Below are 72089 nucleotides of genomic sequence, written 5' to 3' on the forward strand. Positions count from 1 at the left end.
AGTCTGGACACATCCGCCACTCCCCATCTTTCTTGAGCACCATGACCACCGGTGATGAATAAGGACTAATGCTGGGACGAATGACACCTTCTTTCAAAAGTTCCTTGATTATTTTTTCTATTTCATTCTTTTGGGTGAACGGATATCTGTATGGGCGCACATTTGGGGGTTGGGCCCCTGGAACCAAGGTGATGCTATGATCATGTTCCCCTCTTGAGGGTGGAAGCTCATGAGGCTTGTCAAAGACCGGCAGATGGTTATTTAAAATCTGTTACATCTCAGGATGAATCTGCAGAGACTTGGTTTCGACTGCCTAGATGGCATTAAATTGAGCTATAACTCCATGATGGCCCTTTTTTATCAATTTTTCCATCCTATGCGAGCTGATGATAGAGGGAGCTCCGCCTGGAGTCCACGGAGGGTATGTGTGGAGTTGTTCTGCTTAAAACTCATATATAACTCCTGGAAATCCATTGTGATTGGCCCAAGAGTGTGAAGCCATTCAGCACCGAGGACAATGTCGCACCCTACCATGTGTATGGCAAACATGTGGGTCTTCAACTGATAATCCCCCATTTGGAGTTTGACATTTTCACAGCGGCCTTCACATTTCATTGTGCCCCCATCCACAATTTGGACTTGGAAGTTAGAAACTGCTCGTACAAAACAATGCACTGCTTCCGTGACTTTTTGATGGATGAAATTATGTGTACTTCCACTATCAATCAAGACTACTACTGGGCGATGTTTAATAAAACCTCTGATTTTGAGAGTTTGAGGTGAAGAAATCCTTGCCAAAGCATGCAGCGAAATAACTGGTTCGTCAGGGACATTATCCTTTTGGTTGTCCTCTTCTACCACCTCATTTTCCTCCAGTGGTGGATCTTCCTCCGATGAGCTGTAATCAGTGGCATCAATTTGAAAAAATTTGGGCTCCTTGCATTTATGACCTGGGGAGTATTTTTCATCACAGTAGTAACATAATCCTTGCTTTCTTCTTTTGGCCATTTCAACAGGTGACACCTTTTGAACCTTAAGTGTTTGAGTTGTGTTGTGAGCCTGTGGGGGGCGACCCTTAGCGGTGAAATTTGGGCGACTATACTAGGTTGCTAATGCACGTTCCATGTTACGAGCTACCTTACAAGCCTCCATCCATGTGGGAGGGTGGTGCAGTAAGACGTGGGCTTTTATGGCTTCTTTAAGACCGCTGATAAAACATTCCGTGTAGAACACATCTGAGAGACCCCTAGTGCGGAAGGCGAAGGCTTCAAAGGCTATAATATATTCATCCACTGTGCCAGTCTGTCGGAGCTTAGTAAGATGACCCAAAAAAGAAGATTCCTGGTCAAAGCGTTCTGTAAGAGCTTTTTTGAAGGAGTTCCAGGTCCTAAAAGGTCCATTGCAACGTTGATGCCATTCCCACCATTTCCACTTTTCATTGTCTAAGTACATGCTCCCCACCATAAGCTCAGTCTCATTATCTAAGATGTTATTCAGATTGAAATACTGCTCCATTTGTGCTATCCATGCTGCCGGGTGAGAACCATCAAATTTATGCATATCCAACTTGGGAGGTCGCGGACGAGATTGTTGGTGGGGGCCCCCAAGGTGAAGAGAGTGGCTAGACTCACCCTCACTGTGTCCATTGCCAATATACGCCTCCTCATGGGCTTCCTCCTTGCCCGTCGGGATTATGCTCGGGATCATGCTATTTAGTCGGTCAAGCTAAATTTGGAGGGATTGCAAGGATTCTTCAAGTTTGTCCATCCTTTCATTGGCCATAGCTTTAGCTCTAGTTTCTACTATGCACCGACCTGATGTTCTTGAAAATTGGGACCGCCTAAAAAAAAAATTTCACTAAGAATTGAATGGTACCACCATGCTCAGCTCGTCGTCCTGATTTTGATGGGCTAGATCACCAATAAGCGCCCCGGGAGATCTCAGACTCTTTTTTTTGAAAACTCCTAACGAAGTTTTACTCCTTCCTTATGAATACTGTAGTCTCTAAATCCTCAAACTGTCAATGCTGCCAAAAATCCTGCGAAAATTATACCCTGGTATAGGAACCCCACACAACTACTCAGATCTGGTGGATCTGAGAGATCTGAATGGCGGATCGGATAGCTCTGGGTGGCGGAACAGACTGCTGCTGCGGATCTGATGGATCTAATAGATCGGAATGGTTGGTCTGCTAACTCAGAACTGCGGGACTGATGTCTGCTGCTGCTGCACCTCTTTGCGCGCTGATCTGGCAGAGATGATGTGTGATCCCCAGATAGAAAAGGGAACTATGGTCTCGAGGAGTGTCAGGTGCTACAGATCACAATATACATAAGGGTCTGACAGTAGTACTCGGCCCAATGTTTCAGGGCTCTAACTAAGGAGGATCAACCGTACCCTTAGCTGTACAACCCGACTACCTTATCATACGGGCAAGTAATCTCTCCGAGTGTTGTTCTCGGTGTACTGTAGCAGCAAGACGGCCGACGGCTTATCTATGGCGAGGTTGAAGAGGAGCTAAGGGGCTTCCGATTTACCCAGAAGGTACTTGGAAGACAGTCCATATGCGGTTCTGTCTAATGTGCTACTACTCGAAGGGGTACCCACAGGGGTTACAAGGGAGTCCAACAAGCGTGACCACCTCTTGTATTTCTTGCGTGCATGCCTCCCCAAATCCGCAGGTTTATGCGCTCAATGACAAATCCCGTGGTTTAAAGACGTCGGAACACGTCTCTAGCCAAAAAAAAATTTGCTAAGAAATGGAGATCCCACTGGCCCTGGAAAGTGCTCTGATACCACTTGTTATGCTCTTAACCTGCAAAAGATACCCAAATACAGAATATGCGAAGAAAGATACCCAGAACATAGAATAGTGAGAGACAACAGCAAATATTTTATTATTCAAAAAGCAATGTTCACTGGCCTCTTCGAGGGGGCAACCTCCAATAGAGCAGAGCTCGATACAAAAATAAGACACGATGCTCCTCGCAGGGAGTCTCTATCCTTTATATATGACTCATTCATGCGATACCAAGGATCAATACCATGGGTTTTATTAATACCATCTATCTAATACTACGGCCCATTTGTAACTAACTGTGGTCCCGTCATTAATTACGGGTTAACCACTTACAATTATTAATATGGGCTTTATTGACTCTTGACTATGACTCGATCCCATTACATAAGTAAGGGGGTTAGGGTGGGACCCTAACACAGTTTCATCATGAGTTGGCTCGTTTGTTTGTACTGCATTTACATGGTGATCAAGCCACTCTAGCTGGTGTCACTATCACTTTAACACCAGAATCCATTTCACTAGCAACCGGTATTCCCAACATTGGAGAGCCATGGAACAAGAGGCAGAAAATTGACGACAGCATTATGAACCGTACATCAAGCCCGAATTTTTGAGACAACTCAAGAGAGTGTTTCCTTTTCGGTACCTCAAAGATGAATATGCTCCTTTAATGAAACTGATCATGAAGTATTTCAACTGTGAGGGCCGGTTCTCCCATTTATATGCTTATCATATCAGGCTGCTGATGCATTTTACCCGGGTACGGATGATGAACATCCCTTACTTCATGTGCCGAAACATAGAGAAGATGACCACCCTAGTGCAGCACAAGACCCCTCAGCAGCAGTTCAACAGTATTTACCATTTTTCTCTCATCAAAATTGTGGTTGTTCATCAGCTTGGCTTATAGGGCATCACTTGGGAGGACTTCATCTCTCGTGAGTTTTTCAGAGCTCAACAGGGACCTTCAAAGGCTTTGCATGAGACAGGTGGACCTTCTTATCAGCATGAGGGCCATGAGACATAGACCACTAGTGTGCCAGTGTTCATCACCTATAATAAGGGCACTAGACGGTTGTTTGCAGCAGCAAAGCGAGTGTTATCTCCACCCGAGGTGGAAGGGGCCTCGCTTCCATCATCAGCATAGCAGGTTTAGGACTAAGGCAAGAGGCCACTACAGGAGGAAGGACCATCAGGTGAGTGGGAGACTGATTTCATTCTCATTGACGGTGATGATGTTGATATGGGCCCGCAAATCACAAAGCTTAGGGAAATCATTCAAGAGCAGCAGGCGGACATTGATGCCTTGTCTACCAACTTGGATAGAGCCCAATGGACAATACAGTACCTGGAGCAAAGGAATAAGCAACTTGAGGACCAGCAGGTGATTATGGAGTTGCAAAACATTCGAGAGAATCGCCAAGCTGCCTAAAGGAGGATGGTGGAGTTCACTTCATTAGAGCAAGAGATCAATGCCGATAGGGAGTCATGGCTTGAAAGAGTCAATATCCACTTGGAAAGGAAGCTAGAAAAGGCCAATAAGTAGAAAAACTTGTTGAGACACATGGATGTTCATTACATGGCGATGAACAAAATTTGCAAGGCGAGAATCAAGAGTTTGGAAGCAAAATTGAAGAAGGCATCTAAGAGGAAAAAGGAGCATGATCAACTTCAAATATTGGCCGAGGCCTCCTTGGCTCAACATAGCTCTTGATAGAGAAGGCTCAGCCCAAATTTCAAAAAATTTGGAGCAATTTTTGCATTTTGGAAATTTTTTGGCACAAAAACAAGATTTTCTACCCTATGCGCCGCGCCACGTGGCGCTCGCTTTCGCTAGGAGCATCCAAATCACAAAAACTTAGCATTTTTGGATTTAGCATGAAAAATTATGCGAGCCTACCTATGGCCAAGAAATTTGGGCAGGTTTTGAGCCCTCAAAAAGGTCAAAAACACTCAAAAAATGACCTCACTGCCCCTATTTTGACACACAGGAAGTAGTGTTGGGAGAATGGACTTTTGGAGGGGAAAATGGAGGCCAAATTGAAAAATTACACTTGGGTTGGAAAGTAGACAAGCCAACCTTTCCAACAAGCACACATGGAGCTCATTTCGACACCATAAAGGCCTCCAAATGTGGGTCCAAATAGGCGCGACGCATAGAGAATCAGGCGTGGCGCATAGAGGAAAAATTGCCAGTTTGACCAAGTTTTGCTCTGTTTTTCTCCTAACTTTGGCTAGTTTCACTTTTTCACTTTCCTAATGGAAAATTTGTGATGTAATTTGATGACATTGATGGATCATGATGTAAATATGTTAAATTTTCACTTGTAGAGGTAGATTCATCAGTTTAAAGGTTGTTGGAAACTGAATGAATCAGTTCCCTTGTTTCTAGAGGCATGCTGTTCCACTGCCTAATTTGTAGTTCTCAGTTTAGAATTAGTTGGAACAGCTCCTAAACTTGTGAGCTCAACCCCTGGAGGCTAGGATGAGTTGTTTTTTGCCTATATCTTATATTTTTTCAATCATTAGCATGGTTGGAATTTTGAGAAGAAAAAGGACTTCATTGTACACTCATATTTTCATTTTGGCTAAGGAATTGAGACCAGGATTTGCAGCACTCTTTGGGATTCATGTGGAAATTTGTCTTGGTACAGTGCTTTCTATTGTAATTATGAATTTTCTTATGTGTTATGTATGCCATTCTCTATCTTGTTTCTTCTGAACTAAACAAACAAGAGTGTAAGTAGAATCCATTGAAATTGCAGTGCTCTACTTGAAGTTTGCTTTAGTTATTTGATGTTTTCAACTATTTGGGGAGGATCCATGATTGCTCTTTCCCTCTTCAACACCTCACCTTTCTATTCCTTCCATCTCATCCAATTTTAAGTGCCAAAGACAATTGTCTACCTTGCCCCATTGAGATCTCTGTAGGACTGAGCCTCAATCCCCGCACCCAAAAGCCATCTTTCCATCTGAGCCAACAAAATCATCATTTTATCAAATCAAACTCTCTTGCACATATACCTAGCCTAAGATCAGTATTTCTATTAGTCATCTCCAGCCCTCATTGATCATAATTTTCTGAGATTGACCTGGAGAGAGCCCTCTCCTGACCTGGTAGGGCTAGCTACCAGGCTGAGTGTGGTTTGATGTTGGCCCTGGATCCTACCTTTTCAGCCTGAGGTAAATCTAGGCACTAACATAGTGGCAACCATACTGGGGACTAAATTGTTTGTTTGTTAGTGTTCTTTGTTTTATAGACTACAGACGGAGCCTAAAGTTAGCCAGGTAGCCTTCGAAACGCTTTGGCTTTGCATTAGCGAAAGTAGATAAAAGTTGCTTCAGTCAATCTCCGGTCTAGTTTTATAAGCTGAACATCTGACTTGCAAATTGCCCCAGTGACATGTATCAAGTTCAGATCTGATTGTTGATGGTGGATAGCAGTCAGACACAGGAAGGCTGAAATCATTCACCTGGCGACTCCAATGTCGAAGAATCCCAAGGTTCCGAATTTTTATGGAAACTCTGCTTTTCAAGAATCAGTAGCCTGAAGAATTTCTCGGTCAATTCATTGTAATAAAAATGGATTTGCTTGCTCGACGGTATGCTCCCATGAGCCGAGATCACATTCCAGGTTTTCCAAATAAAATTCCAAAGATAAATTGGCAAAGGAATTTGCCTATGTTTAAAGATGATAATAGGAATGATGCTGCTTTACATCTGGTTAGATTTCACATACATATTCGCAAGTTGAAGGTTGATTTTCCTGAAGATTGCTTGATGAAGATATTCATGGTCACTCTGGAAGGTAAAGCCCGATCTTGGTATGAAAGTTTTCCGCTTGCTTGTATTTACTGTTTGAAGGATTTTCATACCATGTTCTTTGAGAGGTATAAAGAATCTTATCCATGATTAAATTTAGTTTAGAACTGTTGCAAACATGCTTATAGTTTTATTGAAAATCTTGAGAAATTTTATGAAGATGATGACTTCATGGATGATGAGATCATGTAAGCCCTGTATAAAAATCCATTTCAGCAGCATAAAGAGAGTGATACTTATCAAGATGATCAGGAAAATTTGCAGCAGGATCAAGATCTTAGTACGGTGGAAGATGATGAAAGAGAAGGTTTTATTTCAGATCTGTCCATAGAAGAAGACAACATGCAAGAAAGTCAAGTTTCAATCTTCGACTGTGATAAAGTAAAGTCGGTTATTTCAGATCTAGATTCAGATCATGATGATCAAGAGTACCTCGGTCTGGATCCCATGAAGGAGAGCTCTGTTGTTGAGATCATATGGAATGAAGAAGACAGAGTTATTGAACAAAGCCTTCATGAGGAGGTAATCCAATCATTTTATGAAAAACAAGATGAAACCTTTGTTCAAGTAAGTGAAAAATCATCTTTCGATAACTCAGTGGTAAATCATAATTTGATTGCCATGTCATATGAAGATGATAAACAATGTTTTCAAATTTCAGAAGATCAGGACTGTCATTCAAATTTTTTATGTTTTGAAATGTTATTTCAAAAAGACAAAAATCACTTGAGCAAAACAAAATAGAAAGTATTATCTCCTCTGTCTGAAGATGAGATAGATCAACTCCTGAAAGGTCATGTTACAGCTCAAGTTAACGCAGATCTGCAGTGTGCACATGGTCAAGAAAGTGTTGGTGAAACTTCTTCCACTTTTGAAAATAATGATAGTCTTGAAATTAGCTTTATTGATCAGCAAAAAGATAATGTTTTCTTTCATGAAGATGATAAGGCTGTCATGTTTGATAATCTTGAAGATTGTTTTCTGTTTAAGAATGACCTAGACCATGAAATTGAGGAATATGAGCCTGAGAGGGACAATATGCCAGAATGTCTCATGGTCGAGGAATTTACAGCTAACACTCAGATGGCAAAAGCTTATACCTCTCTATGCCTTCCTATCACTCGGCAATCAATTGGTCTTTCAGATCAGAATGAAGGGAGTACTTGTATTTTTACTGCTGGATCTCAAGACAAGCTAGTGCTTCATGATTTTCAAGATCCCTTCGGCATTCTTTTGCAAGCATTAGAGAAGATAAATGTTGCCTGGTTCGTTAGCATAAGCCTTGGTTTCAGTGGTTATTGTGAGTTGCCTACATGTACATCGTTCTACTTGCTCGGGAAAAGTGAGAGCAGAATTTCGGTATGTAGCCATCTGCTAGATTGGTTACATTGGAAGGCTCACTACACATGATTGTACATATTTCATCAGTAGGCAGGTGGTTGTCATCATGATTTGAAGCTCTCAAATCTCGATGGTCTGCTGCCATTAAAAAGCTTTGTAAGTACTTGTTTCAGTTAAGTCTTGAGTCATATTTTGTTTTCGTCAGTTTTGAGTGTCTAGTTTCAGCTTTTGAGTATCTTGTTTCAGTTTGAGTTAGTCTTACTCATTTCAATTATGAGTCTTGAGTCTTGAGTTTCGATGTTTTGTTGTCAAGATATTGGTTTTGGTTTGTCGAAGTTATTGACTCCATAGCCCAATGGACGAAGGCACTGCCTGCTTTCCCAGAGATCTATAGTTCTTGGCACCTCCAAGGAGCTACCATCCCCATTTGAGCCAATGTTAGTGTCAATATCTTCATCCCTCTGTCAGAGATCAAATCCTCTTGTTGCATTTCATATTAGGTGTCCCACCCAGTCATTTACATTCCATTAGGCGCATGGATCGTCTAACGGTAGTGGCTTTCCTACAATTTCCCTCATGTCATTTACCTGCTAGTTCATGTCTGTTCATTAAAAAGCATATACAGTCTTCTTTTTATCTTAAAGATTGCAAAGGTTGTCTTTAGGGTTTCATTGTCAATTAGGTCTAGGGTTTCATTAGGGTTTCATCAAAAAATGTTTCAAAGTGTTCAATAACAACCAGCAGGCCATGAGGAGGTTTCAGCATCAATAAATTTCATCACCAAGTGCTCAGAATGTGTTTTTCCTCAAAACTCTGTTTTGAGGAAAAAACAGAGTATTTTTCTTTTATTGTACAAAAATCATGAAATTTTGTTTTCCTCATTGTAAATCCCTTCATCTGTAATCTTGGTTTCTTTCCTTAGCCCCAATAGTTCCAACACCTGCAAAACAAGCAAATCTCAGGTCATTTAGTTCATCACAAAACTCAAATGAAGTGGAAAAGTCCAAAAAACAGAGTTTGAAAATAAAGTCATTTTCAAAACATTATGAAAATGGGTTTTATGAGCCAAAAATTTAAAAGCTTCTTGTTTATAAGCCATTTCTTCATTTCAAGAGTTCATTTGCAAAATAGAAGCAAGGCAAAATGATTTTGGTGAGCAAGTGAGGATATTTGGTGAAAATTGCTCCAAGTCACCGGCACGGTGCACTGGACAGGAGGCACGGCGCACTGGGCCTCAGGCTCCAGTTCTATTTTGCATAGGCGTGGCGCATACGCTGGGCGCGGCGCACACAGCCAGAGAGCCCGAAAACTGCTAGAACTTGCTCCAAATCGCCCAAAACACACAAATTTGTCTTGGTACAGGTAGGTAGAGCCTCCATCACTGTTTTCTATCCAAGTTTGGTGCTTGTTTCATGGTGCTTGTTTCATGGTGATTGTTTAAAGAAATCAAACCCTACTTCTTAAAAATTTCCAAAGCAACAGTGCTAGGGTTTTGATTGATTATTTTGCTACCAAGTCTATCATTCCTCCATCACTCCCTTATCCCATTTTTCCATTGATTTCCTTATTCCCTAAGTTCTCCTACCCCCTAAATTCACTAATCCCCTAATCCCCTATCCCAAGTTCCCTTTCCCAAAATCCCAAATGCACCAAACCCTAGTCTCATACTTAAAGTCCCAAACTACACTCTAATTCCCTGTTCCCTTAACTAACCCTACCCCAACAGTCCCTAATTCCCTATTTCCCTAAATTACCCCTCCACAGTCCCTCATTTCACTGTTTTCCCTTGGTGGCAGAGGTCAAACACATCACCAAAAACAGTTCAAGACAGTTTAACATATCAGCACCTACTTCTCCAAGGCAGTTTATCTACCAGCAGCCATGGCATCTGATCCTTCATATGATTATGAAGAGGAAACCCACAGTGACTCACCTATAGAGGGAAATTCACCCAGGAGGCCTCATAGAGGTGGCAAACACATTAGAGAAGAACCAACCACTCTTGTTGAATTACAGGCCTACCCTCTTGCCATCTCTTGTTTCCAACATCAGTCATGTTATGAATTCTGTGAGAAGGTTGCTAGCATTCAGTTTCATCATGAGTTGGCTCGTTTGTTTGTACTGCATTTACATGGTGATCAAGCCACTCTAGCTGGTGTCACTTTCACATTAACACCAGAATCCATTTCACTAGCAACCGGTATTCCCAACATTGGAGAGCCATGGAACAAGAGGCAAAAAATTGACCGGCAGCATTATGAACCGTACATCAAGCCTGGCTTTTTGAGACAGCTCAAGAGAGTGTTTCCTTTTCGGTACCTCAAAGATGAATATGCTCCTTTAATGAAATTGATCATGAAGTATTTCAGCTGTGAGGGCCGGTTCTCCCATTTATATGCTTATCATATCAGGCTGCTAATGCATTTTACCCGGGTACAGATGATGAACATCCCTTACTTCATGTGCCGAAACATAGAGAAGATGACCACCCTAGTGCAGCACAAGACCCCTCAGCAGCAGTTCAACAGTATTTACCATTTTTCTCTCATTAAAATTGTGGTTGTTCATCAGCTTGGCTTACAGGGCATCACTTGGGAGGACTTCATCTCTCGTGAATTTTTCAGAGCTCAACAAGGACCTTCAGAGGCTTTACATGAGACAGGTGGACCTTCTTATCAGCATGAGGGCCATGAGACACAGACCGCTAGTGTGCCAGTGTTCATCACCTATTAGAAGGGCACTAGACGGTTGTTTGCAGCAGCAAAGCGAGTGTTATCTCCACCCGAGGTGGAAGGGGCCTCGATTCCATCATCAACACAGCAGGTTTAGGACCGAGGCAAGAGGCTACTGCAGGAGGAAGGACCATCAGGTGAGCGGGAGACTGATTTCATTCTCATTGAGGGTGATGATGTTGATAGGGGCCCCCAAAGCACAAATCTTAGGGAAATCATTCAGGAGCAGTAGGCGGACATTGATGCCTTGTCTACCAACTTGGATAGAGCCTAATGGACAATACAATACCTGGAGCAAAGGAATAAGCAACTTGAGGACTAGCAAGTGATTATGGAGTTGCAAAACATTCGGGAGAATCGCCAAGCTGCCCAAAGGAGGAGGGTGAAGTTCACTTCATTAGAGCAAGAGATCAATGCCGATAGGGAGTCATGGCTTGAAAGAGTCAATATCTACTTGGAAAAGAAGCTAGAAAAGGCCAACAAGGAGAAACACTTGTTGAGACACATGGTTGTTCATTACATGGCGAGGAACAAAATTTGCAAGGCGAGAATCAAGAGTTTGAAAGCAAAATTGAAGAAGGCATCTAAGAGGCAAAAGGAGCATGATCGACTTCAAATATTGGCCGAGGCTTCCTTGGCTCAAAATAGCTCTTGATAGAGAAGGCTTAGCCCAAATTTCAAAAAATTTGGAGCAATTTTTGCATTTTGGAAATTTTTTGGCACAAAAACAGGATTTTCTGCCCTATGTGCCGCGCCACGTGGCGCTCGCTTTTGCTAGGAGCATCCAAATCACAAAAACTCAGCATTTTTGGATTTGGCATGAAAAATTATGCTTGCTTACCTATGGCCAAGAAATTTGGGCAGGTTTTGAGCCCTCAAAAAGGTCAAAAACACTCAAAAAATGACCTCACTACCCCTATTTTGACACACAGGAAGTAGTGTTGGGAGAATGGACTTTTGGAGGGGAAAATGGAGGCCAAATTGAAAAATTCCACTTGGGTTGGAAAGTAGACAGGTAGACATTTCCAAAAAGCACATCTGGAGCTCATTTGGACACCAGGAATGCCTCCAAAAGTCGGTCCAAATAGGCGCGACGCATAGAGAATTAGGCATGGCGCATAGAGGAAAATTGCCAGTTTGACCAAGTTTTGCTCTGTTTTTCACCCAGCTTTGGCTAGTTTCACTTTTTCACTTTACTAATGGAAAATTTGTGATGTAATTTGATGAAAATTGATGGATCATGATGTAAATATGTTAAATTTTCACTCATAGAGGTAGATTCATCAATTTAAAGGTTGTTTGAAACTGAATGAATCAGTTCCCTTGTTTCTAGAGGCATGTTGTTCCACTGCCTAATTTGTAGTTCTCAGTTTAGAATTAGTTGGAACAGCTCCTATACTTGTGAGCTCGACCCCTGGAGGCTAGGATGAGTTTTTGTTTGCCTATATCTTATGTTTTTTCAGTCATTAGCATGGTTGGACTTTTGAGAAAGAAAAAGGACTTCATTGTACACTCATATTTTCATTTTGGCTAAGGAATTGAGACCAGGATTTGCAACACTCTTTGGGATTCATGTGGCAATTTGTCTTGGTACAATGCTTTCTATTGTAATTGTAAATTTTCTTATGTGTTATGTATGCCATTCTCTATCTTGTTTCTTCTGAACTAAACAAACAAGAGTGTAAGTAGAATCTATTGAAATTGCAGTGCTCTGCTTGAAGTTTGCTTTAGTTATTTGATGTTTTCAGCTGTTTGGGGAGGATCCATGATTGCTCTTTCCCTCTTCAACACCTCACGTATCTATTCCTTCCATCTCATCCAATTTTAAGTGCCAAAAATAATTGCCTACCTTGCCCCACTGAGATCTTTGCAGGACTGAGCTTCAATCCCCGCACCCAAAAGCCATCTTTCCATCTAAGCCAAAAAAATCATCATTTTATCAAATCAAACTCTCTTGCACATATACCTAGCCTAAGATCAGTATTTATATCAGTCATCTAAAGCCCTCATCGATCATAATTTGCTGAGATTGACCCAGAGAGAGCCCTCTCCTGACCTGGTAGGGCTAGCTACCAGGCTAAGCGTGGTTTGATGTTGGCCCTGGATCCTACCTTTTCAGCCTGAGGTAAATCTAGACACTAACATCTCCTACAAATCCTCTCCCTTGTTCTTCCTCGAATTTGGCTGCCAAATGCTCATTAAACCTGTGATTTTGTCTCAAAATTGACCAAAAATCTGCATAAAGCACACATTAGACTTTTTGGCATAATGACTAACCCAATTCACTCTATTAGCATAAATATAATAAAAAACATGCAATAAACTAATGAGAATGGTGGATTAAGCTGCGTTAGGAGGCTAAATGAGCCCATATAATTACCCATTTCTGGGGCTCATCACTTTGCATGTTGGTGTATGGTTCTCTTGTTGTCAGTGGCATGGTTTTGTCGGGTTATGATAGTGGTTCATAGCCTAGCCTTGCCTTTTTCAAGATGCCATGGTGTTGAGATGTTTATTGTAGTTTTTGAGCTTTGGTTTAGCGAATGGATTTCAGAATCCGGGGCAGAGGTGGTTTCAAGTTTCATTCCAAAAGGCCTAGGAATCCCTTGACCAGTTTTGGTGGGATACACAATAAAGCATGAGGGAGAAGTCTCAGTTTAGGGCCTAGTGATCCGGGTTTGGATTGCGGTAAATCCTAAGAGAATGGTCTCGGTTTAGGTCCTAGTGATCTAGGATTGGATTGTGGTAAAGCTTGAGAGACAAGGAGACAGAAAATTCCTCAATGATAGTGATGGATTCTGCATTGCATTCCAAGTTCAGTTTGGTTTTTATCAGAGCACCGGTTTTGGTGTGGTCACGGTTTGATGATGGTGGTGGTGGTTTAGCCTATGGATTCCCTTAGTTGTTCTTGGATTGTTTGTTGTATGAGATCCCACATTCATGCTTGGAATATGGCAAGCGGTGACTAGCTAAAAGAGAGATTTAGTTCAACCATGTCTATGGTCGGGTGGTACGTGGAAGTCTCAAACCTGGTCAGGTTTGCCTATGATTAATAAATGCTAAGTTCTCTTACTTTTTCACTTGTTTATATGTGGATTTAATGGTTGTCATATCTCTAATATTTATATGGTTTTATGCTGGTTATAAGCATGGTTATATGACTGGTGCATGTCATGGCTATCTCACGTATTTCCTTATAATTGTTAAAATGATGGATGCAAGACCTAATTGGGGTTATAATAGTTCATTGGAGAAGGTGGTGATCCTTCTGTTTATGTTTCATAAGTGCTTACATTCACTCATTCTTTGTCTTGTATCCTAGACCTGTAGGTTGCATTGATGCCAAGTGTTTGATAGAATGTTAGTCCTAGTTGGGGATGCTTAGGCCTAGTCCTAAGGTTGATTTTTTATTTGTGTTGAAATATGGCAACAAGAATATTCCAATTTAATTTGTCCTTGAATTAAATTGTGAATTAAAATCGAATTTAGTCTTAAAAGCTACTTGGAAATAATTAATTAATTTGTTTCAAATTAATTAGTTGGAGAAATTCAAGTTAGAAGTCTTTCTAAAATCATGCAAGAGTTATCCCTTAAATTAAGGAGATAAGATTGAGTTATATTTGAGTTGTAATTAGTTAACTCAGTTTACTGAGTTAAGTCCAGTTAAATTAGTTCCAAACTATTTGAGGAACTAATAGAGAGTTAACATTCAGTTGATGCACACATGCACACAACTAATGCTACTCCAGTTAACTGAAGATTCCCTCATCAGAAAATCATGCATGTCTATTCTGAGAAAGACCCAGATGAGATTAAAGTAAAGGACAATGTACTATCATTTTCATGTGTTTTCTTATAAAGAAAACTCATGCATGCAGTCAAGGCATCATTCCTTGAGGATTGTGCAGTTCTGACAGTGTGTGAGAGTGTGTTCCACTTGGTTGAAGGTGAATCATCCCAGAGGAACAACGCAAGGAAATAGGAGCTTGGAGGGCAGAGAGGAAGGCTTGAGAGAAGCCAAGATTGCCTATGAGCATCTGTGAGGATTGTACTGAGAGATGGCTAACTGTGAGAGCTAAGGATTTGTATGATTCTTATGTATTTCCACCTTGTATGGTAATACAGATAGTGGGGTTTTTTAGTTGAGGCTTTCCCAAAAGTATTTTCATGTGTATTATGCGATTGATTCTTCTTCTTCTGGTTATATTGTTCAACTCAATCTTTAAGCTTCCACAAATTGATAGTAGAAGTAGGTTATAGTATTCTACTTTGATTTATATTGCATTATCGGGTTGACCTACATTAGATTTTCTACATGGTATCAGACCTATGAACAGTATACTAAGAAGAGAATTCGAAGTTTGAAGTTCGGGGTTGCAGGTGCAAATCGAATTCATATCATACTTCAAGGTTATCCAATGGTGTTCTATGGCTTGAGACTCAAGTATGCCTTGGAAGGTAGCTCGAATTAAATAGCATGGAAAGATAGAATGGAGGCTGCATCAGAGGAAAATGGCTTGAAGGAATTCATTGATCAAGAAATCCCAAAGCTAGCTTCAACTAATGCACAAGAGTTGGTTGAGTGGAAGAAGTGTGTGGTGAAGGCAAGATGGATCATTCTTGAGGGAGTTCGAGACCATATCATCTCAAGTCTCCATGGGAAGGATACTCCATTTTCAATGTGGAAGACATTGAAGGACCTCTACCAAAACATTAGCGACCAGAGGAATTGGTGCTCAAGGATAAGCTTCGAAGAATCAAGGTGGAGAAGGGTGATACTATTTCCACATATCTGAACAAGCTCACCACCTGCATATATGAGCTTGGCAGTGTCGGAATAACTACTGTCGATAATGATATGGTGAGCATCACTCTCCTTGGCCTTCCAAAGAGTTGGAATAGCTACCAAGACTCTATGAATGGAAGGGAGAAATTGTTGGATTGGGAATGACTGTGGTCAGATCTTATGTAGGAGGAGATCAGGAGGAACACACAAGATGGTTCTTCATCCAAGAATGATGATGAAGAAAATATGGCCTTAGCAAGTAAGGCAAGGAAAGGGAAGGGGAAGGCTTCCCATTTCAAATCAAATTCTTCTCGTGGAGGGAAGAAGGGTGACATATCTAAAGTAAGATGCTTTAATTGTCATGAGATCGGACATTATGCGACTAATTACCCATTGAAGAAGTCCAATAAGGGATCCTCGGAAGGATCGGAAGGTGAGGCATTAGCCTCTTAGTTCGAAATGGACTTTACCCTCATCGCATGCATGGTGTAATCGATGATGGGTTGTGTCTGGTATCTTGATAGTGGAGCCTCATTCCACATGACCGGTAATAAAAGTTTATTCAGTGCCTTGGAGGAGAAATACTTCAAGATGCGCATAGAGATGGGTGACGACAAAAGGTATAGTGTTTCAGGAGTGGGCATGGTTTCTTTTTAGAGGGAGCATGGAGCTCCTCTCACCTTGACAGAAGTGAAATATGTGCCTGGACTGAAGAAGAATTTGGTATCGGTCGCGATGTTGAAGGAAAAAGGCTACAATGTTGTCTTCAATAAACGAAAGGCGTTCCTAAGACACATAGCCACGGGTCAGACCAAGATGATAGGGATTCAGATGAAGAATCTCTATAAACTAGAGGTAGATGATTGTGCAGCATTGAGTACGAAAGCAAAATTGGTGCAAAGCCAAGACATTGGTGAGTTGTGGCACAGGCGATTGGGCCATTTGCATCATGGGGCTTTGAAGATAATGTAGTAGATATCTACAGTACTTCCCAAAGGTAAACTTGAGCAACTTGACACATGCAAAGGTTGTACCTTAGGAAATTACACCAAGTCTTCCTTTCATGATCGAGACAGTCAAGCAGAGGCTATCTTAGAGCGAGTTCATACTGATGTGTTTGGACTATTCTCGACAACATCCATAGCGAAGCAAAGGTATTATGTGATTTTCATTGATGATTATTCTCGTAAATGCTTGATTTATTTCATGCAGAAGAAGGACCAAACCTTCAAAAAGTTTTGTGAGTTCAAATATTTGGTCGAGAAAGAGTCAGGGAAGAAGATCAAGGCCTTGAGAAGCAACAACGGTGGAGAATATATCTCTCAAGAGTTTAAGGACTTCTGTGCAATGGAAGGAATTAAATGAGAGTTGACAACACCTCATAAGCCACAGCAGAATGGGGTGGCCGAGAGGAATAACAGAACTATTGTAGGGGCGGCACGGGCAATGTTGCATGACCGAGGCCTACCACTTCACTTCTGGGTTGAGGCATGCAACACAGCGGTCTATTTGCAGAATAGAAGCTCGCATAGAATACTTGGGATGAAGACACCAGAGGAAGCTTTCTCTGGTAAGAGACCAGATGTGGGTCACTTCAGGATCTTTGGCTCATCGTCATATTTCCATGTGACAAAGGATGCACGGAAGAAGCTTGAGCCGACAGCAGAGTTGGGGATACTTGTGGGGTACACTGATACACCTCACAACTATCAAGTGTACTTGCCTACCAGTCGGAGGACAATGGTTCACAGAGATCTCAAGTTTGATGAGCATAAGGCCATGCGAGTTTCCCTTGAGAGGGAGCTCCAACTATAGGCTGTGGAGGAACTATTGGTTCCTAAGGAGGAGGAGCCTCGGATTGATGTAGAGCAGCCACATGCAGAGGTTCCAGGAGTGGATACGTCCACTCAAATAGAGTCTTCTAGAGATGGATGGAAGTGCACAAGAGAAGCTGACAGATTATTGAAGGATGCGAGAGGGAATGTGGGAGCACTATCTTCTCAGTGCAGACAGAGGAGGTCACCTGAGAGGTACACTAGATACATGGCCCTTGCTGGGGAATGTGTTGAGACCGAGCCATATTCCTTTGAGGAAGCAGTGCAGCAGCCGATTTGGGTTGATGCTATGGTGTAGGAGTATGACTCCATAGTTTGTAACAATGTTTGGGATGTGGTTTGGAGACCGAAGAAAATTTCAGTTGTGATTTCCCATTAGCTTTACAAGGTAAAGCAAGCTATTGATGGTAGTGTGGAGAAGCATAAGGCAAGATTTTTTGCCTGTGGCTTTTCACAGATCGAGGAGGATCATGTTACTGCAGTGTATATTTCGACAGAGGAGCAAGATGCTAACATTTTGACAAAGGCATTGTCAAAGTGTAAATTCGAGTTCCATAGAGACAGGATCGAGGTGGCAGATAATCCCTTTCTTGTTGAGAGGGAGTGTTGAAATATGGCAACAAGAATATTCCAATTTAATTTTTCCATGAACTAAATTGTGAATTAAAAGCGAATTTAGTCTTAACAACTACTTGGAAATAATTAATTAATTTGTTTCAAATTAATTAGTTGGAGAAATTCAAGTTAGAAGTATTTCTGAAGTCATGCAAGAGTTATCCCTTAAATTAAGGAGACAAGATTGAGTTATATTTGAGTTGTAATTAGTTAACTCAATTTACTAAGTTAAGTCCAGTTAAATTAGTTCCAAACTGTTTGAGGAACTAATAGAGAGTTAACAGTCAATTGATGCATGCATGCACTCAACTAATCCTACTCTAGCTAACTAAAGATTCCCTCATCAGAAACTCATGCATGTCTATTCTGAGAAAGACCCAGTTTAGATTAAATTCAAGGACAGTGTACTATCAGTTGTATGTGTTTTCTTATAAAGAAAAATCATGCATGCAGTCAAGGTATCATTCCTTGAGGATTGCACAGTTCTGACAGTGTGTGAGAGAGAGTGTTCCACTTAGTTGAATGTGAATCATCCCAGAGGAACAACGCAAGGAAATAGGAGCTTGGAGGGCAGAGAGGAAGGCTTGAGAGAAGCAAATATTTCCTGTGAGCATCTGTGAGGATTGTACTGAGAGTTGGCTAGCTGTGAGAGTTAAGGCTTTGTATGATTCCTATGTATTTCCACCTTGTATGATAATACAGATAGTGGGCTTTTTTAGCTGAGGCTTTCCCTAAATTATTTTCATGTGTATTGTGCGATTGATTCTTCTTCTTCTGGTTATATGGTTCAGATTGATCTTTAAGGTTCCGCAAATTGATAGTAGAAGTAGGTTATAGTATTTTGCTTTGATTTATATTGCATTATCGGGTTAACCTACATCAGGTTTTCTAGAATTTGTTTATATTGTCATCATGTATTTTATGGATTCTGAAGGTTATAACAAGTTTTTGGTAGAGGCTAGGATTCTGGGTTAGAAGAGTGGCTCAAATCTCGAGGATGGTCGCACAGGTCTACAAAAAAGAGTCCAGGGACACTGGCACATAGACCTGTGAGAGAAACTTTGGCTTTTGGATGTTGTCTTTCCTGTAGCATGAGAGCAACTAGGGGTTAAAAGGCTCAAATCATCAGTGGGACTCAGGGACAGGATGTCTGACTAGCTGACATGTCTCCTGAGGGTGTTGATGCTGATATGGATGGGTTTGTTGTATATGTTCCATCGATTCCATTTCCTTAAGGTCACCAAGGAGGTTGAATCCCTTATAGTGACCTCTCTTGTCACATGTTTACCCTAGCTAGTTGGTTGCTTGGGTGGACCTCGGACGAGGGGGTGTTACAGCTACCACCTATGGAGAAAATTGTAGTTTCCTACCTTTCTTCTTTCCTGTAGACTACACTATAGAAGAGGGCCTTTTCACTAAAATTCCAGCTAGTGATTTAATGTCCTTTACCACTACTGAAGTTGTATATTTTTTCCACACTAAACTAGCTAGCACATCATCCACTAAACTTGAAGAATCAACAAATGTCTACCATGATATATTTCTCTTACTTAACTCCTCCAAAACTAGAAACTTAGTTAGGGAAAATGAAACAGACTAGGCTCCAATTGACTTTGTTTTCCCTGTACCTTATCTGCCATCTTATAAGGGCTCCTAAACAGATAAAAGGGTAAGTTCAAATAGATCTTTCCACTGAAATTCATCAAGAGCCTAAAGTGGTATTGATAGACTCTTCCAAACCTTCCCTCACATGTGAAATACCTTTGAATATCTTAGAGAAGCTTGTTATTATTTTCCAACAAATAATACTTTGGCACAATGGACCCATACTCCTTGTTTTTGTACCAAGGTTTCAAAAAAACTTTGTAATGGGTGATATCAAGGGGCATGCCCTTGAACTACTGTTCCCCCTGGAGATGAATATTTGTGGTAGCTACTATTTTTACCTCTATGACTGGAAAATTAAGTGTTCATATCTTAGCCTTCAATCCATAAAAACTCTTGGAAAACTCCCTAGTCAATTGTAGATTGTACCCTTGCATATTTTCACAAAACCTTAAACACACCACCAGCTCAAAATCCATTTTGATGGCTAGGTATGCATTAATAAATGTGACATCTTGTGGCTCAAACTGAACAATGGAACCTCCCTTGTGCTTTCTTTCCTCTAGAGTTGACATGATGTCTATTTTGCAGCAATAGTTTAGGGTTTAAGGCAAGCTTTCTTTGTGAAATCAGTATAAGGGTAATGACAACAAGGACTCTCCAAATTAAATCTTTGATGATAATTAAGAAGAAAAATCTTCACAAGAGATTAATTAATGCAACCCCTCTTGACAAAACCCTAAAATAACTTGCAAATGTTTGATACTGATGGCAGAAATTTAAAGGGACGGGCGCAGTGCCAGAAACGCAACGCACAAAGAAATAGGGTTTCTAACACTTTTTAAGCACAAACACTTAGGGCAAGAAGCTTTAATTCAATTTTAAACCTATGGCATACGTTTCATGTGGAGGCTACACAAAAAAATGTAGACTTGGCAAAGACAAATGAAAAATATGGAGCACTATGTGGAAGCACAATAACTAGGAGAAAGCACATCAAAATAGGAAGAAGCACATCGATTTCAAAAACATAGTGAGGATGAATTTATCTATCTTGTGGGATTTCTATGATTTTTTCTAGCTCATACATGCAATTTGGGGATTCATTAAGGACTGAGGAACAAAGATAAGATTCAATTTGTACCTGTGAAGGAGAGTTGACCACCATTTTTTGAGAAATGTAGTGCTTTGTGGAAACACAATGCCCCTTCCTCCTTTGTGTAGCAAACCAACACGATCACACCACAACCTTCCTATGGAAATTAATAATAACTGAGCGATGTTGGAAGAAGGCAGCAGTGCAAATAACCTTCCAAAGTGACCTGAAGTGGAGTTGATGGCGGAAATATCAGTTTCAAATCATAATGATGAATGTGCAACACCATGTTTAGAAGCGCAGCGTGTGGTAAAACGCAACAAACCATCTTTTTTATAATTTTATTCTTGTTGAGGTCATTACCACTCATGAAATGACATCTAAACTAACTCAAAAAACCTCCAAATTTGTGCCCAATCCTTTCTCATGATTGCTTTGATGTAATATTGATCTCTAGATTTAGGTAACTAACTCATGATGACCAAAATTTTGATGACATGACCCCTCACTACTCTTCCATGGTGACCCAATGACTCCCTATGATTATCCCTTTAATAATGATCCTTCATGACATTAGACATTTGAACTTTTAGCAAAATAGACAGACTTTACATGACACTTAATCCAAATCTAGACCTCTTTAAACCATAATAGTCAGGCCATCATGACTAATATTTACAAATTGACCTCAGATAAATAGAAATACTAACATTACCAATATTCCTATAACATAGGACCCTAACATATGCTCCAATGGGGATGGAATCATCCCTGTGAGATTCCTTGAACACCGTAGACTAGTAGCCTTATCCATTGGGTGCTTTATTGACTTCTAAATTTGACTCTCAACTAACTAAGACTGACTTGAATTTTATTACATATGGTAGCATCTCATCAGAAACATACGACCTTCAATTCAAGCTTCAAATTCTAATGATAACCACCCACTCCTGCAGTACTGAAAATTAAAATGGTATGTACAATGATGTGTTCAAACCAGCTAAATTCAAGTAAAATAGTGCTTGATTAGCCTACCATTAACAGGCCCTCCAACAAGTAGTTCCCCTGTCAAGTCTTTCAGCAGATAAGCATTGTTTCCATGGAAAGTTGCAATTTTATAAGGTCCCTTCCATAGATTTTCAAATTTTCCATGCTTTCCCTTCTCTTCATTTCTAGCATCCCATTTCAACACAAGGTCATCAATCTGAAAATCATCAGCCTTTATCCTTTTATCATGAATCTTCTTAATCTTGTCCTGGATCAACTGAGTGTTATTATAGACCTCCTCTCTAGTCTGTTGCAATTGTATCATCTGATTAATCCTCCTCTGCATATCATTTGGTTCTACCTCTGCTTCCTGCAATAATTTCATTACTAGAACCCCTAGGGAAGTGGGAAAAACAACATCAACTCCATAAACCAATTGGAAAGGAGACATCCCAATTGATTTCTTGGTACTTACCCTATTAGCCCATAATGCATTGATTAACTTCTTATGCCAAGTATTGTTTTTCTCCTTCAACAACTTCTTTATGATATTCGTTAATCTCTTGTTAGAGGACTCAGCCAAACCATTAACTTGTGGGTAATAGGTAGTAGAGTGACCAAGTACTATATTATATTTGTTGTAGAAATAAATCAACTTCATAGGCTTAAATGCAGTAGCATTATCAGTAATGTTGTTATGAGTATATCCAAATATTGAAAGAATGTTACCTTCTAGGAATTGAATAATAACTTAATATGTGGCCTTCCTGGTCGTAATGGCTTTTATCCACTTAGTGAAATAATATGTGGTTGTTAAGATCCATTTGTTTTGAGTTGATGAAGTTGGATGAATCTCCCCGATAAAATCTAACCCCCGCTGCTGAAATGGCACCTCCATTGAAATAGGTTTAAGGGGTAATGGTAAAATTTTATTTTTCCATTCAAATATATGACACTCAGGACAGCTAGAAACCCTTTTATGAACATCAAAAAACAATGTAGGCCAGTAGAAACTGACTCTCAAAATTTTATTGGTTGTGGTTTTCCAGAAAATATGCCCTCCTGTTGTAGCAGCTACAACCACCCTCCAAAATTTTTTCTTAGCCTCGTTTTGGAGCCTCCCTTCCAACCTTACACAGCACTTTGTCTTGCTTCATCAAGTACTCAAGCTTTAGTGTTTTCCTTGCACAAAGGCAGCATGTCGATCACAGTTGATCCATTCCCCTCATAGGTTGTGTCAACTTCAAATACCATTAGTTTGTAAAGCAAATACATAAACATAAAAACAAATCCCGGGAGAAAATAAAATGCAATAATTCAAACTGTACAAGGCAGGGGCCCCCTTCTACCTATGAAATCAAAGCATACTTAAAATTGCATGAATGAAAATCTAATCTACCTTACATTCTACAAAGAAATATTTACAAAATGAAATTTAATCTACTTACATCCTAATATGCTCCATGACATCTACTTCACATCTCCTTCCATGTTGAGAACATCAAAGCTTTATTCAATTTCTTCAAAAGTGCAAAGTACAACAAAGCTCTCCAAAGAGAGACTAAAAAGAGACTAAAGAGACTAAAAAAAGACTAACTAATGAAGGAGAGAGACCTCCTATTTATACAAAAAGATGAGAGCCTTCTCATTAATGATAAACCATGAATCTCTCCCTCTACCTCTAGAGTCCTAATCAAAATAGGAACTGATAAGACACATGTCTTTTAGAGTTACAATACAATTAGGAGATGTGACACATATCCTCATGATCCCATGATTCTTTCCAACCAAATTCGAATTTGGCCTTAGAGTGCCACATAAGGGTCTTCTAGAAGTCTCCTTTCAACCTACACATGTCAACAAACTCAACCCATTGGTTAGGTATAAGCATATGCACATTATTTTCTAATGTTTAACCACAAATTCACTTAAAAGGCTTAGAAATAATAAATATTGGAAAAACATAAAGGTAGCCCAATGATAATGAAAGTGGGATGAATGTGGTGACATAGTAGTGAAATGGAGGTGATATAATGAACATAATAGTGAAAGTGTAATGGAAATGAATGACATTTTCAAGACTCAACATACCCCCCAACTGAAGCTATTGCATGTCCTCATGCAACATATATTACATTGACTCTTTTGATTCTTGAGCTTTGGCTTAACTTTGCATGATATCATTTGATAACTTCATATTTCTGCAAAGTGTTTCACTTGAATTGCAACCTGGTTGGTTCTTGTGTTACAACCATTTTTTTTTTTTTTTTTTGCCTTCTATTTTGATCTTTGAACTTTGCGTAATGATATTTTGATTATTGTTGCTAAGTATATCTTTATTGGATTGCATGATGGTTGGTTCTTGTGTGACAACCATGATTTTGTTTGTATCCAATTTATCCTTTAAGCACTTTTTCAAAAGCCATTGTATGCTCATAATAGCAATGTAATAATTAATATATATTGGAAGTATGTGAGCTCTTGAATATGTTATGGACATGGAAAGATATGAATATGAATGTATTCCCCCCCCAACTGATGGTATTGGCAATTTTATGAAATGAGGAAGAGAAATGTTTTTCCAACAAGTATCATTCTAGCTTTTTATGGAATTCTATGGTTAAAAGTTAGAAAATGCCGTACCTTCACTTACCCTTTGGAATGGATGAGTTGTATGTGTGTAGTGGCTGAAAACTTCTGATCATATTCTTCTTCAAGTGGCTGAACAAGAGGAGTCATGGATAGAGAGATAAGATGGCTTTTTATTGCTTCTACTAAAACTTGCTGAATCTGCTCCAAAATGCTGAAAATAATAGTCTTCATGTCTTCAAAACTTATTGGCACAATTCCTACTATGTGAAAAGATGTTCTCATGTCGAACATAGTAGGAAATTGTTGGCTTAGTGGCCATTAATGGATGCCACTAGTCAACACGAGTACTCTCACCATTGATGTCAATGAGAGTCAAGATGCCCAAACACATCTTGCTAGGTACGAATGAATTTGCTGATGTCGAGTCACCTAGAAGATCTAACGAACAAGGGACATTAATGTATTCCCATTGTTTGTCAGCATGAGGACTTGCCATTAAGGCATGCAAGTCTCAAGGTGTTTTTACAAAGAACTTAGACTCAAAGGACTATGGACTCAATAATTTGCATTGAAGCAGGGCTTATTTGCGGAATGAAAATGACAAGGAATGGAAAATGAAAATGGAAAATGGCAATGGAGAACAGAAATGACAATGGGCAATAAGCATGTGAATGAGCCTTTTGCTTTTATTGGTGGGTTATGAATGGACAAAAAGAGATGGAAAGTGTATGTGAATGAAAATGGAAAATATGGAGTGGAATGAGGTGAATGGTTTATTATGAAGTATGGATGTGATGGATGGATGTGATGGAGACAATAGTATCTGAAAGTTTTTTTAAGTGTTTGGATCTGATTTTGCATCAGCATATTTCCTCTTTGTTGCTGATCATCTTCTTATGAAACAAATTGGTCTCTTAGAGAGACATCATTCCCTTGTAGTCATTTGTCCTTCCTCCTGGAACCTGCAAAAAAACTAATACTTCTTCTGCAATGGAATGTAAGATTATCAAAGGAGAGAGGTGGCCAATCTCTCTAGTTATGATATTTACACACAAAACTAAGAATTTGTATTAATGAAACAAGTTCTCAAAGGAAAAATCAAAAGAATTTATACATGCTTTGGAATTAGTGCCTCAAGTTGATGTTGCTTCTTTTCAGCAATTTATTTCATTATTTTCCATTTCAAACTCTAATGATATATTTCTCATTGTATAGATCTTGTTGAGATCTTTCCAATGGTACTTAAATCATCAAAATCTGATTTTGTATGAGAAAGATAGGCTGATTTGAACAATGAGGTTTTTCTGGCTGCGGAATTGAGGAACAGCTCTGTAGCTAAAAATCTTGAATAAAAAGTTAGCCATTCATCCTTCATTATCAGTCCAAAAAAAAATACCTTCAGAAAGGTGAGAAAATAACTTGTTCATTTCATTGATTCAAAATTATTATTTTTTTCTTGACATGCAGCGACTTAGTGTGGCGACTCAGTGTGGCGACTTTGTTATAACACCCAATTTGACTTCCCTTTGACCGGGGTCTTTTTCAGCAAATTTGACCGAATGAATAGGACACCATCCATGTACTGACATTTCCCTAGCTACCCATGTGACCTGTTTTGCCTGATGACACCTACAACCTAGAGTTTAACAAAACAGCTGCGGGATCACTAAATGGCTGCGGGATCGCTAAATGGCTGCGGGATTGCAGAGTGTAGAAAGTGCAGTGAAATGGAGTGGCTGTGTGCGAACGAACTAAGCAGTTTCTCCATCTCAAGCTTCGGCTGAAAAATGGAACTGTGGAGTTTGAAACATGAAAACCAATTTCATACCTAGGAGTTTCAATCGCTGATCAAAAAGATTAAATTTATGCTACTAAACTCCTTCAAATATTTTAATGTCTCATCTAGTCACTAAGAGCGGTCTCCATAGTCTCCAAACCTGCTACTGGAACCTGTCTGAGAACTAGAAGACTCCCCATAGTCACTAAAACGGCGGGATCCAGAATCACCGAAACCACCAAATCTATCGTCTATTTCCTCTTTCATCCTAGCCAGCTCTTTAAACTTGGAACCTATATCACTTTCAATCATCTTAACTTTTCTAATCTGTTGGTCAGTATGGATAAGGATAGCATTGCCCGTCCTACCAGCACGCCCTGTTCGCCCAGATCTATGCACAAAAATCTCTGAAGTTGTTGGGAGCTCATAATGAATAACCAGATCCACATTAGGAATATCAAGACCGCGTGCAGCTACATCGGTAGCAATCAGCACATTAAAAGGGCTCTCATGAAATCCAGCAAGAGTCTTCTCTCGCTGATTCTGTGAAATATCACCATGAAGAGGTTCACATGGAAGTACCCGACCCAGTGCCACCGACAGACTATCCGCATCTCGCTTTGTTTGAGTGAAAACCATACATTTGCCTAAATTGCTCCACCTTAGTTCCATTTCTTCCCAACATTTAACCGGCAGCGATTAATGACACAGAGTCGTGTTTAATTGAAACACGTCTCTAAACAGGTGTAAAGTCATGTAATTTATTGTTTATGCCAGCATGTAATTGATCCTCATTAGAACTCTTTCCCTCAGGCACGCGGAGTTATTCAAACAACCAGTTAATAACCCAATTTTCACGCGCGGCAGTCAAAAACGGGCTCCAAAGAACCGAACATTTCTCCCAGACCACCACGAATTTTCCAAATCGGTTTCTGGGTTATCTAATTAACCCACCTGGCAACAAAACCCATGTTTTATTTTTTTGAAATTCGCTACCATTTGGGCAAATCGAGCATGTAAAGTTTGACGTTTTTCTGTTGTTTGCATTTTTTCTCTGAGTTAATTTTTCTGTTCTGCACTTTTTGCATTCGTTTTTCTTATCTGATCTATTGTTTTGCAGGTGTTTGTCATCTGGCAGGTCACTATCTCTTTCTTGGTCGTTTCTGTCAACAATTTCTCGTGCAGCATCCTCTGTTCTCGCCATGGGGAACCACCATGGCAGCTTTCCCGGCCATTCTCTAGATGTTAATTCAGACTGTATAAAACCAGGAGACGCAATAGTAATTGTTACAGATTTGCTGAGAAGCTCAATCCTAAGTGTCTCAAAGAAGTTGAACAGTGCTCCTTTGGCTGCACTGTAAACTGTTGTAAATGGGAAGGGAAGAAATGCAGTCATGGAACTAGTGACCACTATCTGGCCCCTTCTGCGCTGAAGGTGTTCAAGAGCAAAATAGGTTGTGTTGACATGTCCCCAGAAATCAATATCCTCTGAATCCTTACTAGATGGGTGCTCTAAACACTTAGGGGGATCAGCCATGTCTTTCTGAGCAAGAGACCTTCCAATTTTCTAAATCTTATTCAACAAGTCATTGCTGGAAACATCTGGATTTTCCCTGGCAACAGTAAGGTCCTTCACTTCCTTTATGCAAATGGTGCTTCCATCATTAGTAAGTTCAATTCTCTACTTCTAATTGATAAGGTAGCTATCCAAAGGTGAAATCAACTCAGAAATCTGCCACTAAATGATGAATGCCTCCTACAGGAATCAACAGGTCAAAGCTTGAACAGGGAGGCATATTTTTTTTTTTATTGAAGCCACAGTGAAAACTAAGAATGGAGATAGCCCTAGATTGTTTTTCTCTTTTTTTTTTCTTCTCTGAAATTGTAAAATTTTTATAAAAAGGATTAATGATCTTCAATTTCAGGCAGCAAATACTTCAAGAAAAACATGTTAAAAACAAGACTTTGACTGAGGTCCTAGGCTGGTTTTTCATCGATCTGAGCTGGGTGACTAGGATAGGATCCATGTCGGGACAATTCTGGAGATGCCCATGTGGTCGGTTTTTTTATTAGATGCCTGTAACTTGTTAAACCTTGAAACAGCTGCGGGATTGTCAGATAGCTGCGGGATCAGGGCAGTTTCTGCAACTAAGTTGCAAAACCTTATTTGAACAAGATACAATGTTTTGAAGACCACTACAAAGCATAACCAGACAATTTTGGACAATTTGAACCTATCAAAGCACTTGAGTTTTATTTTTTCATTTTTTTTTTTCATTTGAATCAATTGAAGTGATGAAGTTTATTTTGTCTCCTATTTTTTTTTTAACAATTCTTTTTCTGATCCTCCAGATCACACAAAGTGCAGGAGGAGAGCATACTCAAGAATTATTGTTTTGTCTTTTTTTACTTAACAATCCTTTTTCTGATCCTCCAGATCACACAAAGTGCAAGAGGAGAGCATACTCAAGGATTATTAATTTTTTTTTCCAGATGTAAGAAATAAGGTCTCCTAATTACACTTCCCCGGCAACGGCGCCAAAATGTTTAGTCAATTTAATGTCTTAAATTGCTCTACATAAATTATCAATCCGGGTATCGTAAACTGATGAAGTGTGGTGCACTATATGTGCTTAGTTAACCTTTCTCTTACTTCGTTGTTTTATAGTTTATGTTCAACTCTTCCTAAAACTCTGCTTCAAACACATGTGCTGTGTAAAGCACGATTAAGAAGTAGTCAGAAATAAGTCCAAAAAGTAATCAAGCTCTAAGGTGACAAGTAAGAAAAACCACTTTAAAGACCAGTTATAATGTTAAACTCTTCCTAAAACTCTGCTTCAAACACATGTGCTGTGTAAAGCACGATTACGAAGTAGTTAGAAATAAGTCTAGAAAGTAATCAAACTTTTAAACTTGCAAAGAAAGAGCTTGAAAGAAATAACTTGAAATGAAACTGAAAGCAAAGAACTTGAAATGACTTGAAAGTAAATGACCACTTCCAATGGCACTAGACACCATTCATGCTGCTGCAAATAAAAGAAAAGAAAGTCACTTTTAAAACCAAGGATAAAGATTATCTCTCTCTAACTCGATGCTTCTAAGCACATGTACTGTGTAAAGCACGGATAGAAAGTAGCTTAAGTTGAATTAGAAAAGTGAGAAAAATCTGCTTTAAAGACTAATGATAATATTTTGCTCTTTCTAATTCTCTACTTCAGCCATATGTACTATGCAAAGTATGATTAGAAAGTAGTGAAAGATTAGTCTAAGAAGCACTTAAAACCAAAAATCTACTTTAAAGACTAGTAATAATATTTTGCTCTTTCTAACTCTCTACTTCAGCCATATGTACTATGTAAAGTATGGTTAGAAAGTAGTGAAAGAACAGTCTGAAAAGCACTCAAAGCCAGCTGCAAGTTAGTGATATTTTGATCTTAAAAGATAACAGTTTATGATAAAAGATCATTCATGTGTTAGCAGAACTTTGAGAAATAAGACTAAAAATCAGCTATAAAAACAAAGGCAGCAGCTTGAACCTGTCAACTTCAAATACCATTAGTTTGTAAAGAAAATACATAAACATAAAAACAAATCCCGGGAGAAAATAAAATGCAATAATTCAAACTGTACAAGGCAGGGGCCCCCTTCTACCTATGAAATCAAAGCATACTTAAAATTGCATGAATGAAAATCTAATCTACCTTACATTCTACAAAGCAATATTTACAAAATGAAATTTAATCTACTTACATCCTAATATGCTCCATGACATCTACTTCACATCTCCTTCCATGTTGAGAACATCAAAGCTTTATTCAATTTCTTCAAAAGTGCAAAGTACAACAAAGCTCTCCAAAGAGAGACTAAAAAGAGACTAAAGAGACTAAAAAAAGACTAACTAATGAAGGAGAGAGACCTCCTATTTATACAAAAAGATGAGAGCCTTCTCATTAATGATAAACCATGAATCTCTCCCTCTACCTCTAGAGTCCTAATCAAAATAGGAACTGATAAGACACATGTCTTTTAGAGTTACAATACAATTAGGAGATGTGACACATATCCTCATGATCCCATGATTCTTTCCAACCAAATTCGAATTTGGCCTTAGAGTGCCACATAAGGGTCTTCTAGAAGTCTCCTTTCAACCTACACATGTCAACAAACTCAACCCATTGGTTAGGTATAAGCATATGCACATTATTTTCTAATGTTTAACCACAAATTCACTTAAAAGGCTTAGAAATAATAAATATTGGAAAAACATAAAGGTAGCCCAATGATAATGAAAGTGGGATGAATGTGGTGACATAGTAGTGAAATGGAGGTGATATAATGAACATAATAGTGAAAGTGTAATGGAAATGAATGACATTTTCAAGACTCAACAGGTTGCTTACCCAGACTTGGTCTAGCTGCAGACTGAGCAACTTCCCCTTGAAAATTTTGCATTCCTGGAGGGAAACTAACCTTCCCTCCAGGAATTGTGCAATCCTCTTTGACAGCCTGCTGGTCTCCAGGATTGCGCAATCCTCCCAACCAACCCTCCCAGTAGGATTTTCGTAATTTTTCCCAGCAGCAGACTGTTCAGCCTAGGATTTGCGCAAATATGGGCAACAGTCAGCTGCTCTACCCAGAAATTGTGCAATCCCCTTGGCTAGTCATCCCATCTTCCAGTTAGGAATGTGCATTTTTCCCAAACATTTTAGCACTGGCATGCATGGACAATTCGGTTGACTAGTTCCACTTGGGACCGAGGAAAATTGACTTGCATGCATGCATGACTTGGTCTTCCTAGAATAGGAGGAGAAAATATGCAAAAAGCATCCCATCATTCAGGGAGCTATTTTTAGCAGCCGAGGGTTACATGCAAAGTTGTTTTAGAAGTTTCCCTCTAAGTGTCGCTTTTTCCTAGATTTGTGGCATGTGCGTCTTGAGACCAAGCTTATTTTTTGACACGTGAGAGCTTATTCATTCACATCAACCTTGGAGCTCTAACATCCCACAACACATCCAGGACTCTTCGACACATCTAGCTCAGCTATTCACAAGTAAGTGGACTCAACTTGTGTTTTCAGCATTTTTGTCTCTTTTTGTGCATTCACTTGTGTGAGTGTTGTTTGCTTGATTTCTTTGAACACTTGTTGTCGTTTACATATATTCTAGCTTTCCTAGCTCTGTTTCAATTTTCATTGCTATCTCACTGTTGTCGCATGCATGAAACTATTTTCCACAGCCGTTCACCCAACCGGCGAACGGACTCACCCACATGCATGTTGATCTGTTTTCTCAATCTTCCATTCATGTTTTGCATGCACTTTTTATCACTTCTACTATCACTTAGTGTCACCATGCATTTCATCGACTTACTTGCTTTCATTTTCCCATTGGCAAGTCGGGCCAACCTTGGCCCGATCTCTACCTTCACTAAGGCTACATTGCATAATCTAGAGAAGGAAGGCTCACCTTCCTCTCCAGATTTGTGTATTCCAGCCTAGCACTAGCCTCCTAGACTGAATTGTGCATTTCTGGAGGTCAGTGGATGCTTGGCCCAAAAATTTGTGCAAATCTGTCCCTGGGCTAGCGGTCTTTCTCAGCTAGAATCGCACATTGCGCAATCCCAGCAACCAATTGCCCAACTAGATTGCACATTTCACAGACCCAACAGCTACTCCAAATTGCCTTTTGCACAGTTCTGGTAGACAGTCACTCAACCTCCTATTGAAATTTTTGCAATCTTGCTCATCAATTCCCCAGGTATGTGTTGTGTCCTTCCCCGAATTTTCTTTGTTTTCACTGACATATTTCTTGCCATACATGCTGCTTGTTTCCATATCTTTCAAATTTTCGTCTGTCTAAATGGCTTCCAAGAGAGCAGACTCCTAGGACACTGATGGTGTTGCAGTTGGAACAATAGTTGAACAGGTATCCTCTAGCATGTCGATTTATGAAGATACGAAGTTGTATCTAGACAGGGACATCAAACTGAAGTGGCAAGAGGTGAATGAAACATTCACATGTACTTTTGCGGAATACCTTGAAGACCATCAGGTGTACGTGAACATTCATAAGTTCATCCTATACTGAATTGCATGCAGATATCATTCCCATGCACGGACATGATTCACTAGATCGTCTCTCGCACTGACCCCGAGATGATGACCTTGAGCAGTGTCAGTGGGACGAGGCTTGCAACCTTCTGGGCACGAGATTACGATGAGATGTATCAGATGGATGAGCCCATGACGTTCATGACCCCTCTGTTCATCTTGCCTAATAGCAAAGGCCACTCCAGAGACATTATGAAGGATTGGGTAAAGGAGCCAGCTCATTTCAAGATGACCCCTAATCGGATCTATAAGAAGAAGATATTAAGGCATACCAATACTTGGTCATATTCGCATGTCGACTAAGTGTCCAAGAGTGCACTGAGACTTTCCCTCAGAGTTGGGTGGTAACGCTGGACCAACTGGCTAGAGAAGGAAGATCATGCAACTGGTCCGGCATATTGGCTCATCAGCTGAAGGAGCAAGTCACGAAGGCTTGACAATCACCTGAAGGCATGCATGCAGAGATTTACATGTCTGCCTACATTCTAGATGTAGTATGTGCTCGACATGAGTTCCCGGGCTTAGAGTGGGCATGGTCACCAATGGAAACTGTTGTGAGCACATATTTCAAGCTATTCTCCAAGTGCAGCTTTAGAGGAGTGATCATACGGTTGTCTAACCATCTTGTCACCCCAGTGTACAGGTTGATATTCGAACAGGATCCACCCTGCATGTCAGAAGAAGCAATGAGGTCATTGTTAGGCATTGTAGATTGGTATGCCTCACCGAACGGCACGTTCATCTGAGTTTTCAGTGTGGAGAAGCCTCCACATGTTCTGCCAAAGTTTTCTTTGGACGTGCTTATCATGCAGGAAGTAGTGTATCATATCTCAGCAGGATTAACAGCTAGGTTGCAGCAGAAGAAGAAGGCACCTTGGCCCACTCTTCCATTGTGGATTGGGTTATATGAGATCCAGAGCGTCAAGCAAGCAGATGTCGAAGCTGAACAAATGAGGAAGTACCTGTTCAACCTCTGAAGCTTCAACCCGTATGACCCACATTGCATTGTGAAGGATCACTACATGAGAGTTCAGTTCAGTTGGATCCATGGAGCATTTCATTGGGCCGAGGAAGACTCATGGAGGTACTGTTACAATTCCTCCAGACCCAATCAACAGGTCAGTTTCACCATAGAATGGTTAGCACGGAAGCATGAAGTAGCACCACAGAGAACACCAACAGTAGCAGCAACAACAGAGGCAGTAGAGCTAAGCATCCATGTGTGCGACTAATGGAAGAGAAAGATTGTCGACCGCATGGAGGAGGAACAAAGCTGCAAGTTTCAAGAAGATCCACTTGTAGAACAAGAAGTGTTGGTTATTCAACAGAAGAGGTAGTAGTGCGACAAGCGAATCATGCTAAGGTAGAGGGATAAGAAGAGAATGGAAGAAGCAGAGAGGGAGTTGCATGAGATGAGGAAGCAACTCTGGAAAGAACAAGAGTTGTGCCAACATGAGAGGGAAGTGCAGTAGTAGCAGATTCGGCAGGGGGTGCATCACGTGAAGAAAGACGAATCAACGCCTGTACAAGTAGTTGATTCTTCTGAATAGCTGGCATCAGGAGAACAGGGTGAACCCTTGTAGGGGCAAGACTTTTCTCATGAGATAGAACAAGCTCTTGAACAGTTAGATGCAGACATGGAGTAGCCGAATTTGGAATAGGATATCGATCTCATGCCTCACCACAGAGAGGTCAAATCGCCTGCTTCAATGCATCCAGATGATGAGCAAGTATCGAATGACCAAGGAGGCACTGAGATCCTTGGTGGTCAGCCGAAAGAAGAGATTCACAACAGATCCTTTGATGAATCTCAACATAGAGTTGTGCAACCTGAGAGAGTACCAACATCGGAGGATCGAACATCCCTTGCGCAAGTTGAAGAACAAGTGATCATGATTGATGTGCACAAGGACCTAGCTGCTTTTGTTGATGCAATTAGAGTGTACGCCAAAGCCACTAGCTCCAGTGTTCACTTCCTCATAGCTGAGAATGAGCAAATGGTGAAGGAACTACAGGTGGCCAAGTAGGGAGGAGACTTGGTGACAATGTCCACCCGAGCTGAACTGAAGAAGGAAATACTAGATGAAGTATTGTCCTTGGACACAATCATGCGATCATTTTACTCCAAGTTCGGTACCGTTCATCAAGCAGTCATTCATCTTCACAGATGGTAGCATCGATGTGTGAGAAGAGATCACATCTTGAAGAAAATACATGTTGCTCTTGACAACATTCAAGCATGGACAATGAAGTACAAGGGATCCCTACTTCATTTGCCCAAGATGATGAGGGCCAATGTAGTTGAGCTACAAGCATGTATTCGGAGTCAGATACGGAACTATGAGGACCTACCACAACTCATCACTGGCATACAGGCTTCCCATGCATGAGTATTCAAGAGCATGGAGGTTGTGGTGCACACACATGCGATTCCATCACTTGGGACTCTCACCCAAGTGAAGACCAAGAAGCAGGTCCAACATGAGCTTGACTTGTACGTCGAAAAGTTGATGCGCATCACCACCCGTCCAGACTTACCTATCAGTGCAGACATCATGCGAAAGTATGTTTCTGGTCTAGACACATTGAGGACAATGATGCACATTCTTTCAGACGATTTGGACAGAGGGGCCCGAGCAGTGTACTTGGATGCAATGGAGGCAAGGTTCAGGTTCCATACAGATGTCACAGTGGAACACACAAACACTATCAGAGACTACCAATGTTTGCACCAATATTTTACTATTGATCAACATGAGGACGTCGAGCAGTTGGACTTCTATAGTTGTCTAAGTTAGAGTGGTGTCTAGTTTGGCTTGTTCAAGCCGTTGTTCACATGGGTATATGTGCATTGTGATGTTGAGTCCTGTCAAGTGTAAGTCAAGTGTCAAGAGTGAATGTAACATTCATAGAGTAGGTGAAGAGTCATGAGGTTAGTTGAACGGTCACAAAGGGGAATGTCAAGGGTCACCCCACCCTTTCCTATAAATAGTCCCTCATAACTCATTGTAGAGGCTTTTGGTCAGCCAAGCTTCTACTAAGACTATCTTGAAGAAGGCTTGGGCAGTATTGTAATGCGCCTTGGCTTCTCCACTCCACGGATCTAGTACATATCTTTGGAGGAGTAGGCAGATGTGGCTATAACGTTCCACTATTGGGGATAGCAAGTTTACATGGTGTATTGTATGATTGTGACTTACACTTGTTTAATAATAAGAGCCAGCACATTTTCATGCATATGTTGTTATTGTAGTTGGATTGTTCTGGTTGCCTTAATGATATATGTTGTTTAACTTACTTACTTGCATATGAATTGATTTATATAAAATTATATGAATATTGTTGTTAATGTGTTTCATATGTTGTTAATGTTATCACCGTCCGTGTCGACTACTCTTCCGGACATCAGAAAGACCTTTCTCATGAACCTTGCTATATCAACTGTCACACTCATCTCGGACTAATCCGTGAGTGTTGTTCGTGTTATCTTACCTTGTTGTTGTGACTGCCGCATCCGAGTGGACTCCTCCGCCAGAAGTTGTGCATGTCCTTTGTGTGGTGTGTTCCTAGCCGAGTTGGGATTGATCCCTTTCAACCTGGAACTCACCTTCACCTTCCTCTCCCTTCAAAGTGTTGGAACCTCTCATACACATTCCTTGACTCTCTGCATCAGTCACACCCTTTCTACTGAAAAATTTATCTTACTTTCCTATGTACGACATCACAATCAAGGCATTATCTTACGACCCACTGCTGGGCCTCCTGCAACAAATGATCTAAGGTGTAATTGGGACTTCTTACTAGGGAGATCCCCTTGACATGTTGGCGGGTCCAACACCGTCAACACCTCCACAATCACCTTTGTGGAATTCCTCTATTATCTTATGTGCCTCATCTTCCAACAAATATTTTAGCAATATTCCTCCTAAATCCTTCCAATATAAAGATTGATCTAGAATGCAAAATTTGACAACTTTCAACTTAAGAAACCTTGCTTTTTTTTTTGTTAAACTAGGTGGAGCTTGCAGGTGCTGCAAAACAGATGATGTCAGTGTACCAAGAGGAAGAGATGAACCTTTCTGACACCTACTGAACAACTTCCTCATCATTGTCTTCTGACTAAGCAGCAATGAAATTAATGTCCAATGCATGGATATTTGACTTAGGCATCATTTTGGCCAACCCCTGACCCTTTATCAATTTAGTGGGCTTAATTTCAATATCATATTCAAAAATGACTAATATCCACTTACCTCTCCTTCATTCTAGGTTGGTTTGAGTGGGAATCTCCTTCACTACATCATTAGGAACAAAGGAAATTATGTGAGAATGAAATATGTAAACCTTGAAATCCTTCAAATCTTTCACCAACACAAAATCTTACTTCTCCATTATGTTATATTTCATAGCAGCATCCCTTAAACCCATACTAAATAATGATATAGTCTGCTCATGGTCCTCTTGATTTTTCTGCATCAGTACTGCTACAATAATGTGCTTTGAGGAAAACGAGAAAATGATGAAATCTTTGGTGTAGTTAGGACTAGAAAAAATAGGAGCATGAGTTAAGGCTTACTTGACCTCATTGAATGACCTCTTTTCTTCAGAAGTCCATTTGATTGCACTGTCTTTTCTTAACATATTTGTGATGGCCCTTATGATTTCAAAAAGATTTGGAATGAACTGCCTCAGAAAATTAATCCTACCAAGAAAAGATTGCACCTCCCTTTTATTCCTTGGGATATCAATCTTCTAAATTGCCTCAATTCTTCTTGGATCAATCCTATTGCCATCTTTTTAAATTATGTCTCCAATTAACTTACCTTCTTCGATTCCAAAAAGGGACTTTTTTGGGTTCAAACAGATACCAAACGTGTTGCACTTCTTAACAACAATATTCAAATGATTCAAGTGATCTTCATCAAATTTACAGTACACAGTAATATCATCAAGATAAATAACAATAAACTTGTCTCTCTCATTAAAAAAGGCGATGTCCATATCCCTCTGGAAGGTTTCCCCTACATTCATTAGTCCAAAATGAATATTTACATACATAAATTTCCCCCATGGTGTAGTGAAAGTTGTTTTATCCTAATCATCTTGATGTTACAAAACCTTATTGTATCTGGAGAAGCCATCAAGTAATGAAATCCTCCTAAAACCAACTGCCTGTTGCAAAATGTCTTTTATCTTTGGCAAGGGATAATTGTCTTTGAGAGACACCTTATTAAGGTTTCTGAAGTTAACACACAGTCTTATCTCTCCCATCTCTTTCCTCACTAGAACCAAATTTGATATGCACTTGGAAAACCTTAAAGGGACAATAATCTTTGCATCGAAAATTTTTCTTACCTCCTTCTTAATTAGGGCCAGAAAAATAGGTTTAATTCTCCTTAGCTTATTCTTAAATGGTTTCTAACCTTCCTTGATAGGAATGGTGTGTTGGATGATGCTCTTATCATAGGCTTTTAAGTATTCATACCCCCATGCAAAGACATCAGAATACTCTTTCATGAGATCAATATATTTATGCTCTTCTTCAGGACCTAAATATTTAGAGAGTTTCACAATTTTAGGTTTGTCTTCAGTTCCTATGTTACAATCTTCCACCTAGGTCTTAGTAGGTGTTATTTTAGGCTTATGAGCCACATCATTGTAATCAAATAGTTCCTATCAAACATTTGTACATACAGACCATGCTGCAATTAGATATTTAATGAATAAACCAGATGTGAATGCTCGTATTATTAGATGGTTACTTTTATTGCAGCAGTTTGATTTGACCATTGTTGACAAACCAGGTAAAGAAAATGTTGTTGCTGACTTTTTATCTAGATTGGATTTGTCTGCAGATGAGGATGGAACAGTGGATGACCAGATGCCCGATGAACATCTGTTTGCTATTTCAGTACTCTCTCCATGGTTTGCTGATATAGCAAACTACCTTGTTTCAGCACAGTTCCCTCCGCACCTATCTTCAAGAGAGAAGAGCAGAATCATCAGAAAAAGTGCCTCATTTACTTGGATCGGGGGCAACCTGTTCAAGCTTGGCCCTGATCATATCTTAAGGCGTTGTGTAAGGGAGGAGGAAGTCTTTGATATCCTCCTCACCTGTCATGATGGGCCTTGTGGAGGACATTTTGCAGCAAAGAGGACTGCCTTCAAAATCCTGCAGGCAGGCTACTATTGGCCCACACTTCATCAAGATGTCAGAAGATATATCAGCCAATGTGACCAATGCCAAAGAATGGGGAAACCGACTCAAAGGGATGAGATGCCTCTCCAACCTCAAGTGACTCTTGAGCCATTTGAGAAGTGGGGTATGGAATTTGTGGGGCCAATCAACCCTCCTTCGAGGCAAAGGTCTTACATCATTGTGTGTACTGACTACCTGACAAAGTGGGCAGAGACCAAAGCAATCAAAGCAACAACAGAAGAAAAGGTGGTCGAGTTCTTAAGAGAAAACATCTTCTACAAGTTTGGCTACCCAAGAGAGCTGGTCACCAATCAAGGGATCCAGTTCACATCCAACTTGGTTGAAGACTTACTAGCTCATCACAAGATCAAGCATAGGACTTCCACCCCCTATCACCCTCAAGCAAATGGGCAAGTGGAAGTCACCAATAGAGCATTGGAAGGGATCTTGACTAAGGTGGTGAGCAGCAGCAGAAAGGACTGGGCAGATCGCCTGGTTGAGGCCACATGGGCTTACAACACCACCTGGAAGACCACCACCGACTTCACACCTTATGAGCTGGTCTATGGGAAGAAAGCTTTGTTGTCCATTGAATTTGAATACAACACTTTGAGGATGGCAGCTCAACTGGACCTAGATCTCAGCCATGCACAACAAGAAAGGTTATTGCAGCTGAATGGACTAGATGAGTACCGAATGCAGGCCCTCCTTCACTTGGAAGTGGTTCAACTTCAGAGAAAGGTGTGGCATGACCAACACCTCCATGACAAGCAATTCCAGCCGGGAGATTGGGCCTTGTTGTATGACTCCAGATACAAAGATTTCAAGGGGAAGCTGAGAACCAGATGGCTAGGACCATATGCAGTGGAAAAATGTCATGACAATGGATCTGTTCTCATTCGGACCATTGATGAGGAATCCATCCCCATGCTTGTCAATGGGCATCGATTGAAGATCTACAGGAAGCCTCTCTCAAGACAAGAGTTCATCAAAACTATGGAGAAATCAGTGTTGGTCATAGAGAAGTGTTCTGCCTCTGCTTTGGGCATACCCTGAAAGATCTAAAAAAAAAAAAAAAAAAGATCCTTGGGTGAAAACCTTTCTGAGGCGCCCAAGGCAGGTGGTAGGGGTGAAAACCTCATTGAGGCGCCCCTATTGTCTTTCAAAAAAAAAAAAGAGATTTGAAAAAGATCCTTGAGTGAAAACCTCTCTGAGGCGCTTAAGGCAGATGGAAAGGGTGAAAACCTCATTGAGGTGCCCCTGTTATCTTTCAAAAAAAAAAGAAAAAAGAAAAAAACAATGAAAAAAGACAAAGACAACAAGTTTATAATGTGAAATTGCATGCAGATTGCAGGTGTTCTATGGAGGAGAGGAAGCCTCTCAACTCAGAGCCAAGGATCCTTATCATACTGCCAGGAGACCTCACCAGCACCTCCTCCAAGAATATTCAGTTCCTCCAAGGTATGTGCACCATTTCATCATGGCTTGAGTCTTCTACAGGAAGATGCAGACCTTCTACAGGAAGATGCAGACTTTCTACAGGAAGGTGCAAACTTTCTACAGGAAACGCAAACTTTCTACAGGAAGCTCTATATTTCTACAGGAAACTTCCTGTAGAAGTTCGAGACGGCCCAGAATTCATTTTATGAGGAGATATAACGGCTAAGGATCAGTTTGGATGCATGCAAGCCACTGTTGTCACCCTTGCACACTGTTGTCACCTTGTTCCACCATCCTTGTTGACATGCAACGAAGTTACCTGCACCAGCAAAGCAGATCGATGAGTTATCAAGGAGAAAGCAATTTTTAAGATAAACAAATGCTGAGATCTCATACCATATCCATCCCAGTCATCCAGAAGCTCCGGGAGCGTGATCGTGAGGCCAGATCCTTCGTCGTGCAGCATGCACCCAAGGAGGAAGAACTGTTACAAGACATCCCGCGGGAGTCCTGTAACAGTTAAGCCCGCTAGAGTGGATACCATTCACAGCGCTGGCCATATGCAATGAAATGCGGGCGCATGCAGCCAAAGCATCCAATCCATCGTCGGCAACCTGTAAACATGAACCTCCGGGCCTGTGCAAATTCATCAGCGGCAGATAGATCCACTCATCATCGTCCAAAAGTTGAAAAATCGTGTTGCAACCGCGCAGGTAAGTGTCTCGACCCTTCCTTCCATCAGATTGCATGAATTTTACTTTGAATTGTTTGCAAAGTGTGAGGTGAATGGGTTGAGCGGTGGTATGGTCATTTGAATGGCCACGTCAACCAGTTAATGGTCTAGTCGGATGTTTGGGTGGCGGCCATGACAAAAGGAATGGGCAGCACACACGTGAGAGAAATCCTGTGGGGAAAAACGAGTCTAACGAGAATGGCGGCGGCGGATCTGCGGGAGATGATGCATAGTAAGGGAACTCGCAGGCAAATGATGGGATGACGTCGTCCAACGGTCCGGCGGAGACAGCTCACCCCCACGCCACGGATTCCGTCGATTCAAATCTAATCGGCTAGATTGCCCGCATGCATTTATCCTTCACCGTTTGAAACTCGAGTGAACATTCGGATCCCTCTGCAGTTCGAAACTCCGAGCCTTTGGCTATCAGAACGCCTGTGAAGCAACACCGAGAGCGCAGACCAACTGCAGTCTTTCCCAGAAATCACGCGCTGCTCCTACAGGAAAGCTGTTTCTACAGGAAGGCGGGTTCCTCACGTAAAAAGGTGGCAGATTAAAAAGGTAACCCTGAACTCTCCATGCAATTGGTTTTTAAAGGTGGCAGAATCGTCGTCTACAGTCTGGTCGTAGAAAGTTGTTGCAAGTGTTGTCTGCTGTGCATAGACTGTCGTTCTACAGGATGTCAGTGTAATTAAACTGTGTTAAGGTCCTCAGGGATAAGTTTCGTGGATTATGTGCATGACAGAAGCGTAATTCTACGCTCTGTCTCAGTAAGCTAAATTTCTTCCGCATTTGCCACCTCTAGTTAAAGCAACAGTTTTTATCATGCCGGGTGGGTTTATTCGACGGGAACCCACTGATTCATCAAAGTTAAGGGAAAACCAGGAGGTAGTGGAGCTCTTCACACGGGTGCAATGGATATCCTTCTGTGACAAATTGCAGGGTTATGACGATGAAGTGGCAGAAGAGTTTTTGCAGGCTCTGAGGCCGAAATCCAAAACAGTGGCCACTGTGAACTTCAGGGGCCTAAGCCTCAAGCTCACCCCGCAATATATCAGTCGAATTACTGAACTTCCAATGGGTTTGCCATGGGATAAGGAAGAAAGGAAGTTAAGCCAACAGGCCAAGAAAGAATTCTTTCCCCAGAGGAGGAATTCTCGGAGGACAAAAATGGTGTGCGTAGAACCAGCTTGCTGCCACCATGGAATGAAGTTAGCCTACAGATCATGAAGTATATAACCTGTGAAGGCCGTTTTAGCATTGTGTACGGGTATCACTTTAGGTTGCTCACTGAATTGAGGCACCAGATTGATCTCCCTGTAGAAAACAAACTGAGCATCCCTTATTTCCTGCTACAGTCTCTAATTGAGTGTGCCACAAAGTTAAAAGAAGGCATACCAGATCAGGTAGCCCACCATGGATTGATCAAACTTCTCGTGGAGGATGCGCTTCATTCATACAAGGTTCCTCTCTCATGGGAAGCATTCAGAAATCTGACAAGAGATGGAGACATAAGGATGTTGACTGAAGAAAGCGGTTCCTCCAGCAGTGAGGAGAAGGAATCAGTGGCCGTGGGAAAGAAAGAAACAGGCCAGAAGACCCCGACCACAGTGCAGAAGAAAGAACAAAGGAGGAAGCACGAGAAAAAGGATGACAAAGAAAAAGGTGACACACCCATCTTGACAGCAAGAGAGAAAAGGTTGCAAGGCAGAACGGACAAAGCTGAGGAGGTCCACATCAGCAAAAGTACCTCATCAGCACCCGCAACCAAACCAAAAAGCAAAACTCATGCAGCAAAGCAAACCAAGGCGGCAACACCTGTTTCTACAGGAAAGCCGAAACCGGCTTCTACAGGAAGCCCGAAAATTACTAAAGCAGGGTCTTCTACAGGAAGCCCGAAAATTGCTAAAACAGGGTCTTCTACAGGAAGCCCTGAAAAAGTGAAACCCAAGGAGAAGAAGGCGGACATTCTAGCAAGGGAGGCAGCAGCTGTGCTGGCCGCCCTCAGCATGCCACCTAAGCCAAAAGAGAAGAGAAAGAGGGAGACCCCTCTATACTTTAAAGCTCGAAGAAGTGTCCGAATAAAGACGGGCAAACCACAGCCTCAGTCCAGCAGCCCGATTGTTATTGAAGATACCTCTACTTCGCCCAAGGAAAAGTCCCCCTCAAGGATAACAGTCACCTATGAGAAGGGGAGCCCAAAGAAAACTAAGTGGCAAGAAAGGTTAGACCTGTTGACTGAAAAAGCTCGGCTACAGGAGGCTGAAAATGTTCTACAGGAAACTCTGACCCGGCTACAGGAAACAGAGAAGGGGAAAGGAACGGCACCCTCATCACAATCAAGGGCAGAACAGGCAGAGCCACCAAGGGTAGGAAAGAAAGAGCGTATTCCGGAGCCTAGTTCTCGGCCAAGGACAAGGAGCCAGGGCAAAATTGCTCAAGGATGAGCAAATATTTTAGCTGGGGGGTGATGATGAGCCCCAATTTTTGGTAACAATTTGGGCTCATTTGGCCTACTTACCTTGCTCAACCCTTCATCTTTTATCACTTATGCATTCATTTCTTGGTATATTCGTGTTATTTGTAGGAAGAAGGGCAGGCATTATATCTATGTGGCTAATACATGATGATTTCAGGTTTTTTGGCATTAAAGAGAGCAAAAGACCATGCAAATGGAGACAAGGAGACAGCCAAGGTGGCATTGCGGGTTTTTAGGGAGGTTGTCCACAGTCTTGATGACCTTCCTCGTGATTTCCACCCTAACTCCGAGCTCCAACAGCTCTCCCCACCGAGCTTAAAGGCAGCCAACGGATTCTACAGGAACAATAGTTTAACTTTTAGTTGGACAGCCAAGCTCCACTAATTAAGGAAGCCAGCTTGATCCTCATCATGTATAAATATTGAGGCCGTAGCCTTGGATAGGAGCTTTTTGAACTTTTGAACTACTCTTGCAATTTCTAAGCACGAGCTACAGCTCGGTTTTTTGCTTTTTGTAAGCCAGTTTTGGCATGGTGTTAGACTCATGATTATTCAATAAAGGCAGGCAGCTTTGGATTCAATTCTGAGTTTTTAAGGGAGCTATAGCTCTCAGGTTAGGGCCCAACCGGAGAGCAATAGACCTCCTTTTCCTTGTATTGTTACTTGTCTTTCCTTTCAGCACTTCATTTCTTTGTTTTGACATGCATTTGGAAAACACAGTCTGTTGATTTAATTTCTTTAATGTGATTGAGTAGGATTAGTTTATGGTTAAAGTGCTTTCAGCAGCTTAGATTAGAGTAGGAGGATTGTAATTCATCAGAACTCCAAAAAAGGTTGATAGTGCACTCGCTGCCATCTCTGTTTAGAGATTGGGGGTGTGGGCTGTACCAACCACCAAAAAAACGCAGTCTTATACGTTCATGCAAGCTGCAACACAATCATTTCAATTATAAACCGTCCATGCATTCTGATCTTGAGCAATACTTCTTCGTTCCAACACCATGCATGATTTCTCTCCACAATTTACATTGCTGTTCGTTGGTTTAATAACACAGTTAGAATAGGTTGATGGAATTCTTGGTTTTGTGCAAGACATAGAGGATTTGTTTCTTTTACACTGCAAAGCATCACTTGGGTGTGTTCTTCTTCTTCTCAACCGCACCTAAAGCCACCTACTCATCCTCTGTCCAGCTCGTTAGCCTTCCAACCCTTCTACTTCTCACGTAGCTCCACCTTTTCAACTTTCCATTGCTTCCACCCTTCTATCCACCAACCAACTGTACCCACTCTTTCCCCATCTTATCTCTCTGTCCCTGAGCCATCTCAAGCTCCTCCTTCACCTTACCCATCCATCCATACAGTTCCTTCACTCCTCCATTACCTAAAACTCCGACTGTAGGACATCCTGTAGAAGTTAGCAGACTTCCTGTAGAAATCCCGAGTTTCCTGTAGGATCCCCTGCAGACATCCTGTAGAAGCCTGCAAGCTCGGTTGCCAAGCACCTGAACGTTGTGGACTTCTGTGGAATGATGTTAGGGATCCCTTGGAACCTCTCCTAGCCCTTCTGACCTTTTCCAAGCCTTCCTCCCTTTGAACTGCCCCTGCACAGTCAAGACCTAGTAAGAAGCACAATCACAATAACTCCACCCACTTGGGCAAAAATACAAAAATGAGTTCTTTTCAATGAAAGTAGTTTAAATTCATGCATCTCATCTCACTAGAAGTAATGGCATCATTTTTAGACATTTGCACTCCCACCATTGCATCATAGAGATTAAGCTAGTCAGATTAGGGTTTACTAGGGTTTCCATGTTTTGGTTGGCTTTCAGTTTATTCTTGCAAAGTAGATTAATTTCCTTTGAGATAGCCTTCGTCCATCATTTAGAAAGCTTCTTCTGAGAATATATAGAAGTTGGCTTGAGCCCTAGCAGACTTGTGCCAGTTGACCAAGTGACAGCTGCGACAAGAGCTAGTACTTGTGCATACAGCACCGTCGCTTCCAAGTTTGTTACGAACTACCGGGTTGATAAAATTAGAGATAGGAAGCTCCAGGAGTTGTAGCATTATTGCTACAATACTAGAGCCCACCAACTGCAATGTAGAAGAGGGCCTTTTCACTGAGCTTCTAACTGGTGATTTAATGTCCTTTACCACTACTTAAGGTGTCTCTTTCTTGCCAACTGAACTAGTTGGAACACCATCCACTAAACTTATAGAATCAAAAAATGTCTACCATGATATATTTATCTTACTTATCTCCTCCAAAAATAGCAACTTAGTAGGGGGGAAATGAAATAGACTAGGCTCCAATTGACTTTGTTTTCCCTATACCTTATCTTCCATATTACAAAGGCTCCTAAACAGATAAAAGGGTTAGTTCAAAGAGATCTTTCTATTGAAATGAATTAGAAGCCTAAAGTAGTATTGATAGACTCTTCCAAACCTTACCTCACATGTGAAATAGCTTTGAATAACTTGGAGAAGCTTTCTATGATTTTCCAACAAATGCTCATTTGGCACAATGGACCCATACTCCTTGTTTATGCGCTGAGGTTTCAAAAAATATTTGTGATGGGTGATATCAAGGGGCATGCCCTTGGACCATTGTTCCCCCTGGAGGGGAATCTCTATGGCAGATTCTATTGTGACCTTTGTGTAGGTTTTAACCCCTTACAAAAATTACCTACATATGAATTCTAAAACACGGAAAATAAACAATGCGAGAGCATAACACATAAAACACATATACACAGAAATTTTCCCCTGGATCCCAAAACCAGGACTACCAGCTTGATTTTTCATTATGTTCCTTTCAATGTTACAATACATATTTATACATGTCAAAGCATCCAATACCATGGACCGAAAACCATCGCATCCAAAACCATGGACCGAAAACCATCGCATACAAAACCATGTACGAAAAATCATGCATAAAACCAGAGGTAGGTCCGCCCAACCTAATATAGGATCCAAAAACAAAATTTTCTGGGGTGTTGCCCCGGACCCCATAGATTGGGGTTACCTTCACCCCTCAAAAGCCCTGTGACCCCTCCCCCGCTACGCAATTGGCGCAACGAAGGGGGGGCTCTACCCCCCAGTTAACTATGTCGGCTAGTCGTGGAAAGAATATAACACAACCCAACATTCTCCCACTTGTTGTTTTCTTTCCACAGGGGACCACAGGAGAGCTTAGTCATTTATCCATCCATGCAACACCCATTGTTTCTCTACACCAAGAGAACTTTTCAGAGCTCACAGATTTTGTCAATGCATCTGTAGTATTCTTCAAAGTGTCCACCTTTACCAACAACACCTTTTTGTCTTCTATCATATCCCTCACAAAGTGATACTGAATATCAATGTGCTTTGTCTTTGAATGATATGCAGGGTTCTTTGCCAAGAAAATTGCACTTTGGCTGTCACAGTCTATCCTTATAGCTCCCTGTACTAACCCCATACTTGAACACAATATCTGCAACCAAAATGCTTCCTTGCTTGCATGAGTGGCTGCCATGTATTCCGCCTCTGTAGTTGATAGTGCCACTATAGATTGTTTCTTACTCATCCAGCTGACTTTACCTCCAAATAGGTTAAACACATACCCACTTGTAGATATTCTCTGATCCATATCTCCATCCCAGTCTGCATCAACAAAGCCACGAATATCTAACACTCTGTCCAATCCTAGTCTTCCTTGGTAGCACAAACCATAATCACTAGTGCCACACAAATACGTAAAAACCAGCTTCACTACTATCCAGTGCTCCTTCCTTGGTTTTGGCATAAACCTGCTCAATACTCCCACTGCATGTGAAATGTCTGGTCTAGTACAAACCATTGCATACATCAAGCTACCGTCTGCACTTGCATATGGAACATGGGACATGTCCTCTTCCTCTTCTTGAGTCTTGGGACACTGTTCAACAGATAGCTTTACACCTACAAGAATAGGAACCTTCACCAGTTTATTATACTGCATATTAAACCTCTACAATATTGTCTCAACATACTTCCTCTATTTTAATGAGAGCTTCCTCTTTATCTGATCTCTTTTAATTTCCATGCCCAAAATATAGTTTGCAGCACCAAGATTTTTCATGTCGAATTTGGAGGACAAATGGGTCTTCAAATCCTGGATAATTTCTTTGTCATTTCCAACCAGCAACATATCATCCACACACAAGACCAAATAAATAACATGGTCACCAATTAATTTAAAATATACACAGTGATCTGCTTTGCTTCTGTTGAAGCCAAGTCCCCGTATAAATGTATCAAATTTCTGATACCACATCCTTGGTGACTGTTTTAACCCATACAGAGACTTCTTTAACTTGCATACCAGTTCTTTCTTACCCTTCACTGCAAAACCTTCAGGTTGCTTCATGTAGATCTCCACTTCCAGATCCCTGTGAAGAAATGTTGTCTTTACATCCATCTGTTCTACCTCAAAATCAAAAGCAACAACAACTAATAGAAAGAATCTAATAGAAGCTACCTTGGCAACAGGAGAAAAAATATCACCAAAATCAATTCCTAACACATCGGAATAACCCTTTTCTACCAATCGAGCTTTGTATTTCTCCACCTTTCCTTCTGCATTTGTCTTCTTCTTGAACACCCATTTACTGCCAATGGGTTTCCTTCCAGCCGACAACTCCACCAGATCCCATGCCTCATTTTTGTGCAAAGATGTCATTTCATCAACCATGGCCTCTTTCCAAAGTTTGCCATCCTTTGAATCTACCACTTCCTTCACAGTTCTGGGATCATCATCAGTAATAGATAAAGCAAAATTTGAATAGAAAGAAGATGGACTATACCTTTCTGGCTGCCTTCTTTCTCGAACTGATCTTCTCACACCCAAGTTTATGGCTCTTCATCTTCTGATTCCTCCTCTGTTGTAGAGTCAGAATCTTCCTCCTTAAGCTCAAACTCTATCTTCTCAAGTTCCTTTGATTGGATTTCATGTTTAATAACATCTTTCACCTCTTTGAACACCACATCTCAGTTGTACACAACCTTCCTTGTTACTGGGTTCCAAAGCTTATAACCCTTTAAACCATCCTTATACCCAATAAAGATGCACTTTTCAGATTTACTATCCAACTTTGTTCTTTTCTCCTTTGGAACGTGTACAGATGCATCACATAGAAATACCCTCAGATGTGAAAGAGAGGGTTTCTTACCAGTCCATACCTCTTGTGGAGTCTTACCCTCCAACACTGATGAAGGTGATCTGTTGACCAAGTAACATGCAGTCTCCACCGCCTCTGCCCAGAATTCTTGTCCTAACCCGGCACCACTGAGCATGCTTCTTTCCCTTTCCATCAACATCTTGTTCATTCTTTCTGCAACTCCATTTTGCTGAGGTTGTAGGTTTTAGCCCTGTACAGAAATTACCTGCATATGAATTCTAAGACACAGAAAATAAACAATGCGAGAGCATAACACATATACACAAAGATTTTCCCCTGGATCCCAAAACCAGGACTACTAGATTTATTTTTCATTATGTTCCTTTCAATTTTACAATACATATTTATACATGCCAAAACATCCATACCATGGACTAAAAACCATTGCGTCCAAAACCATGGACCGAAAACCATCGCATCCAAAAACCATGTGCAAAAAATCCTGCACAAAACCATAGGTAGGTTCGCCCAACCTAATATAGGGTCCAAAAACAAAATTTTGGGTTACCTACACCCCTTAAACCCCCTGTGACCCCCCACGCAATCAGTGCAATGAAAGGGGGGCTCTACCACCCTTCTAACCCCTCAGTTAACTACGTCGGCTAGTCATGGAAAGAATATAACACAACCCAACAGAGGTCTATATGGAGTAGTCTTCTACCGTGCTATACCACACTTCTTATAGAATTCTTCAAATTCCTTACTGCAAAACTCTCCACCATTATCTATCCTCAGCACCTTTATCTTCTTCTCTATCTGGTTTTTCACCAAAGCCTTAAATTCTTTAAACCTATCAAAGACTTCAAAATTCTTCTTAAGGAAATTTATCCATGTATTCCTTGAGAAGTCATCTATAAATGATACATAGTACACATACTTACCCAGTGATGGAACCTTCACAAGTCCAAACACATCACTGTGCACAAGCTCTAATATATGTTTCGCCCTCTTACCACCAGAGGGGAAACTCACCCAATTATGCTTCCCATATACACAATTTTCGCAGAAATCAAAATCCAGAGAGCTATTACTCATACCTTCTACCATACCTTTACCATGAAGTATTCAAAGGCCCTTCTTTCCAATATGTCCAAGCCTTTGATGCCATAGCATGGTCTTCTCTCCACAGACCACTAGATTTTTTGCTCCACTTTCAGGAACCACATAGCTATTGCACCCATCAACAATAGTGCTACCTTGCAGCTTGTATAAAGTTCCAATCCGAACTCCTTGCATCAATACCAGTGCTCCCTGAACCATCTTGCAGGTATCCTTCTCGAACATTGTTTTTACACCTGCATCATCCAGCTTGCTTATAGAAATCAGATTTCTGGCCAATGCAAGAATATGCAAAACACCTGGAAGTGTTCTAACCCTTCCACCTTGCAACTTCAACTTTACTTTTCTACGACCAATTATTCTAGCCTTCCTATCATCCCCTAAGAATACATCACCACCATCGTATTTCTCATACTCGCAGAACCACTCTCTATGGGGAGTGAAGTGAAAGGATGCACCTGAGTCAATCAACCATGCCTCATGATCTAAATGTGTACTTGAAGAAGCCAAGTACACATCCCCACCTTCATCTGAGGTGGTTTTCGCCTCTGCAGAAGGAGCATCATCAGATCCCTCTCCTTTATCAGGAGCTTTAGATTTATAGTCCCTTTTGTAGTGCCCTTCCTTTCCACATTTCCAACACACCACCTTTACATGTTTTCCTAGAGATTTAGATCTCCCACTCGATGAATTATTTTTGTTTCTATTCTGGGACCATCCTCGTACAGACAAGGCATCACCATTCTGGCTCTCCATATTTTTCCATCTCATCTCCTCCGTCAGCAAGGATGAGGCTATTTCATCAAACTACAAGGCAGTTGTATTGCTACCTATTACAATAACCATACTATCCCATGAATCTGGTAGAGAACACAACAAACTAATGCACTTATCTTCATCTTAAATTTTAATATCAACATATAATAACTCACTTACCACAGTATTAAATGCGTTCAGATGCTTTGTCACCGAGTCTCCATCTTTCATCCTCATGTTATACAACTTTTTCCACAGGAACAGTTTATTCACCAAAGACTTCAATTGGTACAAAGTCCCTAACTTGTCCCACAAAGCCTTCGCCATAGCTTCCACTGATACATTCAGCAATACTGAATCTGAGACACACAATAGTATTGTGCTCTTTACCTTCCGATCCAACTTCTTCCATTCTTCATCGCACACTCCCGTTGGTTTAGTACCCAGATCTACCACAATCCACTGATCTTTATCCACCAACAGATCCTCCATCTTGAGTTTCCACAACTCAAAACTCCAACCATTAAATTTCTCAATCTCTATCTTTCCACTGCCCGCCATCTTCTTTTACCACTACAATCGATCTCGGAGATCTCCCACTGAACAGGGTCTACCACAAGCCCAAGAAAAACCCCTCAGCAACAAAGGCGTCCCCTTGAAGCCAAAACAACTCCGATACCAAATGTAGGTTTTAACCCCATACAGAAATTACCTGCATATGAATTCTAAAACACAGAAAATAAACAATGCGAGAGCATAACACATAAAACACATATACACAGAGATTTTCCCCTGGATCCCAAAACTGGGACTACCAGCTTGATTTTTCATTATGTTCCTTTCAATGTTACAATACATATTTATACATGCCGAAGCATCCAAAACCATGGACCGAAAACCAACACGTCCAAAACCATGGATCGAAAACCATCGCGTCCAAAACCATGTGCGAAAAATCATGCACAAAACCATAGTTAGGTCCACCCAACCTAATATAGGGTCCAAAAACAAAATTTTCCGGGGTGTGCACCGACCCCATAGAGTAGGGTTACCTACACCCCTCAAACCCCTTGTGACCGCCCCCCCCCCCCCCCCCCCCGCTATGCAATCAGCGCAACGAAGGGGGGGCTCTGCCGCCCTTCTAACCCCCAGTTAACTACGTCGGCTAGTCATGGAAAGAATATAACACAACCCAACACTTTGTGACTAGAAAAGTAAGTGTTCCAATCTTAGACTTCATTCCACCAAAATTCTTGGCAAACTCCTTAGCCAATTATAGATTGTACCCTTGAATCTTTTCTCAAAACCCCAAACACCCCACCTACTCAAAATCCATTCTAATAGTTGGATCTACATTAATAAATGTGACATATTGTGGCTTAAACTGAACAATGACACCTCCCTTGTGCTTTCTTTCCTCTGGATTTGACATGATGTTTGTTTTGTATCAATAGTCTAGGGTTTAAGGAAACCTTGCTTTGTGTAATCAGTATAAGAGTAATGACAAGAAGGACTCTCCAAATTAAACCTTTGATGATGATTAATAAGGAAACTCTTCATAGGAGATTAATTAACACAAAACCTCTTCAAAAAAATCCTAAAATTACTTGCAAATGTTTGATACTGATAGAAGAAATTTAAAGGGACAGGTGCAGTGTCAGAAATGCAATGCACCAAGAAATAAGTTTTCTAACCCTTTTTAAGAACAAACACCTAGGGAGAGAAGCTTCAATTAAATTTTAAACCTATGGAATAGTTGCATGTGGAGGCTACACAGAGAAAAATATAGACTTGGTAGTGACAGTGCAAAATATGGAGCATTGTGTGGAAGCACAACAACTAGGAAAAAGCGCAGTGAAATAGGCAGAAGCACAGTGATTTCTAAAATGCAATGAGGATGAATTTATCTATCTTGGAGGCTTTCTATGATTTTTGTTGGCCCATATATGCAATTTGGGAATTCATTCAGGACTAAGGAACAAAGATAAGATTTGATTTGGACCTATGAAGGAGAGTTGACCACTAGTTTGCAATAAATGCAGCGTTGTGTGGAAATGTAGTGCCCTTGCCTCCTTTGCACAACAAACCAACACGACCACACCACAAGCTTCTGATGGAAATGAAGAAGAACTAAGTGATGTTAGATGAAGGCAACATTGCAAATAACCTTCCAAAGTGGCCTAAAGTGGATTTGATGGTATAAATCTCAGTTTCAAATCATAATTATGAATATGTAGTACCATGTTTGGAAGCGTAACACATGGAAAAACATAGTAAACCATCCTTTTTATCGTTCTATGTTTGTTGAGGTCATGATTACTCATGAAATGGCATCTAAACTGACTCAAAAAACCTCTAAATATGTGCCAATCCTTTCCCATAATTGATTTGATGTAATCTTGATCTCTAGATTTAGGTAACTAACTCATGATGACCAACATTTTGATGAAATGACCCCTCACTACTCTCCATGGTGACCTAATGAATCCCTATGATTAGCCCTTTAATAATGATCCTTCATGACATAAACATTTGAAATTTTAGCAAAATATATAGACTTTACATGACTCTTAATCCAAATCTAGACCTTTTTAAACCATAATAGTCAAGCCATCATGGATGATATTTAGAAATGGACCTCAAATAAATATAAAGACTAACATGACCAAGATTCCTATAAAATAGGACCCTAACATAATCTACTCAGGGAGAGTAGATCCTCTATTTATCTTCATTAAAAGAAGGGAATGGCCTCAAGGGAGACCAAATAAGTAAAATGCAGGTTTAATAAATCTTATACATAAGAGATGCATATGAACTTTGGAGGTATGACCAATTTCCCCTTGTTTATTACAGTAATGAATTTGTTTATTTTATATATCAGCATTGTAAGAGAAAGGATAGAGAAACCAGCTTGATTTCAAGGGGAGTACAAAAAAACAATTGATGTTGTGGGAGAAGATGAGTTGCAGCAGAAGTGTGGAATGATAAGAAGCCCACAATCAAGTCAAGTCCACAAGATTTATCTCCACACAAAGGCAAGGAAGAAGCTACAGGAGATCAGAGAGAATTGGCTCAAGGGGAGTTGTTTTATTAAGCACTAGAAGGAAACAAAATTTGGCCTTAGGAAGAAAGATTGCATAGGACATGACAGGTTTGCATCTTGGGTGAAATACCCTTATTTCATTTAAATTGTGAATTTGATTTTGCATAGCAGCCTTGTGTTTATGAAACACAATGGGTACAACCTTTGAAATTCTCGTAGCTCTAAATTGGTATCGTTATGTCAATTGGTGGTTTGGGTTCGTATGGAGCAGCCTTTTTTGCAAATGGGCATTTCTTTTTGAAAAGGAGCTATTAGAGTTTGCCTGGTACTTTTCCGAATTTGTATCAACTTTTTGGCGAAATTGGTGTTAGTTAAACAACAGTCCCTATTTGGAGTAGCATGATCTTAGGGGGGGAGAGTTGGTTAATGAAGATGCTCAGGAGAAGTAAGCGTAGTCCTAGTAGCAGCAGGGGCGATGAAAAGCTAGCCTAGATGCATAATTTAATGGTTAGTATTTGCATGCAGCAACAGTACCATGAGTAGTTTTAATTTATATCAGTTTCCTTTAACTGGTACAAAAGATGCATTGGCAGAAATAGTACTCATCCAGCAGCCATAATGTGTCCAGAACTAGAGCAGTATCAAGGAGGAGGAAGTATATGTTCAAGGGGAGCATATCACATATGTCCATTTCCTATAGTAGCAGCAACAATTTCAAGTAGTTACAAAGAATTTATCAGCCTTGAAGGTGAGGTATGCACAGAAAAATCACGCCAAAAACTTGACCATCATTCATTAATTGAAAGAGATAGAAGAAGTCGCTTGGCGCCCTTTTCCATTCATGTCAAAGGTGGAGAGAAGCTTATTGGAGATATTGTGATGGCCAATGCAGAGAAGAGAAAGACATTGGTGGATCATGCTAAGAGAAGTATGGAAGTAGCATGAGGTGTTTCCATCAATGCCAGAGGGGGAGATTATTGGACAGTTGGCGCTTCCCTGACTACTAGTGGTAGGTAGTGAGTTTGTTGGCATTGATGAAACCATTCAAGCTAGGAGATTTGTTGGACATTTGGTATGGCTTGATGGTTAGTGGTAAAAAGTGTGTTAGCATTGATGTTAACCATATGAGCATTGAAGCTAGTGGTAGCAAATGTTGTTAGCATTGATGTGCTTGATGTGTCAAGCTAGGGTGGACTCCCATGGTTGCTGCAGGCTTATTGGAGAATCCATAAAATGATGACTATGATGGTTACAAGGATCAAGATTTGGAGGAATTTTTACATCATGAGTCTTTCTCAAATGCTCACAAAAGTTATATAGTTGGAAATTTCCTGGTAATATCTTTCCAATGGAATGTTTAAGTCATAAAATGCCCCCCTAGTTCAAAAGTTATTAACTATCACAGTAAGGACTTTAAATTCCTTAGGAGGAATCTCTGGAAGCCCAAAAGGTAGGAAGCCCAGACGCTTATTTAAAAAAGGATACAATATTACAGTGAGTTGGGGAAGTGGGAAGCCCAGAACCCTGGAAGGTGGGAATCCCAAAAGGTCAGATCCTAGAGGAATTTTTAAAAGAGACACGAGATTGCTCTGAGCCGGGGTCATAGGAACAAATCCCAGAAGGTCAGAATATCGAAGGGTCAGAACCATGAAGGGTCAAAACTAAACCCTGAATCCTGGAATGTCAGGATCCCTTAAGGATTTAAATAAATAAAATGGGGAGAGAAAAAACCAGGATTGTGTGGTAATTAATGGATCCTGGTGATAGATTTTTTGCTAAAATTTGACATTCCATCAAAAGTTGAAACGTGCTCAGGACTTTTTTTTGCAGTGGTTCCCTGTGTTATTGGTAACCAAGGGCCAAAGTCAAAGAAAATGCACCAAAGTAAGGTGTTAAGGGTAAGTGGTCCATTCCCGAAACCTCGCAAGCCCATAGGTCTTATCAAATTACATTTAAATAAGAGCTATGGGCACCAGGGCATCCGAGATCCAACTCAACTATATAGGCATTGCAGTGGGGCCAACACGGAGGTCTTTAGAGATCCAGAGGTCGACAAGTGGAGAGTGGGTCAAGCATGAAACCTTAAGGAAATTGGAGCATAAGTGGGGCATTAAATAGATCACACATATGGGCCAATACTGAAATCTTGAAAGCCCATAAGGTAGAGGCAATTCATTTTATAAAATGTTACGGGCACCACAGCATCTGGGGTTCAGATTGGCAACAACATAAGTGGGACCGACGAGCGAAAAATAGGTAAAGGTGTCAAGGAATGGTTCTAAGGTGTGTTAGTGATGCACACAAGTTGGTCATCCCACTGTGTTTACGTGGATTTTGTGGACCATACCCAAAAGCCCATAAGGTTTATGGAATTTCGTTTAAAAAGGGGCTATAGGAATGAAGGCATTAGGGCTCTAGCTTAGTTGCAACAAATTTATATGAGTGGGGGTAGTGGTTCTTATATGATGGTTTTGCATTGTTTTGGTGACCAAGGGTGTGAAATATTAACAAAGGGAATTTAGCCTCCACGGGGAAAGAGGGAGATCTAGCGCCTAGAGTCCTAGACGAAGGTCACAACACCTATTCATGTGGAGGAAAAACAATAGAGGGGCCCGGGAAGAGGTACTAAGGCACAAGTGGGTTAGGTCAAAAGCCCAAAAGCTCGTAAGGTGAATGTGATTCATTTTATGAAAATTTATAGGTATACAGGCATCCGAGCCTCTAGCTAGAGTAATGGTGGGTGTTTTTGCAAGCATGGATCATTCGACAGCCAAGTAAATGTGCACAAAAGGTTGGTATCACTTGAGTAATGTTGAATATAAAGAAAGGTTGATTCAAGGCAGCAAGGACCATGACACACAGGAGTAAATAATGGAGTGTGTCTTGAGAAGAAATAAGGCATATCTAATCTTTCTTGCATGCTTCATTGAATTAAATGAATAACAAAGCCTCAGGGACAAGATATTTGATCACAAAAAGAACAGAGTCATGTTGGATTACATTATGAGCATCGTGATCAAATTAATAAGCATGCAGAGCCTTGCTTGAGTTTGTAGGGTGATTGAGATTTAATTCTCAATATGAGAAACATTCAAGTGTCTATCGTCATGTTTAATGTTGTTGGGTGTAATATAGTGCATATTAATGAAAAAAAAAAAAATTGTCAATCCGAGAGTTCGTAAACTTGGAGGTGCAGCACTGGAAATGCCAGCAAAGGACTTTAGCAACCTGCAAACCATACTTCTATCTTTCCTAATTACGCTTAGATAATCAAAAGAAAGGAAAGAAAATAACACCAAAATAATTCTGGTGTCTGAATCAAAAAGGAAAGTACATTGCAAAAAATCAATGAAAGGGACTTCAAATCAGCATAAATAATCTTGATCACTGAAAGATGGAAAAGTAGATATCTAAGACTAAATGTTAGTGCATCCATAAGACAGATAAATAATTATGTTGTGAAGTGCATTTGTCTTCATTAAAGATTTTCCTTCTTGCACTGAACCATCGTTCCTGCACCGCAACAATGTTCCTGTACTGGAACGACATTCCTGTACTGAAGCGATGTTCCTATCCTAGAAGTATGTATTATGCCTACATTGAAGATTCTGTCCTTCATACAAGAGCTCTAGGTTCCTGTACCAGAGCACTATGTTCTTGTACCAGGATATCGATTCTCGTACCGAAAGAGAGGTTCCTGTACCAAGAAATCAGCGCTCCTGTATTGGGTTTCGAAACCACTTCCAGAAAATTAAAAAGGTGCTAACTAAGGATAAATTGCAAGGCGAAACAAATTTGAGGAAATAAACATTAATAAGAAAAATATTATTTAACTAATCATACCTTCAGAAACGAAAGGTACTTCGAAAGTCAAAGAAAAATCCTTGCTAGAACAGGAAACTTCTTGCATGTGAAAAATAACTATCTGATCTAAATACAAGCAGACTTCTTCCTGAGATGACTGTTATTATGTAAATCAAATTTGAACTTATTATAAATAGAAGTTTTAGCTTATAGGTCCCTTCAATAATTTCAGTGTTAAATTGAGTTACTTCCACAAGGGAAACGAGTGCAAGCACATATCTATATACTGAAAACAGTGTTTCATTAAAGCTCATAAATATAAATTAATTCTAATCTGAAATTTCATGTTGAGAATGCTTGGAAACTTCACTCAAAAATAAAACATGATTTGTAGAAGAAAGCAAACGAACTTGCAGGAAATAAAAGGACTTGCAGAAGTAAACTAAGGAACCTTCACTTGCAGAAATGAAAATGCATAGGTGCAAGTAACCAAAACGCACTCCTTTTGCAGAAAGGAAATTAAACATGCATCAAAGGAAAGTATGGCTAACATGAAAGGCAGGAAATAAACACACCCAATCCTTCACACTTCTAATCCAAATCACACAACTTATAAAGAAGTCAAAGCCTATTAACTATGAAAAAACAAAATATAACATGCTCAAAACTTGGATAAAAATAAGTTTAACACACTTCACGGAAAAGGGAGAATGAGTTGGTTTGGCTGGGCCCTAGCCAACCATCTCATTTCCCTATTACGAGATCAAATCAACTGCTCAAATAATGCATCACCTAAAATATTGGAACATGGAATGAATAAATGGCATATCTCCTTGTATTAATCTTAGTAATTGCAAGTGTATGTTATGAAACCAACTCAAGAAAAGATAGAAAAGATAGATCAACGCCTTAGAATTTAGCCTCTTCGAGGGGGCAACCTCCTTTACATTACATGAATGAACAATTCTTGGATGATACAAATGACAAAACCTCCTTTCTATATATAGGAGTCTAAGGAGTCACAATATAACCCAAACGACCTAACAATAATAATATAAAGCCACAAAAATAACAATAGAGGGATTCTGTGGGGCACAGTAATAACAATATGGGGATAATAGGGGCACAACAATATTAATAAGGGATGCAACTACAATAGTAATGGGGTAATCACTAGTATTATAGGGACCCAACATGCCCCTCTCCTTCAAAAATTGTTGTCCTCAACGCTTGAGTAGTTCTGGATGCTTCTGTATAAAATTCTCATCCTCCCATGTGGAATCTTCAAGGATAAGTTCTTCGACTTGATAACATACTCCAAAATTGATCGATTTCGTAGCTGTCGAGTTCTTGTTTCTATGACTGCTTCCGATTCCAATATAATTTTTCCTTCCTCGTCAAGTTCTGGCAATATTGTTTGAACTGGGATCTTGTCGCCTATAACCTTCTTTAAACATGAAACATGGAAAACTGGATGCAATCCAGAAGCTGCAGGAAGCTCCAATTTGTATGCCATAGTACCAATCTTTTGCAACACCTTGTATGGACCATAATACTTTGGTGATAATTTATTATCCTTCTTAGCTTGCTTGAGGGACATTTGCTTATATGGTTGTAGCCATAGGAATACCCAATCACCTACATCAAAACTTCTTTCGCTGTGATGTTGATCTACCTGTTGTTTCATTCTATTATGTTCCAACACGAGGTTATCCTTTAAGAGTTGGAGGACTTGTTGTTGATGTTCGATGTGATGTTCCACTGCTTGAACCTTAGAATTTTCTCTTAAATATGATGTGATGGATGGTGGCTGATATCCATAAAGTACCATAAATGGGGTCATTTTTGTTGCTGTATGGAAGGAAGTGTTATACCACCATTCAGCCAGAGGCAGCCATTTGACCCATTGTGTTTGTTTATCAGATACAAAGCAACAAAGATATCCTTCCAAACATTTGTTTACTATCTCAGTTTTCCCATCAGATTGAGGATGATAAGATGAGCTATGAGCTAACTGAGTACCAAGACAAGAAAATAATTCTGTCCAAAAATTTCCAGTGAAAATGGGATCTCTGTCACTTACAATAATCTTTGGGTTTCCATGTAGCTTTTGAATTGTTTCCATAAATGCAGTAGAAACTGTAATGGCTTTAAATGGATGTGATAATGCACAAAAGTGTGCATACTTGGTAAGGCTGCCAACTACCACCATGACGACCCTCTTTCCCTCAGACTTGGGTAACCCTGTCATAAAATCCATTGAAACCTCCTCCCAACGTTGGCTTGTAATGGATAAAGGTTGTAATAGACCCAGTGTCTTAATTGTTTGAATTTTATTTTGTTGGAAAACCAAACATTCTGCCACAAATTTTTGAATATCCGATTTAAGGCCATCCCAAAAAAATTCCTTCTTAACCCTGTGGTAAGTTTTTAAAAATCCTGAGTGCCCTCCTAAGGGAGAAGTGTGCAATTCCATAAGAATCTTTTGTTTTAGTTGGGAATTCTTACAGAGGTATAAGCGATCTTTGTACCATAAAGAATCATTTTGCCAGCTAAATGTACCAGACGTACTGGAATCTTGTTGTAACTTTCGAATAAGTGCCCACACTTCTTCGTCATTCTTCCATTCCTCCCTTGCTTTGTTTATCCAATCTGGTTGGATAATAGAAATGGCACACAACAATGCTTCCACATCCTCATCCTTTCTTGAGAGTGCATCTGCCACCACATTTTGCTTCCCTTTTTTGTAGATGATTTCAAAGTCATAACCCAACATCTTTCTGACCCACTTTTGTTGCTCTTCAGAGGATAATCTTTGTTCTAAAAAGTATTTAAGGCTATCATGATCCGTTTTTACCTTGAAGTGTCTTCCCATTAGGTAGGGTCGCCATTTCTTAAGTGCATGGAGTATTGCCATCATTTCCTTCTCATAAATAGCTTTGTGTAAAAACTTTCCCTTGATTGGACGACTTTCAAAAGCAATGGGTCTTTCATCTTGCATTAAAACAGCACCAATTCCATTTCCTGAAGCACCACATTCCATTTAAGATGTTCGAAGGCCTTTGTGGCTTCTGGAGTCCATGAAAATGAATCTTTCTTCAATAATTTTGTTAGAGGTGTTGTTATTCTCCCATAATTCTTAACAAAGCTGCGATAATACCCTGTCAACCCAAGAAATCCTCGCAGATGCTTTATGGATGTGGGGATTTTCCATTCCTTAATGGCTTTAATTTTGCTAGGGTCTACCTTAACTCCTTCATGAGATACAATATGACCTAGATATTCCACCTCTTGTACTCCAAAGAAACATTTGGATCTTTTTTCATATAATTGTTTCTCCTCCAATAGTTGTAGCACCCTGTCAACATGTTCAACATGATCCTTCCAAGACTTGCTGTAGATTAGTATATCATCAAAAAATACTAACACAAATTTTCTAAGGAATGGTTTGAAAATGGAATTCATCAAACCTTGAAATGTTGAAGGTGCATTGGTAAGGCCAAAAGGCATGACCAAAAATTCATAATGACCCTCATGAGTTCTAAATGTTGTTTTCGAAATGTCTTCAGTCTTCATTCTGATTTGATGATATCCTGAATGAAGATCCAACTTGTTGAAGTAAATTGATCCATGCAATTATTCATCCAATAATTCATCAATTACGGGAATGGGAAACTTATCTTTAATAGTGAGCTTGTTGAGCTCCCTATAATCCGGACACATGCGCCATGATCCATCCTTCTTGTGCACTAATACTACTGGAGCAGAGAAAGAACTTTGACTCGGTTGAATTATACCAGCCTCTAACATTTCTGCAACCATATGTTCAATTTCATTCTTTTGGGCATAGGGATATCTGTACAGCCTGATGTTTGGAGGAACACTTCTTGGAATCAGATGAATAGCATGATCATGATCACGAATAGGTGGGAGACCTTTGGGAGTCTCAAATACCTTGGAATTATTGTCCAAGACTTTTTGGAGATCTGGAGAAATAGATGATTGCAATGTGGAAACATCTAGCAAACATAATTGTGCAATTATGCCCCTTTGTTCCTTTTTTAGAAGCTTTGTCATACCGTTAGAGCTGATTATCTTTCCCGGTTTCCCTGCAATACCCCTTAATTCAACTTCCTTTCCTTCCACAGAAAATTTCATGAAAAGTTCTTGAAAATTAAAAGCTATTGTACCCAAGGATTGTAGCCATTGGACTCCTAATACAACATCAGCACCTCCCATTGGAATGGAAAGCATTGGGCTAGTCAATACATATTCTCCCATGGATAGCTTGATATTATGGCACTTTCCAGAGAAATTTATTGTTTCTCCATTTGCAACCATCACTTGACACTCTGGTGCTGGATATAAGAAGCAATTCAATTCTTTTGCTACCTTACAATGAATAAAATTGTGGGTACTTCCTGAATCAATCAACACTATTACCTTTTTCTTCTTGATTTGTCCTTCTATCTTGATGGTTTGAGGAGTGGTAATTCCCGCCAATGCATTACAAGATATGGTCGGATTCATTTCTTCTTTATCTAGGCTTTGTTCCTGGAGTATATCCTCTTCTTTTGACCTTTCTTGCTCCTTTTCTTCTTCCTCTTCGCAATCTATGTAGAATAATTTCTTCTCAGCACACTTATGACCTTTAGTGTATTTGCTATCACAACTGTAACAAAGCCCTTTTGCTATTTTTTCTTCCAATTGTTGTTGTGTCAACCTTATAGGTTGTGGAAGACTAGGGGCAACAACACTTCCATCTTTATAGTTGTGAATGGTATGCTTCCTGGTTGCCATAATTTTGCTTTCCATTTTTCTTGCTAACCTAAATGCCTTCTCTAATGAATCAGGTTCCCAAAGGCGAACATCATGTTGGATATTATCCTTTAAAGTCCCTATGAACACATCAATCCTATGCTCCTCTGGAATATTTTTTACCCTTATGTTCAATTTTTGGAACTCCTCAATGTGCTCCATTATTGAACCCTTTTGTTTGAGACTTATCAATTGGCTAAAAAAAGTGTTGCTTTTTGTATCCTCATAATGTGCTGTCAATTCTTCCGTAAAAATTTCCCAAGTGATAATTTGTTTACAAGAGCAAATCCATTGATACCATACAAACTGATTTGGTTCCAAATATAAAGTTGCAATACGTACCTTTTGTGTGTTTTGCACATTATTGAGATCGAAAAATTGCTCCATCTGTAATATCCATGTTGCGGGATCCTTGCCATCAAACTTCCTCATATCGATTTTGGGAATATGGTGGATCTTTGATCCCACATTAGAGTCTAAGAAATCATGATTAACATTTCTTCTGTTCGCATCATGAGTTTCCTTTACTACCTTTTCCCCATTAGTAAGTATTTCTTGTAGAAAATTTGTCAAATCTGTCTTCAAATCTGCCATGTTTGTCTTCAAATCTGTCTTCAAATATGCCATGTATCTCTTCAAATATGTCTTCATATCTATCTTCAAATCATCCATCTTAGCTTCCATGCCCTTTATCTTAGATTCCATGCCATTTATCTTAGCTTCTGTTAGCTTTTGTGAGAGTGACATTTGTTGCACTTGTTCTTGTAAATTTGATATATCATGTAGCATTTCTTCCTCTTCTTCATGAGTCATGCTAGAGATTTCAGGTTGCTTACTAGGTGTTTGCATTTTCTTTCCTCAGGGCATCAGTTACCGATAATAATGCTCTACTATGCCCTTTGAATTCCTTCAAAATAAATTTTCAAACCAAGCTTAAGCAAAAATTTAAAAAAATCTATACATCTTTTTTCACTTTGTAGGAGCTCGATATTGCCTCTGATGTATCTCTGTACTTTATGATCATCCAATTCTAAAATTTCTACCTGTAGTAGCTCTTTATGTCCTCTTTCCAATGCCACCAGTCTGACCCAAATTGGATTCTCCAAGGAAGAGTTATACGAAATCTCTCACAGTGACTTGATTATAGACTAGTTCAGTAGAGCGAACTTGTATGACTTGCCACGAGTCACTGTTTCAACCTTTGGCTCTAAAAAATATGTACAAGAAACTACAGTCCGTCCTCTTTCTATAACTTCTTATGAAATTTCAATCCGATGCTCAGAGAGAAATTTATGACGATTTTCCCCAGGTCACCTGTTTGGAATGTAATTCAGGAGTCTGCAAAAAGGCCAACTTCTTCAGATCATATCTCCGCAAATGTAACGCGAAAAGCTCTAAAATTCGCACCTGAGGTTCAGCGCGATGTCTTCTCAAATGGGTTTTTTTTTAACTTCTGAAACATTGCAAAAAAAAAATATAGCGAAAATTCCACGATGACCTATTTGGAGCAGTGAAACCCTAGAATCCAAAGCTCTGATATCAAATGTTATGAAACCAGCCCAAGAAAAGATAGAAAAGATAGATCAGTGCCTTAGAATTTAGCCTCTTCGAGGGGGCAACCTCCTTTACATTACATGAATGAACAATTCTTGGATGATACAAATGACAAAACCTCCTTTCTATATATAGGAGTCTAAGGAGTCACAATATAACCCAGCCGACCTAACAATAATAATATAAAGCCACAAAAATAACAATAGAAGGATTCTATGGGGCACAGTAATAACAATATGGGGATAATAGGGGCACAAAAATATTAATAAGGGATGCAACTACAATAGTAATGGGGTAATCACTAGTATTATAGGGACCCAACAATGTACATCGTGGATTCCTAGATCTAGCCCAAAAGTATGGCGACACAAAATTACAATGCAAGCAAATATTCTACATAGTATCACCCCCTAAGTCCACCCTAGAATCCCTAATTTATACATAAAACTACGCTCTCGACCGTAATGAAACTTAACAGAAAAATACGTTTGAACAACGATCAACCTCCATCTTTAGTTCATTCATAATGCTCCAAGCCTAATACAGAGAATGGAACAAACCCTCGACGAGAGATGCACACCAATATTTAACAGATATGATATTTTAGGAGTCAATCAGTCGGTTGTCCACCTGGTGTTGTAACGGTGGACGGTACAGGAATGATGATCGGTACAAGAATGATGATTGGTATAGGAATGGCAGATGGTACAAGAATGATGAACAGTACGAGAACTTTAGATCCTGCATCTTTAGCACATCCATAACGCTCCAATCCTGATGCAAAAAAATGGAACAAACTCTCAGTGGTAGGTGCGCGCCATTCCTCAATAAATATGATATTTTTGGATTCAATCTGGAATGAATCCTTCAGCTGTCCACTTGGTACTAGAATAGCAGGTGGTACAGGAACTGCGAATCCTACACCAACTGAACTTCACTTTAGATTAATGAAATTTACTCACCATATCTTAAGGAAATATGAAAAGGTAAGTTACAAAGGAATTTATATATATTTAATTTTTTTAATAACGAATAAGCCCCTATGATCCATATTCAATAAAATCATAGAGAGAGACCAAAAATCATGTGTAAAGGTTTAATTTTAATTGTGAAACATCGGCTTAGGTAGTGTAGTTAGGACACAGATAGGGTTAAAAGAAGGAAAATTGTGGTGACCAACATCCCCCCAACCTCACCATTTGTTTGTCCTCACACAACTACTGACCTCTGCAAAAAAATAAAATTATGAGCCTTCCTTTACTACTGGATCTGAATATTGATTCCCAACCCTCATCATGACTTTGATTGGAGTATGGTAGTGCTTTATTAAAATAATTTTATCTAGACTTATAATATCCCTACACTTAAAATATTTATTTCCATTGGGAAATGATAAATAATGCCAGTTAAATAAAAAAATCGATGACAGGGTTCCTACACTCGAACCCAACTTCCTGTACTGAAACATATATTCTTGCACCAGAACGTTGTAGTTCCTATACTACATAAAGGATTCTTACAAAATAAATTTTCTTTGTTATACATAGGCTGAATTCACCAAAAAATTGCAAAATTTAAAGGAGTTTCTTCTATCGCCAGTTTCCAGGTGTCATTGTGCTTTCCCGATCTGATCAAGTAAGGTTTTCAAGAATTCATCAGATCCTACAAAAATATTTATTAATATTGATCCAAATAAATTATGATGCCAGGGCTACCATAGGAATGCTAATAATGTCCTTACTACAAGAATAGTGTTATCATGAAATAGTCAACAATCAAAACTTCCTCAAAGCATCTCAAGAGTAGCCTTAGTCAGTAGGTCTTCACTTTCAATAGCCTCATTATTATAAATAAAAGTGACATTATTTGGAAGCCAAGGCATTAAAATGGATGGAAAGAGGGAAAAGAAATATGACAAAATGATACCTTCCCAAGATGACCATCTTACCGTTACCCAAGTGTATAGTTGAAGCTTCTCTTGTTCAAGCAAAGTGAATCACCTTCACTAAGGGTCCCACATCCTTGAAAACCTTCATATTTATGAAATATAGAACTCCAAAGCACATTACTGAAAGGATATTAAATCCATTCTCAGAGAGATATGATAATGAGTTCAGGGAAAGACAAAAACAACCAGGTAAATCATAGTGTAAATTTAACTTTAATACCATAGGCATGGCCCTGCTGCCAACAGGTGTCTATAGCCTCGACAGGGATGCCTTTTAACCCCACTAAATGTTTGTGTCCCATCTATTAGATATAAATTCAAAGTAAATTGAAAGCATTTACATTTTTTAGAAGTTAATTGAAGGCCATTGTCTTGGCTTGGTAACCAGTTAACAACAGTGCCATTCACAAGAACTAACAAGAATGAACAAGTCGGCTCGTGATGAGACCTCTTGTCTTCCAGCTTTTCAACTAAAATCCATTACCCTGGCTTGGTGACCAATAGCCATAATGCCATTCTCATTAGTACCCATGATCATGGTAGGTCGGCTCGTAATGAGACCTCCCATCCCTCAATTAATAATTTTAAAAGAAACTCTGATTATAATTAACCTTAAGTAGGTTACTTAATAGGTGGGGAGGAAAATTTGCTCCTTAAGAGCATGGGATGGCGTGAAAAGTTTTTAATTACTAATCTTTACCAATTGGTCCTTCTACCCTAAAGACTCATTTTAAAGAAAACATCTCGGATAATGACTAAAAGATTCCTTAACTTGATCGTGCTAGGGTTCTCATGAGAGCTCATTAGGGTTTTATAGGAGTGGTCCACCATAGGAGGCTCTTCATCAATACCTTCAAAGAGAAACTTGAAATTATTTCTTGGATGATAGTTTGTTATAATGAATAGGTCAAAAGTAAGTTTTTAAGATTATGAATGGAAAGTATTAAATATAGAAATAAAAATCCCCCTAACTGACCTAATGATTAATCTCAACCAACAATTAAAGTCACTTTATAGGATATGAGGCATTAAGAGTGAATTTCTTCTGACAAGTCTTACCACAAGAGTGCTTAATGATAGAAATTCTAAAAGTTGTGCCTTCAGAATTGCAGTTTCAAGAGTGTTGTTTTAACAATTTTATTTCAAATGACATTTTTATTCATTGTTCTTATACTACCATACCCTAATTTAAAGAAAGGAAGGTCTCTTTCAAGTGTAGGAGTACTTCCAATGTATCCATGTGCATAACAAAATGCTAAATATACTCACACTCAGTTTTAAAGAATAAGCTTCAACACATATCAGAGTATGAGAAACCAGTTGCTTTGATTGATATGGTACCAAGAGTTGTCGAACAATGAGGAAATAAGGTGTGTTGATCACTGCTTGAAACCAAGATTCAATGGGATCCACATATTCATGGTTCTCCAACTGGTACAATCCTTCCACAAATTGATAATCACTCTCTTGGAGGCATAAGGGATCTGGTGAAAGATAAAAGAAAAATCCCTCAAGTTCAGGCTCAAATATTTTCTTTTCAGATTGACAAGAATGGTGAAGGGAAATTCTAGGGTTTTGAGCAACAATAGTTTTAGAATAGGTTCAAATTATAGATTTCTCCTCTAATGGTGAAGCTTCTTCCTAAGGAGATGTTTTCAAACTCGCCTCTTCCCCCAACCTTGAAGATATATCATCATATGAAGAATAGGTGTTTTAAATTGTTGTGCAACTTGTTGGCTTGGATTAGGGCTTGGAATATGGTTTAGGCTAGTATTTTGATTTGGATTAGGATTTGGGCTAGACTTTGGACTAGGGTTAGGTCTAGGGTTTGAACTAGGTTTAGGGTATGGATTAAGGTATGGATTAGGGCTAGGTCTAGGGTTTGGGTTAAGATATGGACTAGGGTTTGGATGAGGGCTAGGGTATGGAGTAGGATAAGGGCTAGGGTATGGATTAAGGTATGGATTAGGGCTAGGTCTAGGGTTTGGGTTAAGATATGGACTAGGGTTTGGATGAGGGCTAGGGTATGGAGTAGGATAAGAGTTAGGGTATGGATTAGCGTAAGGTTGCACAGGTAGTTGTGACCATGGAGGAGGATAACTTGGTGGTGCATTAAGTGGAAATTGTAGTTGTTTTTGTTGTTCAAGTAATTGATCTTGCATGAAAGACTTCCCTAGGGAAGAGGCTCCAAACCATTCTTGAGGCCATGGGGATGTTTGACTTGAGGAAGAGGGCCAAGGAGAGGGACATTGTGGCCATGAAGTAGGATATTCAATTGGAAGAGGACTAAAAATTTTCCATGGAACTACAAGATTATAAATCTGTTGAGAAACTTGCTCAGGAGAATAAGCATTAATCAAAGTATTGAATGATGATGGGTTTTGAGTTATACCTGGTGGTTGATTTGATTCCTTACTTGATTTCCTTAGTACCTTTAGTAATCCTGGTAGTGATGGGCAATATTCTATTGCATGAGCCTCTTCACAAATTCTGCAAAATTTCAAGCTACTAAGTGGACACTTTACAAGTAAGTGATTCTTTCTACAGTTGGCGCAAAAGATCAACAATGGTTATTCATCCTTCCTTTGTTCTTCCTACAAATCATCCAATTTTGAAATCAAAGATTTAATAATATTAACTTTATGTTCAAGCAAAATATTAAATTCTGCACTTGTGAGTTCTTCATTGGATGATTTATATGTCTCTGTAGCAGCATCAAAACTCCTCATTGAATGATTCCTCAAAATACCATTTTCTTGTTTTCAACAAGCCAACTGGTATATTCTGTCATCACATGGATTAGTATATATAAGGGGGTTCTTATAGCACCTGGGAAATGAAATTCCTTAAAAAAAACCAATATATGCAAGAAATAAATAAATTCAAAGAACATAAACTTGTAAGAGAAACTAGGTGAAAAGAAAACCAAACTGTAGCAGGTCACCAAGGTCAATCCCCTAAATGCCTCCCCGAAAATGGCACCAAAATGTTGGGTGTAATATAGGGCATATTAATGGACCAACATTTAATTGTCAATCCGAGAGTTTGTAAACTTGGAGGTGCAGCACTGGAAATGCCAGAGAAGGACTTCAGCAACCTGCAAACCCTACTTCTATCTTTCCTAATTACGCTTGCAGAATCAAAAGAATGGAAAGAAAATAACACCAAAAGAATTCTGGTGCTGAAAAAAAAGAAAAAAAAAAGAGGAAAGTACATTGCAAAAACTCAATGAAAGGGACTTCAAATTAGTATAAACAATCCTAATCACTGAAAGATGGAAAAGCAGATATCTGAGACTAAACATCAGTGCAGTCATAAGACAGAGAAATAATTAGGCTGTGAAGTGCATTTGTCTTCATTAAAGATTTTCCTTCTTGCACTGAACCATCGTTCCTACACCGCAACAACATTCCTATACTGGAACGTCGTTCATGTACTAAACCGATGTTCCTACACTGGAAGTATGTATTTTTCCTGCACTGAATATTTCGACCTTCATACAAGAGCTCTGGGTTCCTGTACCAGAGCACTATGTTCCTGTACCAAGATATTGATTCATGTATTGAAATAGAGGTTCCTGTACCAAGAAATCAACGTTCCTGTACTGGGTTTCCAAACCACTTCCAAAAAATGAAAAGGGTGTTAACTAAGAATAAATTGCAAGATGAAACAGAGTTGAGGAAATAAACATTCATAAGCAAAATATTCTTTAACTAATCATACATTTAGAAATGAAAGGTACTTTGAAAGTCAAATAAAAATCCTTGCTGGAATATGAAACTTCTTGCATGTGAAAAATAACTATCTGATCTAAATACAAGCAACTTTCTTCCTGAGATGACTGTTATTATGTAAATCAGATCTGCACTTATTATAAATAGAAGTTTTAGCTTAGAGGTCCCTTTAATAATTTCAGTGTTAAACTGAATTACTTCCACAAGGGAAACGACTGCAAGCATAGATCCATATAATGAAAATAGTGTTTCATTAAAGCTCATAAAGATAAATTAATTCTAAACTGAACTTTCATGCTGAGAATGCTTGGAAACTTCACTTAGAAATAAAACACGATTTGCAAAAGAAATAAAATGAACTTGCGGGAAATAAAAGGACTTGCAGAAGTAAACTAAGAAACCTTCACTTGCAGAAATGAAAACGCACCGATGCAAGTAACCAAAACGCACTCCTTTTGCAGAAAGGAAATTAAACATGCATCAAAGGAAAGCAGGGTTAACACGAAAGGCGGGAAATAAACACACCGAAACCTACACACTTCAGATCCGAATCACATAGCTTATAAAGAGTTAAAGCCTATTAACTATGAAAGAACAAAATATAATCTGCTCAAACCTTGCATAAAAATAATTTTAATAGACTTCATGGAAAAGGGAGAACGAGTTGGGTTGGTTGAGCCCTAGCCAACTAGCTCATTTCCCTGTTACAAGATCAAATCAACTGCTCACATAACGCATCACCTAAAATATTGGGACATGGAATGAATAGTTGGCGTAGGTCCTTGTATTAAACTCAATAATTGCAAATGTACATCATGGATTGCTAGATCCAGCCCAGAAGTATGGCGACACAAAATTACAGTGCGAGCAAAAATTCTACAGAGTATCACCCTGAAAGTCCACCCTAGAATCCCTAATTTATACATAAAACTTTGCTCTCAACCATAATGAAACTTAACAAAAAAATATGTTTGAATAGTGATTTGCCTCCATATTTAGTTCATTCATAATGCTCCAAGCCTAATACAGAGAATGGAACAAACCCTCGATGAGAGATGTGCACTAATCTTTAACAAATATGATATTTTAGGAGTCAATCAGCTGGTTGTCCACCTGGTGCAGGAACGGCGGACGGTACAGGAATGACGATCGATACAGGAATGACGGTCGGTACAGGAATGAGGATGGTACAAGAACGACAAACAGTACGAGAACTTTAGATCCTGCATCTTTAGCTCATCCATAACAGTCCAATCTTGATGCAAAAAAATGGAACAAACTTTCAGCAGCAAGTGCATGCCATTCCTCAACAAAAATGATATTTTTGGAGTCAATCCGGAATGAATCGTTCAGATGTCCACCTAGTACAGGAATAGTGGGTGGTACAAGAACTGCAGATCCTGCACCAATCGAACTTCACTTTAGATTAATGACATTTACTCACCATTCCTTAAGGAAATATGAAAAGGTAAGTTGCAAAGGAATTTAAATATATTTAACCTTTTTAATAATGAATAAGCCCCTATGATCCATATTCAATAAAATCATAGAGAGAGACCAAAAATCATGTGTAAAGGTTTAATTTTAATTGTAAAACAGATGCTTAGGTAGTGTAGTTAGGAAAAAGATAGGGCTAAAAGAAGGACAATTGTGGCAACCAACAAATGTAACTGCAAAATTCAAGCAATGAGACACAACAACAGGATGGAATTCCATGTTGAAGTACACACTTAGGCAGTAGAGAGGAAAATAGAGACAACAGTATTCACTATGGAGCGGAGATAACAAGAGGACAATAAAGGCTGCATCAACCATTTTTCAGCAGAGGAACATAACCTAGGATTGCATTTGTGAAAAACAGGGGAAGCAACATTTCTTCTAGTGAGATTAGTGGAGATATTTTGGTGGGTGTGCGCGGATTAGAAGAGGATTGAAATTTCCTATCAAGAAGTAGAGGGTCGAGAGCAGAGAGCTCTATGTGAGAGAGATACGTGAAGATCTCTTCATGAACGTTGTTGAGAAGAGGTAAAGTGTGACTCTTCTATAAAGAGAAGCTGAGAGTGGCTATGCAGAGGAAAGAGGCCAAGAGTACCTGAGCAGAAGAAGAATACCGAGAGAAGAGAGCTCTGTGTGAGTGCATGTTGTTGTAGAATGGAAAGAATGCAGAGAAGGGTTGTGTATTATTGGACGTTACTGAGAAGAACAGTGGGCTACTGCAGACTAAGCATATAATAAAGTACAATGTGGGTTGAGTAGAGGAAAGGTTGTAGTGGAGAATAGAGTTGATATCAAGTAGAGTAGCTACCATCTACAATGAACATTAGTTCCTTTCAGGTATGGGGTGGAGCCTGAATAGAGAAAGTTGGTGCTTCCATTTATATTAGATGTCTGAGGAAGGCTTAGAGGTTGGTGTCTCCTGCAACTTGGTGCTTCCATATATATTGGGTGTCTGAGGAAGGATTGGGAGTTTACTGTTACTTTACCAACCCGGGGTTTCGTAAAAACTTATAGGTGACAGTGCTATATACATAGTAAATGCATCATCTTAATTATGCCACCCTCAACTAGGTAACTTGATCATTAAGTTTCCAGACGATTCATCTACTGAACTGAAGGAGTCTAACTACTTGAAAGCAAAATGTAAAGGCTAGTCCTAGGGTAGAGAAAGTAAATGATTTTCAACTCAAAGAATGAATGTTGTCCACTTGTAAATGCTATGAAATGACACAAATCTTATGCTAATTTGTAGGAAGGAAACTATGCTAACTTGCACTCCATCATCTAGCTATCAAGGTTGCTTGAAAATAGAATATTATTCTATCATTTCATAATTCAAGAATGCATTCATTGACTATCTAATTCACACTTGCAGAGTAAATAAAGTTATAATTGCTAAATTCAGAAATGAAAGAACTTATGTTATCTAATCTTGTAGGAAATGAAAAGGAGTGAAGGGATTGGTCTAGGTGGCACTTCTAGTCATGGAATCCAAGCTGAGTGGTCAAACTACTCATAAAGTAAGCTAGGGTATCATTGCAGGTGAAAGCAAGGTCAAAACAGGCTACTACATGTGTGCTACAGAATTTTGTTACAGGATTCCTGTACTGCTACAAGAAGTTGGCTGATAGGGTTTGGAGGGTAAGAATGGTGAGATGAAGTGTTGGAAGATTGTGGGAAATGTAGGGAATGTTATAAACACCTCTAGCTAATCCCGGTACTTC

At 39.8% G+C, this 72089-nt stretch overlaps 1 pseudogene; it reads right to left on the bottom strand.

Annotated features, from left to right (window-relative positions):
• Window positions 1–26120: 26120 nt before the first annotated feature.
• Window positions 26121–26660, bottom strand: LOC149186828 (DEAD-box ATP-dependent RNA helicase 53 pseudogene; annotated as a pseudogene).
• Between the last annotated feature and the right edge of the window lie 45429 nt (window positions 26661–72089).

The sequence above is a fragment of the Pinus tabuliformis genome, chromosome 3_1 (assembly GCF_031772625.1).
Source record: "Pinus tabuliformis cultivar Carrire ecotype Pingquan chromosome 3_1, CPIR1, whole genome shotgun sequence".
NCBI classification, from domain to species: domain Eukaryota; kingdom Viridiplantae; phylum Streptophyta; class Pinopsida; order Pinales; family Pinaceae; genus Pinus; species Pinus tabuliformis.